Source organism: Rhipicephalus sanguineus, chromosome 3 (assembly GCF_013339695.2).
Source record: "Rhipicephalus sanguineus isolate Rsan-2018 chromosome 3, BIME_Rsan_1.4, whole genome shotgun sequence".
NCBI classification, from domain to species: domain Eukaryota; kingdom Metazoa; phylum Arthropoda; class Arachnida; order Ixodida; family Ixodidae; genus Rhipicephalus; species Rhipicephalus sanguineus.
Window position 1 is genome coordinate 131,768,672 of NC_051178.1, and position 72,089 is coordinate 131,840,760.

The 72,089-nt window shown below is 46.0% G+C and overlaps 2 protein-coding genes across 2 annotated transcripts; both read right to left on the reverse strand.

The window, feature by feature from the left end:
• Nucleotides 1-2,478: 2,478 nt before the first annotated feature.
• LOC119385852 (oxytocin receptor) lies at nt 2,479-3,528 on the reverse strand. The gene has a single exon (XM_037653224.1). It carries the CDS (start codon nt 3,526-3,528, stop codon nt 2,479-2,481), a length of 1,050 nt encoding a protein of 349 aa, XP_037509152.1.
• Nucleotides 3,529-25,550: 22,022 nt separating this feature from the next.
• LOC119385853 (luciferin 4-monooxygenase) lies at nt 25,551-59,289 on the reverse strand. The gene is made up of 5 exons (XM_037653225.1): nt 59,014-59,289; nt 53,542-53,725; nt 26,321-26,472; nt 26,014-26,158; nt 25,551-25,792 (listed from the first exon to the last, which is right to left on the reverse strand). The coding sequence occupies exons 1-5, from the start codon at nt 59,287-59,289 to the stop codon at nt 25,551-25,553; spliced, it is 999 nt and encodes a 332-aa protein (XP_037509153.1).
• Between the last annotated feature and the right edge of the window lie 12,800 nt (nt 59,290-72,089).

Genomic DNA, 72,089 nt, shown 5'->3' on the forward strand with positions numbered 1-72,089 from the left:
GCGTTTAGCTCTTTTTTTTTCTGTCGTGCAGTGCTGATGCATTCAGACATTTCTTCCCTAGAGTGAGTTACCGAATCGTTGCTACAGCTGCGACAATTTGCGGTGCGCGCTTAACAAGACCAACGAACTGACTATGCTATGTATATGTATACACAGACGCGCAAGCACGCGGTCGTTCAATACTTCAACTCTAAAGGGATACGCACGTGCAGATAGATGCACAACCACGCATGACTGCATACAGACGTACTCATGGGCACACACATACACAAACACGCACATCATCACTCCGCTATATACACGTACTCGTATGTCAAAGCTGAAGAGTTTTGTCCACGTTCTTCGGGTCTTGGCAGGAGCAAGGTGGGGCCCGTCAGAGGCAGCTCTCCTATACAGCTGTACCAACCTCTGTTTGTAGGATACTTACGATACAGCATGCCCGTGCTATCAAAGATGGAACCTAGTTGTGTGAGAACGCTAGAAAGCATCCAAGCTCAAGGGTTGCGCACGTGCTTGGGCCTTCCACGCTGCATATCAGCCAATGGAACTATCGCCGAAGCTCGGGCTTGCCCCATGGATGTATATATGCTCCGCGAGCCCCTTCGAGTCCATCTTCGCCTGTTGACCCGACACAGGCAACATCCCCTATCAGCACTCCCTGCTACCCACCCTGCTGTTAATCAAGACCTATGTTGCGGCACGAGAACATTATACCATCAAGATTCTCTCCCACGTGTTCCTGGGACATCTCCGGCGGTCCTGCCTAGACCGCTTGTTAGGCTTCAGATACATGGGCTTACGAAGAAGTCCCTTGTACCATCTGTCGGTCTAAATAAACTTACACTCCTGCACATTTACACAATGTACGGCGGTGTGGCACACGTATTTACACTGATAGATATACCACGTCATGTGCTTCTGCCGCAGCCTTTGTCCACCCACAAATGACCGTCGCTCGACGTTCAAGTTAGATCACAGGACGACATCAACTGCCGTGGAACTTGTTGCTATTCGGGAGGCAATACGATTCATTTCCGCAGAACCCGCTCTTAGATGGACGATATTCTGCGATGCCAAAGCTGCTCTTCAAACCATCGATTGCATCGTGAGACAAAGCTCGTATCATGCTTTATCGATAGAAATTGCAGAGCGTCTTGGCATGGCATGGAGGGGGTGTTTTACCGAAAAAAATAATAAAAACAGGTGTTTTTCAAGGCTTTCAGCAAGTGCCCCCCCCCCTCCTCCGAAAAAAAATTCCTGGCTATGGGTCTGCATGTAGCATTCCAGTGGATATCTGCTCACTGTGGCGTAATGGGGAATGAAGAGGCTGACGCTGAAGCTAAAACAGCTTTAAATAATGCGCCGGAAGTGTGCACTGTGTATTCGCGAACAGACGCTAACGCCTTACTTGGGCGCGTAATGCGCGACTCAACCTTGGAGCATTGGAACAAACCAGAACGCCGGCGCAAGCGGCTTCATAAATGGGACCGAGAAATGAAGTTCCGTATGCCTCACAAGCTAAAGCGAAACATCATATGCATGATTCACCGCATTCGTCTTGGTGTGGCATTCACAAGACGTTATGCCGACTTGATCGGCTGCAGTGACATAGGTCCGGATTGTGGTCACTGTCAGGTACTTGAAACACTTGGACATATATTTTGCGCCTGTCCAGCGTACGCACGAGAATGCCAGAAACTGATCTCCTCGATTGGGCAATATCATAGTAGACCATTAACGATGAGGTTGTGTTAGGCCCTTGGCCTGACATCAGCAGCACTAATGTGGTTATAGAAGCAGTCGTAGCCTTCCTACAAGCCACTGGAGTGGATGCACGTCTTTAGATTTGCCCCAGCGTAGCGGGACTATATTCTCATCTCCCTACTTTACCATCGTCATTCATCACTCTTTCGCTTCCCTGTCCCCCCTCCCCAGTGTAGAGTAGCAGGCCAGAGCCAAATGTAGCTGCAGCCGACCTCTCTGCCTTTCTACAAATAAATTATCTCTCTCTCTCTCTTGATGAATAACACCACTTCCCTGACTGTACTAACTGTCCTTAGTCTTTCCCTTGAAAGTTCAATGATGTCTCGAAAAGGGGTGACCGTTACTTGTTAAGCCTTATGTAATCTTATATTTTGATGGTTTGCTGTTTTATCCTAAATATAATGACACCACCACACATGCTATAACGAAGCTATTCGCTTTCTTTATATCTGCCAGCGCGATATGTGCCAGTGAGTGTACCGTTTGCTCAGAACCAAAAAGATAATAGAGGTGGGACGCAAGTTCAATTTCATTGCTCACCGCGGCACTATGAAGTTAGCCCTTTTTGCGTGTTCCATGCTGCAGTAAATCATCTCTGCATTTGATCTTGTGCGCCTCTAAGGATTTCCTAACAATGAAAAAAAAAAAAAAAGAAAATGCGAAGAAGGCGTTTGAGAGGCCATAAAGAAAGGAAAATAAAAGCACGAAAAGTGCTCACTTACTCGTCCACGGATCGGCGATGTTGGCGTATGGGCTCCAGTACATCCACATTTGTACGCAGATGAAGGGCGATGAGCAGGCAATGTACAGCACGATGACTACGACGGTGATTTTCACTGTCTTTATCTTCGCGCGGGACAGACCGCGCACCGAGTGGCTGCGAGGACCCATGAATGGCGCCACGGCACTGTCTCTGTTTCCCGCCGCGGCAGTACTTTTGAGTCTAAAGGCGCGACGAACCGCTCGCGTGGACCCGTCCACGACCACGGTCGCAGTCGCGGCAGTACCGTCCGCGGCCCTAGAGCTTTCCCTTTTCTGGCGCAGGTTGCGCCAGATGGAGCGGCAGATGCACACGTATGTGAAGCACAGCACCAGCAGGGGTACGAAGAACACCGACACGCTGTACCAGGTGACGTAGGCGCGCAGGCCCCAGGGCTCGACGAAAGTGCCCCAGCAGTCGTACACGCCAGCGGACACCTCCTGGTAGCTGAAGATGAACACCTGCGGCACGCAGCACAGCAGCGACACGGCCCAGGCGAACGACACGAGCATCTTGGACTTGGCCGGAGTCCAGGAGCAGCTGGACAGGGGAAAGCAGATGGCCTGGTACCTGTCCATGGCGGTCACCACTAGCACGTAGGACGAGAGGTAAGGTCCCAGGAGCTGGCCGAACTTGACGGTCTTGCAGGCGAGGTCACCGCCGTGGAAGCGGTAAGTGGCGTCCCAGCCTAGCTGGGGAAGCACCGTGAAGAAGGCGGTGGTCAGGTCCGAGATGCACAGGTGGAGCAGGAAGTAGTACATCCGCGTCAACTTTGAGCGGCGCGCCGCCAGAGCGGCGAGGACGCAGCCGTTGCCTGCGACGGTGAAGGCGAAGATGACGGCCAGGACGGCTATCTCGATGTGCGCGAGGGCTTCGTCCCTCGCACCCGCCCATGTCGCGGTCGAGTTTGCCGAGACATCGTCGAATACGACGGGAGACGTGGAGGTTGAGAAGGCGCTCTCGCTGTAAGCGTCGCTCTCGTCATCTACCACGCGGTGTTCCATGAATTGTAACCGGTTCCTCCTTCTACGGAGCGGCTTCGCCGCAGTTGCCTCGGCTAATTGAGTACTCGCGAGATTTCGACGCTAACGTTACGGTGGTGCTCGTGAACGACGCAGCGTGCATGGTTCTAGTGAAGAAGAACACAGCGCATTTTCGTTTTCGAGAGTCATGTAGTCGTAGAAAAAAAAATCACAGCTAGTTATGGTTCAGTTTCTGTTTCGCAACTATGCAAGGAGAAAACGCAATTGCGGGAGTGCTTCGGTGCATGGGAGAACCACCAGTACAGTTGCGACTATGTTACCAAATATTGAACTTCGAAATATGAAGCCAAAATAATGCCTTTACACAGCATATGAGAAATTATTCTGTACCTCTGGCAGTTTTCCCATGTATACTACTCAAAAATGTCTGGCCCATTTTATGTCCATAATCCAAGAACACGACGTATTATGCTCTGCGATGGGCCGCAAACCTGACTGTCTAACAATCCTATCGAAAAAAAAATTTCTACAATTCGCGTTCCCCAAGGAGACACGTCAAACAAAACTGCTTAAAAACGGAGAGAATAACACAGAAAAACTGAGGAAACTCATGCAACAGAATAAACTAACTTTCTGAGCAACAAAATTGGCGTAACAGGTGGATGCGGACGAACTGCAATTGTACACGTGTATTATCAAAACTCACGACCGGAGGAATTTCCTTTCTTCTCACAGTAAGTTCGAAATACTCGCGCGTAGCCGTGGCTATCAACTACCTCTAACAACAACAACCCACGGATACTCAACACAAACCTCACGCGCGCAACAGGCTATTCCAGATACGTAGTGAAGCTACTTCCTCCCTCAGAAAGTCTCCGCGTCGCCCTTCCTAGTCTTGAAAGTCTTGAAAGAACACATCACCGTGAGTGAAAATTTTCAACTTCACTACCACGTTGAACTGTTCCGTTTAGGTCGCGTGCGGCGGCGGCGTCGGTTGTCACAGTCCGGTCAGTGAGCCGCTCGGTCTGCATAGGACGCCGACTCCAACGTCGACTGTGAAGCGTCTGCTCGTCGCCCGGATCTATTCGCGCTCTGCCGCGAAAGTTCGTCCCGCGGCGCAGCGCGCACGGGACGAGCGCTCGCCGAGAGCGCCGACAGGCAGCGCCATGTCGTGGTCGCGAACGTCACTACGCACTGCTGTAGGAACGGAGCAACTACTCGAAGTGCTGGCCGGCGGCAGCTCTCACGCAGTCTCAATTCCATCGTGATGAGATGGCGAAAAATGAATGAATGAATGAATGAATGAATGAATGAATGAATGAATGAATGAAATTCGGCATATCCCACGCACTGTGGGGATCGATGTAATGCAGTCAGCAAGGAGCTACATACATCGCATTGTTTGTCTTTGAGGCCAACGAAGGCATTCGTATGTCATGACATGTAGTTCACTATCGCGTGCTTCTAATGCATGCGTGCATGTACACTCTGGTATATACCATGCCAAATAAACGCATATTCTGGTATATACAATGCATGACCTGTCACTTATGTTCGTCACAGAATCATGTGACAAAGGTCGGCGAACTCACTCATGAGCCGACGCAGATCGAACCTTGAGTCTGAGTCTTAGTGAGTCCGGTTGAGGAAAATTTTGGCGGGCCTGTGTCCGAGTGAGCCCTAAGGGCAAAATATACTTCATGAGTGAGTCGGATTGAGCTCCGAATTTCTTGCCGATCTGTGCTCATGTCATGCCATACCAAATTTGGTATATATCAACCTAGCGAAACGGCCTCAAGCGCACCATGTGCGTGGCATGTAAGTCATGCCGTACATGAGATGCGTGTAATGATTTCCATGTTACAACCTGTCGTTTTTATGTTAGTCATACAGTCATGTCATGCCATACCAATTTGGTACACAGGGTGCCCCAGCTAACTCTAGCCATAGTGTTTAAAAATATGCTGGTGCACTATATGACGAAGTGACCGAATGTATGTTGCTTACTATTGTATGGAGTAAGTCATAATATTTTTGTGTTTGTCTTAATTGCATAATTAGGCATGTTTAATTAACTAGCCTTTGAAGCAACGAAAATTGCAATGAGAAAGGTCTAGATTGGTTTGCAAAACGGCTGACTAGACAGTTTCAACTTAGTATCTATTGTTATTAGTGTTTTTCTGCTTACTACAGATGCCCGGGAAATGCAGAAAATAAATATATACCACGTGACATGTCCGCTTGCACGCCGTGATTGCAGTGTTCCCTAACGTTCCGCGTGCATACGAGCATATTATTTGGCCGCGTGTGCAGCCGCGACAGGGCACCGACGAAGGTGTTCGCTGTGCGATGATGCATGTTTTGCTAGCGCTAGCACAAACGATAACCGCGGCGTCTGCTTATTGCTGTCATGAGCCGCAGCGAGGGAAACGTATCGTTCGTACCGAAACATTATGGAGCTCTGCAACCACAGCGCGCGTAGGCGCGCAGGCGGACATGTCACGTGGTATTTCTTTAATTTCACGGGCATCTCTAGTAAGAGGAAAACACTGATACTTAATAGATATTAAGTTAGAAACTGTCTAATCAGACATTTTGCAAACCGATCTCGAACTTTCGCACTAGAATTTTTCGTCCAGCTTCGTTGCTTCAAGAGTTATTTAATTAAACATACCTCATTAAGCAGACCACAGAAAATAGTATGCTTACTCTACGCAACAGTAAGGAACATAAATTGGGTCGCGTCGTCATAGAATGCATTGGCATATTTTAAAACTCTGACTAGAGTTAGCGGGGCCACCATGTATATCAAGCTAGTGAAATGGCCTCGAGCGTGTCATGTGAGTCATGCCGTACATGACATGCATGTTATTATTCTTATGTTACAACCTGTCATTTGTGTTCGTCATGCAGTCATGTCACGCCACACCAATTTCGGTATATATCAAGCTAGCGAAACGGCTCCCGCGCACCATGAGCGTGGTATGAAAGTCATGCCGTACATGACATGCATGTCATGATTTTCATTTTATCACCTGTCATTTATGTTCGTCATACATAAATGTCACGCCCTACCGATTTTGGTATATATCCACTCAATGAGACGGCAGCGAGCGCCCCAAGGCCGTGTCATGTAAATCCCGCCGCACATGACATGCATGTCAATGTTCACGCGTTACGACCTGTCATTTGTGTTCGTCATATGCGCTTGTCACGCCATACCAATTTTGGTGTATATCAATTTAACGAAGCGGCCGCGAGAGCAACAAGACCGTGACATGCAAATCATGCCGTACACGACATGCACGTCATGATTTTAATGTTACGACCTGTCGGTTATGTTCGTGATTCACTCGTGTCATGCCATACCAATTTGGTCTACATCTCGTTAACGAAACTGCCACGAGAGCGCAAAGTCGAAGGCGGCTACATAGATACGCTCAAGTGGCGGGAGTTCGCTAAGAAATGCTTGGCATTTAATAAATAAATGAATAGCGGCGGCCGCATTTCAATGGACGCGAAATGCCAGGGTTCCGTGTACTGGGCGATGTCAGTGCACGTTAACGAACACCAGATGGTCGAAATTTCCGCAGCCTTCCACTACGGCATCTCTCATAATCATGTCGTGGTTTTTTTAACGTAAAACCTCAATAAATAAATAAATAAATAAATAAATAAATAAATAAATAAATAAATAAATAAATAAATAAATAAATAAATAAATAAATAAATAAATAAATAAATAAATAAATAAATAAATAAATAAATAAATAAATAAATAAATAAGAATCAGAATCCACTTTATTTCCAACACATTCTTTGAGGGTCCCCCAGGCAAAAAGTTGTGCAAAACAGCTTGACGGGACCTGGGGGCCTACAGAGGGCAGCACATGCAGTGGATTTCACACAGATGTACACTTGTAAGCGAAAACAAACAGCATAATACAAAGAAAATGTAAAAATCAATATATATACAATGGACATCAGAACACTGTTTCTGTATGACGTACAGGACATGAAATATTGTTTAGTTTTGAGCAAAGAAAAATATTTATGGCTTCATAAAAAAATCACGCACATCTGATTTGAACACACGGAATGGGGCACTAAAATTAATATGGGTTTTTAAGGAGTCGTAAAGTGCTGGTATGCAATATTCAAGCCTGGCTTTACCGTAGCCTGTGCGAGTATGTGGTACTGGCATTTGCCTGTTACGTATGCTGTAGTCATGACGGGTGTGTTCTTCGTCTTTTTGAAGCTTGTTTTTATACATATAAAGAGACAGTTTATAGTCATGTAGCTTGGAAGCTCTTAGCAGATTATGTTTAATGAATAGGGGAGCAGTGGGTAGTAGGCTTGGGTGTCCACTGAAATTTTCAAAGATTCGTAACACCTTCGTTTGCAGCTGTTCTAGTTTATTACAGTTAGTAGTAGTTGTTGTATCCCAGACTGACTAAATAAATAAATAAATAAATAAATAAATAAATAAATAAATAAATAAATAAATAAAATCTGTGAAACGAGGGATGCTAAATAAAGGCCCCTGGTAAGCTACCCGATGCTACGGAAGAGAGAAACATGGGAAGAGAAAGCTGTGAGAGAAAGAAGGAAACACGCTTGCAAACGGGCGTGCATGGACGCGCCCTATACGTGATACGCAATCAGTAGAAGCGCAGGTAAATCATTGTCAAAAGGAAAAAAAAAAAAGGTTCTGCCTTTCCCGTCTTTTGCACTGGTGATCAATTGGTTACGCGTTCCTAATTATGCAACGCTGCCACGAAATAACACAAAAACTCACAGCGTCCCTTATGCACTCATCTAAGGCGACTACAAAGCGAAATCCATCTTCTTCTCAATCAATTGCATTGATCCTGCCCCGCCACCTTCTGAAAGCTTTCTGCAGCTAACGTGGTTTTCCACTGCCTCCAGGATCGGAGGCACCTCACCTGGTTTTGCACTGCCTCCGTGATCGGCCCACCTTTGACCAAGCTACGATGTCATGTGATGACGTCATCATGTGATGTTACGTCACGTGACGCCACGAAGGCGTCATATTGACGTCACAAAGTTTGGTTATCTGTGACGTTGTGATGACGTCATATGGTGACGTCATCACGTGATGATGATCTTTTGCGTCACTCACGTCGACGCCACCGACGGGAGACGCCGACGCGGGATTTCGGTCAATTTTCGCGTTTGATGAGGCGTCTGAGGCTTTCGCCTTGAAATCACTGAGGAACACATATTCGGCGTTGGTTCGGTCGTGCTACTCCAGGTGCTGGGTGATGATTATGATATATACACTGATTACCACACACACATACATAGAGTACACTGTTTACAAAGTTTCGGTCAGGCTTGTGGCCCGCAAGGAATTCAGCAACGCTTTCTTGGCGCTTAACGCACATGTGATGCTTTGCCATGGGCCCAGAATGTGACGTAGTTCTAAACACGAGTACCCTCTGAAAGCGGCCTAGTAACGCTGGCACGGACGCTATACGCAATCAGTCATTAGCTTTAATGCGTTGAACAACTCGCGGCGTTTCCTACACAGAAATATAATATCTGGGGTTTAACGTCCCAAAATCATGATAGGATTATGAGAGACGCCGTAATGGAGGGCTCCGGAAATTTCGACCACCTGGGGTTCTTTAACGTGCACCTAAATCTAAGTACACGGGCCTCAAACATTTTCGCCTCCATCGAAAATGCAGCCGCCGCAGCCGGGATTCGATCCCGCGACCTTCGGCTCAGCAGTCGAGCGCCATAACCACTAGACCAACGTGGCGGGGCTCCTACACAGAAATCGCGTTGGAACATCTAAAGGGCGTCGTCAGGTAACATGAGTAATAAACTACAACGGCATTCCTGCGTGTGCATCGAGTCAGTTTTTGATGTTTGCCGAGGTTACCTCATGATGTTTTCTTTTTTAAAATATTTAATGCAAACTGTCACAACAATCGCAATAACGGGATGTGCTGAATCTAGCGCTTGGAAGCCTTGAGTACACACAATTCCTGGCTCCTAGAAGAATGGCCGCATGCGCGTCGGTGGCTATGAACTTAATGAAGTACTTCTAGATGAGAACGAAAGTTCCTCCTCGTGGGAGCTCGTACTGAAGTATCGCTGGAGATAAGCTTTACTGAAGCACCTCAATTCGACGTGTCTCTGCGACTATTTATAGACGTGCCGCGCGGGTACACGTGTGCGCTTAATTAATACTCTCTTTCTCTCCCCTTCTTTCGCCTTCCTATTTTCACGCGTGCCCGTTCCCGGATAGCTAGCAAACTGTACGTGCGTGTGGCTAAGGTCCTTACCTTTTTCTCTCATTGACATCTGCATACCTCCTCTGCTTTCATAACTACTTTTCCACTGTGCCGCCCCGTGTCTGACACTTATTGTCCGACTAAAATAAGAGGAACCTCGAGCACCACCCAGTATGCGAACGTCTCCCACGTGTTTACATAATTAAACAGCTCGAACGGCGGGCTTAATTATTTATGAACAAGCCCAAAAACATTCACACGTGGAACGCTCGCTGCCATTGTCAGAGCGAGGTCGCTGACACGAGATTCGAGGATTCGAGCGACAGGCTTTAATCGCCCGGCAAAGGACCTCCCCCGCAATCCCCCCCCCCCCCCCCCCCCCCCTCCACCCCCGCTTCCTTGGGGTGTGTCGATGTTAAAGGTCTGGTCATAGTGAGCGTGCCTGCGATCGAAACTAACGTAGCTATGGTCTTACGTAGCAGTCCTATGTGAAAGCATTGCGCAAGATCACTTCGTGCAACACGTTCGCTGTCCAGCGTTTTCTCGTGTTCGAGGCAACAGCTGCGCGGTCATATTTGCATAATGCCCAGTGTGCTATGATGAAACATGCTTCGCGCCTCTGCGTCGTGGTCGCTACATTCTGCGGCGTTTGTTCTGTGATTCCTCTTCATTTTTATTCTGTCTTTCTATCCTTTTTTCGAGGGCCCGAAAACGCAATTACGCGACGTGATTGCGTCACATCGTGTCGTTTCTTGCAGATGAAACTCAAGGTACGATTGCTAACGGAGATGCCATGCTTGCTCATTTTGTTGCTGTTAGAATGTTGTATGGCGGAAATGGGGGGGAGGGGGGTCAACCGTATTTTCAGAAATCTAATTGAAGCAACTGGCATTTATAATGCCTAGAAGAAATTATGTCACCCATACTTGAACACCATGAAAACAGTACAGAAAGAGACACGGACAGCAGAAGATTGAAAATGCACCACAGCAACCCATACATAAAGGCTGCAATCTTCGCAGGGCCTAGATTCGTTTGCAGAAGGTATGTGCACACTGAGGTGAAATGAGTGCCGTTTCCACTTTTATCTGTGACGACGACCACCGGAGTGGTTTTCAGGTAGCGCAGTCGGTAGCAGGTGCTCGATGGTAAAGAGAAGGCTAACACTAAAACTCTTTCTCAAGTGCCAGAGAGAAGTAGCCTTGAAGAGCGCAGTTGTTAGAAAAACGAAGTTTTGAAAACGGCACGTGAGAAGAGAGCTGGGTCCATCCGAACGAAGAGTGTGCGAGGTTCTGGGCGACCGCAATTGGCCCAGTCGATTTCACGCCGGTAGAACTCTGCCTGTTGAAATATACCGCAAAGAAAAGACAGAATCGCTAGGCTGAGGGCTGTGCCACTTCGGATACGTATCTGTCTACAGCGACTGCCGCTTCAGAACCGTAGAGCCGCCGCTCTGAGCGACGAATTTCGTAAGGAATAATTTATAACACGGTACTCAAACATTGTGACGAACCGTATCGAATTGCCCTCGAGATACGATGTACTTTGGGTTTCTAACATGCGCATCTCCATCGCGAACGCGGCCACTAAGAAATCATTAGAAAGTAGCGCGGAATCAAGAATGCCCCTTTTCACCGTAACATTCCTCAGGCAGTGTATCTACCAAAGACAACGCTGCGCGCGTGAAAGCCGCGTTTGTGTAAGTTCCATGGCGCCTTAAGTTGGCTTAGCGCAAACTGAACTTGACTACGCTCTAAACGTCTTTCTTTGTTAAGAGCAGGCGGCATGCCGTAAAGCCTTCGGTGTTTGTAGTTCTAATCCTGTGCAAATGATTTGTGCGCAGTGCTATAAATCTTAAGAGGATTCACCGTTGAACACCCTCACGGCAGGCGTGTGGGATATACGACACCGCCTTCAGGCCATGTGAGGCTTAAAGCTGCCTGCTAGATTAAACGATGCTAGGAAAAGTAAATGCAAAGAAAGACAGCTTTTTAAAAGGGCACTTGAGTTCGCACCTTCTACAGCTGCTAGTTCATCTCCTTTGGTATTCTTGCGACAATACTGGATTGAAGCGAAAGACCTTACATTGGATGAAGGCAAGTAGAGAAGCGGAGATAAGCTTAAACTGTTCATTGTGACATCTGGAACACATCAGTTGAGTGGCCCAAAAAGAAACAGAAAGCACTAATACTTTGCCGGCCTCAAAGAAACGCACGAAATTTAGACGGAGTGAACCAATTTGAACCCCGTCAGGTGTAAAATGTAACTGATTCGTCCGCGGACAGTGCGCATAATTCCATATGCGTCATATCGTGCATTTTCGACGTGCTACGCAATCCTTTTATAAAACACGTACTAACCTCTAAGCCTTCTTTCTGTGTTCTCTCTTGTAAAGCGTGCTTTGCCGCATTCATGGTGTTAATGTAACAAAACGAAACCTCAGAGGCCATTAGAAAATTTATTTGCACAGCAATTAATGAAGTTCATAGCGCATTATCGTGCCAAACAATTTACAACATGTAGCAGATAATCAGAATATCATGCGTTTTTAGGTTTCGAAGAAAACGATGTTGTTAATAAAAGTGAAACCTGTAAGCATTTGCCCAAAACTGAAAAGTAAACGATCAAATATGAGGCTATCTCAATTTTTACAAGCCTGATCTTATTCGACAGAACAACGTATTTTTACGGCTTTTTCGCCCTTCACAATCACTGTTTGCCTGTATTCTCGAGACACTTTCAGTTAATGTTGACTCAATACATTGAAGCATTTCCTTTATTCAGCAAACTTGTTCTGCTCTAACATAACTCAGCGTCACAAGAGAGCGGTCGACGCTGAGAAGCTGAAGTCGCGAGCGCGTTGAGGCTGCTCACGCTCCACGGGCTATATTCTATCTCAAAAATAAGCTGCAACATTACCTAAGGTTGGAGTGGTACGCAGGCAATCTTCTTGCACAGAAAGAAAAATAATACTCATCCTCGGCTTCCTGACTAAAATGGCGGGTTTATGGAGTTCTATAGTAAGAGTGCTGACGCTCTTGGAGATCGCCTTGCCGAGACGCGTGCCTTCTACCTCAAGAAGAAAGCCGTACCTCGCAAGGCCCGTCTCGTCCAATCGCGTACTCCGCATTGTGCCCGTCAGCTGCAGTGAGACATCGAGCAGCGTTCCGCTGCGCGTAACAGAAGCGACGAGACTTCTTAACGGTAAACTGAGCGTGTCCTACGTTTCAAGACGTCCAAAGAGACCAGGTGACCTTCGGTGAGGGAAGAAGAGCGACAGCAATGCCGTTCCATAATGACCACAATGACCCATCATCATAATGACCAGACTTCATTAGGGTGGCTTGCTGGGCAAGTTGGTATACAGTTCTTCGTAAGGAAATGCCAGTAGCACCAAAAGAAAACAAGAAACTGAGCCAAGAAAAAACGAAAGGCCTGCGCTGAAACCGCACCACAGTCACAGCGAAAGCTGGAAGAGCGGCGTTTCTAGAGCTCATTGTAAGCTCTCCTTGGGCTACAATACAAGTACACTAGAAAGGTACCCACTACGCCATAAATCACAATTTTTGTGAAGTTTGGAAGCACCTACTAAGCCATTATTCGTCATTCTGCGGAGACGCGAGGCACCAGCTATACGTCTGTAAGGCATTATGGGCACTTTGTTGACGCGACGACTGATGACGATGGATAATTATGGCTCAGCCCTGTGTAATGGGTTGGAATCTTTAAACGGCCCACGAGTTATGTAATTTGCATTGGGTGACACCCGGTCGCTATTTCCCTCTCCCATCATGCTGTATAACATACATTGACGTGGGAGAGAGACGGGGGGGGGGGGCGAATAACTTTACTGAGACCCCGAGGAAATGGATCATGCGCTTATGGGCTTCCTTGGCAACCAATACAAGTGCGCTTGCGAGGAACCCACTACGCTATAAATCATTGTAATTTTACTGAGACCCCGAGGAAGTGGATCATGCGCTTATGGGCTTCCTTGGCAACCAATACAAGTGCACTTGCGAAGAACCCACTACGCTATAAATCATTGTAATTTTTGAGAAGTAGAGCAGCAGGCACTGTGCCATTTTTCGTCATTCTACGGAGAGCGTTGGTACCTGCTAAACGCATGTAAGGCATTATGCGCACTTTGTTGATGTTGTGCCTGATGACGATGAAGAATTATGGCACAGCCCTTTGTAATGGGTTGGAAGCATTCAACAACCTACTCGTTGCGCAATTCGCATTGTGTTACGCCTGGTTACAGAATACGCGTTGTGCGACGCTTGGTGCTTATTTTACTCTTCTACCACGCTATATTGCATATGCTAATGAGGTTCCTTCCCTGACATGAAGCCTGTATAGGACCTTTTTGCAAAGCAGTTTCAAGCAACGGCATGGCTCAGAGGTTGAATACTGGGCTCCCACGCAGAGGGCCGAGGTTTGAACCTCGTTCCATCCTGGAATTTTTTTCTTATTTCGTTTTTTTTTCTTATTTCGAGCGATACTGGTTACGGACACCGGCGGCGGCGGCGGCGGCGGACAACTACGGCGCCAAAAACGGCCGGTGAAATGATCTCATAAGCAGCTTTCGCTGTAAAAAAGGGGACAAGAACAGGAAGGATGCTGGTACCAGACGTGTTGACTGTTATGTTGCCATATATGCGCGGGTTCGATTCAATGATGACAAGAGACATTACCAGAGACATTATTAATTACCTTTCAGACATTTTCCTTTACGTTACGATGGTGTTGATTGATATGTGTGTTTTTATATACGCGTACCCGCGTGTTTATTTTCCATATGCTACTGTTTAATGAAAACCAGCAGATAACGAAGCTAAGGAAGGTACAGGGGACGTTAACTGCACTGTTTTAAGTGCATTGTAGTAATTGGGATGTAGATGTGAAGAAAGTAAAGTGGTCGAAAAGGCAACTTGCCGCCGACAGGGACCCCCCCCCCCCCTTCCACTTATCGGATGGTGCATGCAAACCTGGGAGTGGTAGTCAGCGCCGCTCGCAGCCTTGACGGCGAGTGTGGAACGTTCTTTCTTTTATGCCAGATGGCGTCACGCAGCACGTGAACCTTTTAACGAGCGGACAGCCGATAGCTGACCACTAAGCCCTCGCATACTACCTGAAGGCATCAATCCGCGTAGTCCGAAGGTTGCAGGTTCGGTCCCTGTCGGCGGCAAGGTCTTTTCGATCACCTTACTTTCTTCACATCTATGTCACAATTACTACAATGCGCTAAAAACAGTACAATTAACGTCTCCTATACCTTCCATGGCTCCATTATCTGCTGTTTTTTTTTAAGGTTGTGTCAAACAAAGAAACGAGCCCTCAAAAATTCCTTTCCTTCCTTCATGTACAACTGCTTGTATGTTTATTTCTTCTGTTGTATGCTCGATCCACTCAAGAGCTAAGGAGTAGCCGGTGGTTTATTTGTGCGCCAACATCTCCTTTTACATCATATAAATAAAAAAAAGATAAAGAATAAGAGCGGCAAGTGGCATCGAAGAAAGTTTCAAAGGGGTGGACTTGATACCGTCGGAGGTCGGCGAGGAAACGTCATTTTTGCTCGATTCTGACGGGCCGTTTCTGTCTTTAATGCGTCGGCACTCAGGCTTTCCGCTTCGAGTCCTTTTAGCTATAGTGTAAAAGACCTTTGAATTCTTGTTTGAAATTTTGTACCGGTATTGTACACTCTACCCGTTGTCTTCAAGTGTCTTCTGTTCCGTTTGTCATTCCCTTTAGTATGTTCTATTCTAGTCCCTCCGGTGTGTACCAAATTACCGGCTCACGATATTTCGAAATAAATAAATAAATAAATAAATAAATAAATAAATAAATAAATAAATAAATAAATAAATAAATGATGAGGTAGGGAGTGAGGAAGAGTTGCACGACATGCTGTGCTGAGATGAAAACACGTACAGGACGCCGATGCAGTATACGAGATGAACAAGCACACGCTCTTCACCGGTATTAGGTCCGACGAAAGTAGGCGAAATGGAATCCTGTCGTCGTCCCCTGGGATATGCCCGTCTGCGCAGGATTTTTCGCAACTGATTGAAGAAAGATGAGCAACTTCTTGGCTTCCGGTCCTCGCATCACAAAAGCCCCCAAATCTGTCCGAAGGAACACTGCCAGAAAGTTCTTCGGTAAAGCTGGACGCGTTAAAGGGCCACCGACCTGCGGTAATTTCCCAGCGGACTTGACCTGTATTCGGATGCTCTTGTTGTTCGTTGTTCGCTTTCGCCTCCAAGTAAACACTGTCGTCGTTACTTCCAGGTATAGAGACAGACTAATTTGTGATTTTTTTATGTTTGCATTTTTGGTTACAGGCCCAATAGGTGTATAGAAAACTTTGCCTTTCTGACTAGTGGATGCTTAGGTTGAAGTAAACTACTGTCTTGGTACGTTGACGGCCGAAGATGCTTAGGGTGTTCAAAAGACGAAATATATAACGAGTTGAAGCATTTACGCTACACACGGCAATGAAAAGTCGGACTGAGATTCGGCTGCGTCCCGCCACGGTGGTCTATGGTTATGGCTCTCGACTGCTAGCCCGAAGGTAGTGGGATCAAATCCCGGCCGCGGCGGCTGCATTTTCGATGGAGGCTAAAATGTGTGAGGACCGTGTACTTAGATTTATGTGCACGTTAAAAAACCCCCAGTGGTCGAAATTTCCGAAGCCCTCCGGCGTCCCTCATAATCATATCATGGTTTCGGGACGTTAAACCCCATATACTATTATTATATTAGATTCGGCTGCGTGGCCGTACATGGAAAATTTTTCCACAAGCATCACGGAATTATTTTACAGGACGAATTCGTTTATAATGGAAATAAGCCGAGAGAGCCAAAGAAAAAAATTGGCCGCGTATCTGCGTGCTTCGCTGCAAATGTCGTGTAAAGACGATAGAAGAGGCGCTGTGTGAGATATGGACGCCATCTGGCAATACGTCGGGAAACATGAGTGCTGTGTTGCGTGCTGGTAGTCCCGGCGCAGCAGCAGGCGAAGACCGGCGGTGACCAACGCGACCGGCGGGGACGCCAGCCAGCCCGAAAACGCGGTTTGGCGCGAAGTGCTGAAGCAGAGAAACGTCCGCACTCAACGGGTACTCTCCACACACTCTTTTATTTACACGTCGCCTGGGTAAAACAGAAACGCCAGAGCGGCGCCCACAACGCTGCTTTTTCATTTTTTAAATATTTTTTTTTCATCTTCTTGGCCTTCTCAAAACTAAAGTTTTTCAACACCAACCCATGGCATTCGTACAGTGCAATACAGAACTGAAACCGAAACACAACAATGAGCTCGTGCGAAGGGCACGGAGGAAGGCAAATTTCAGCGCAGTCGCATTTTCAGCTTTGTTGAAACAGCGCTCACTAGACGACGACGAAGTAAAAGAAGGCACAGGACAGGCAGCGCCTGTCCTGTGCCTTCTTTTACTTCGTCGTCGTCTAGTGAGCGCTGTTTCAACAAAGATGAACGCATACCAACTCGCTCAAGCTTCCATTCTTATGCATTTTCAGCGCAGCTTAAGAAACTAGGGTCCTTAAAATTATGTATGTATGCATTTTCTATTAAAGGAACACGCCACCTAATACTTACCTTGTGATGTTGCACCTCAGAAATGCATGATATTTACTTTTTGATCGACAACGTTCACAAGTATGAACAGTCGTACCAGTTCAAGACGGCTGGCCCTTGTGCAAGTGGTTCAACTTTGGCCGAGTGGCTGAATCGAGGGACGTGCCGACAAACAGAAAGACAGACAGACAGAAAGACAGACCAAAATTTCTGCGTTTAAGTTCCCCAAGAAAGACTATCGTCTTTAATAACACAAGGTGAACAGAAAGTTGGGCGGATGGGGACCACCTCTGGTGTTTTCTATTTTTCTGATCCTATAGTTCTTCCTTTCTTCTTTTCTCTTTAATTAGTTGTTTAAATTTGTTCAATATAGCGAACATACGGCATTCTTGATTGAATTGAAGCCCTGCTGAAGCCGTGAGCTCATCGTGCTTTGCTTTATGGGGTTGGAGGTGACCTACTTGGTAGCCTTCGTCTCACAGATGTTCATGGTTTTCAGCGCATCGATCCTGACAAATGCAGATAGGAAACATGACTAAAAGATATAGGCGTGCAAAATCGGACACAAGAGACGAGATCAAGACGACACAAACGCCGACTATAAACTAGCTAAAAAGGCGCACAGCTTCGCAGCGGCATTAGCGTGCTCATTAGCGTTCACATCATGTACGCATATGCGAACACCACTCGTGGACCAATATTGTCTCTTAACGTATTGTCATTTTAATGAGAGATAATTAATTTTATTCGCGCGCTTTGCCATCGGCTATCCGATTTCGCAGGTGATGTGCTCAGCATTGCTAATTCTTTGCTTTGTTTGAACACGACAAGTTGGGTCACTTCGTACTTTGACATATATGCCTGAAAGGTAACATATTTTGAATTTGGTAACATATTTGGTCTCGGGACACACGAGAGACAAATAATTGGGCGGCAATGTCGTCTAATGCTTTGTCCTTCGTCCTTGCCGAACTGCACGTTCAACCAAGTATAATTGCTTTGTTTCTATTCAGACAATTCCAGCATAGTATCATTGTGTGAATGCGGACGCTTATTTACTTTGGAGCTGTCATATTTGCCCTGTGTCGTATTACGCAGTCCTCGAGTACACTATTCCTTCAATTAGCATGCGCGAGAAGCGAAGTTTCATAGGCGATACAGTTTGCATTTTGCGCCGCTAATTGACATCGCCTCAGTTACGAGGGTATAGTGCGACAGATGTTATTGTTTCATCGTGGAGCTAGAGCTCGCCCAAGCGCGGTAACAATATTTCCGAATTATTCGGTGAGACAAAACATTCATCAAATGAAATAAACTCTATAAAAAAAAACTTGCAACGGCGAGTGTCATCCGGTCTACTGTTTGTAAGGCTGACCTCGAGTCGCAAAATATGGCCCATCGATTAGGTGGCTGCTGATGAATGCACTTGACCGCACCTTGAAGCGCTGCGAGTTCTGCTGCTGTCGACGTCGTGATGCGAGAAAACTTTAATAGTAACAATAAGTTACCAGATGGAACTACCACCGCTCCGGTAGAGCTGTTGGAATTAGTGGAGCCATCGGTGTAAACATGCTTGCGGTCAAAGTAGGTTTCGTCCAACAGACGCAAAGGCCACTGCTCCAGGGCTATACTCGCGGACAACTTTTCTTGTCAATGAAGCGAAGGCTGCACAGCCAAAATGCACGTATCCTACCGCTAATGAATATAGTCCCACAATTGTGTCCGTATTTTCTGCGCGAGATATATAACATACTCCTTCATTTTCTACATGTAACTTTTTTAGACGGAACGCAGCGCACACAAGCGAGATATTTGTATTTCTTTTGCTTTATACGTTGTCACTTTGCGTTTTTGCGTGCATGAAAAAGTCGCGCCTTTTACCCGTACCTTAGACGCTAAGCAGCGTTTGCGTCCAAATGCAACGCTAGCCATCGCTTTCCATGGCGTTAAGAGACACGCGCCAAACCGGACTACTTCGCGTAGCAGTATGCATGTGCAGACGCCCCGCCCCCGTAGCTTTCCCTTCATTGCCAAGAAAATTTGTCCGCGAGTATAGCGGTGACATGGGTGCTTAACGATTCCTGGAACCGATACGCACACGTCAGGTTGACGGAGACTCCACAACGCAGATGCCGGGCGCATCGCAGGTTTGAAGCCAGGCGGTACTATGTCGTTGTGTTTCGTCACAATACCGCAGAACGAAGCATGGGGCCTCCGCGCTGGCAAACACGCTAAATGATCTGACGGTAGCCGTGATAAACGCCGAATGTAGGCTCTCAGCGTCTCGACAATGATATGAGTTGTGATCGGCTGTTCTTGTGCGATAGTGATAGTTGCAACTGTCGATGAGCATCTTCGAAGGCCAAGACATTTCCGAAGTGTTTGGGCTTGCACGCTCTGTAGTGCACGGATGTCTGTAGTGCATGTACGTTTCCCTTATGGCGTAGAAAACTTACCATTATGACGAAAAAAACAAACAAAAAAACAAGTTACTCTGAGTGCCTATCCTCAGGCGTGCGAACGTGACAGGCCCAGAGAAAAGCCACGTGGCATTCGAACTCGCAACCTTGTATAACGTTACTGGAAATGCCACGGCCCTCGAAACTCCTGACAAGAAGGGTCGACGAGTATGAACGATGAACTTTTTTCTTCAAAGTAATTCAAAGCCCTCTTTTCTTTTCAAAAGTAACAGCAATGCAATTCAATTACATTTTAGGGGTAATATTGCCATTAGGTTCAGTCGGAGGCAACACTTTGCACTTAGTATATGCGGAACCACGAGAGCAGGAGCTACTAAAACATTATCGAGTCAGACATGCACCACTATAAATGTACAACAAACGAGGCTAGCGAAGAATAAGGAAGCTTTTGTTGCAATAGGAGTTCCTCAGAAGATTCGTCTAAGAGGCGACTCATAGTTCCGAGCACCGCTGTAAATACGAAAAAGCCGAATAAAACCACCATAAACAAGCAAATATGACCACTTAAAGAGTCGACTTTTATGTGGCCTGATTGCGGCAAATCAGCGTTTTACGTAGGACCTCCCTTACCCCCCCCCTCCCCAAACAATCCGAGAGCACTTCTGTCAGCAATAAATAATTTGGATAAAGTACGTAGCCATACACTGAAAAGTTGCAATGTGTTTGTGTGATTCGGTGCACTATATACATAATGTAAGCGAGTAAATGAGAAGCTGTACTTTCCGGTATTCGTGTCCTCCGGTTCAACACGGACGTCTAGAGTAAATATATTTGACGGCAATGGCAAAACAATCCTAGCAGCACGCAATGCTGCCACAACGTTGAATCAACTTCCTCAATGTTTCGGCAACGTTGTATCAAGATTTGGTGCTATTATGTAACTGAGCTCAGTGATGCATTAATGCAACGATGCACTAATGCAACTAAAGTGGGTTGCTTGGGCGAGTTCGTAATGCAGCGGCGCAGATCAGACCTAAACTATAGGCTCCTAAGAGAATTTTTTCTTCATCCAGAAAACCAGAAATCCAGGCAGGCAACGCAGCAGGCTTATTCAGGATGATTTTATATTTAACGTCATTATGTGTTTTTTATTCACTTATCTTAAACGACCAAAGTCTGGCCCCTCCTAGCTAATAATTCATGATGTGTCTGACTCTAGACAGCAACTCAACGTGACTTCATCGACGGGTATACAAACAACGCGACCGAGAATAGCAAGTTTAGAGAGAGCAAGAACATTTATTTAGAAAAAAAATGCGGTTCCTTGCGGGGGGGGGGGGGGGGGCTTCTTCCAAGGCTCCACTGGCTATAGCGGCTCGACGGGCGTGAGTTAGGGTTGCCAGTTGGCTTCCCAGAGTCCGTTCAGCGAGTCGCGCCTCCCACGACCACGTGTATTGGGTGCGTATGTCCTGTGTCGACTGCAGCGGGGAGCTCGGGACAGCGGTAGGTTATGTGTGTGAGTGTTGAAATATCTCCCCGCCACGGGCGTCTGCATAAGCTTCACGTCATGTACCCAGAGAGATATCCCATCGCAATTTTAGTAACCGCACAGTCTGGCCACTGACCTACAGCTATAATTAATTTGCGAAAAACATGTGTCTATCTAAAAAACAGGACATGCGTAAACCCAGTAATCACATGACAAGAAGACGAGCCACGTAAAAAGATGGAAGAAGCTAGGTAATCACAAGCTCCTCCAATGGCCCCAGCCTTGCACAAGTAGTGCAAGCTGGCCAATTTATTTTATATGCAAAGAAGCTGCTGAGTAGCGCCCACCGCATGAAACACTTGACAGGCACACCGGCACTATGACAGTCACGAGCTGAACTGGGGCCTTTTCAGAATCAACGAGTGTGTGCCCGAGTTCGCACATCAATCAGTTTGATTGACAGACACCGGCGGCGAAGATCGGGTCCGCCCACCGCGTTTGCTCTTGCCGAGGAGCAGTGCTCACGCCGCAACGCCAGCGAGCTGCACGATTCGTCTATGAGCTTATCCCCACAGACTATGCATACACGCACGAAGAACTAAAGGTTATATCATCACGTGGCTACGATGTCTCGCATTCAGTTTCACCGCGCTCACGACGTACCACTCACAATCATTAAGCAAGAGCCCCTGGTGGGATTTGCGGCGAGAAATGTAACTATTTACTTGTTTGTGGAGACATTGCTTCTACCGATTCGTTATTACAGAAAAATCTTCAGACGTGTAATGTAAGTATAGTAGTAACCTGTCCATTTATTTATCTGTAACATTCCAGAGAAGCGAAACGAGCTGCACCAGAGTGCTGCGTGTGCGCCCTTGTTGCCTTCGAGAGTGGAAATTTCCATGCTGCAGGTGGAACGAAAGAACTTTCCTGAAGAGGACAAACGCCCACGAACACGCCCGTGGGAGGCGCGAGGATCAGTTGACAAAAAGATGGTGCTACAATCACGCTGACGTCGCTGCACTCAAGCTGAACTGTCAAAATGTTTACTGAGTGGCGGCGCTGGCGCGTTCGCCCGCGGTGTTCATTTGAAAACCGCCGCAAATGCCGCACATGCGTTTGTGACGACATGCTCGTTCTTGTAGCCGTTTTTATCAACGCTGCTATCTGTCATGACCGCCGTATAGTGCGAGCTCGGAGCAAACTCGTGTGCCCGAGAAGCTCGGGCCATCTATCATAACGCCTCAGTACGCTTCGAATGCAACGATTCGAGTTAGTCACAGCTATTACATTTTTTATCTGCACTGAACTGAAAGCCTACATTTTGCAATTACACAGTAGACGTCTAAGGCTTGTCTGTTTGTTCGGCCGTTTCTCCGAATTTTGCCCTTTATTTCGGTGAACACGCTCTAGGACGAATTGCTATTACTATCATGTACAGAGAAAGGCAGCGCAGCCGTCACACTCGGTTTCGTCACCAATCCTCCAGTCTCATTCCCGAAATGTTAATGCACTATCATTTTTCGCAGACAAACTTCGCCTCTGTTGCGTTTTCCTTCTTGTGTTCCACTTCGTACAATAATACCCAGACCGACAGTAATGTGGGGCCCGGGAGTTTCTACTGGGCAGATTTGTTATTGCCGTTGTTCTCTTCAAGAGCGCGCTGATGTGAAAGCGAAAGCCATCCTTTAAATGGAATGTTTCGCCTTTCGAAACGAGCGTTCATTTTCGCGGCCTTCTTTTCAGGGCAAAGACCCTGGTGCGAGTGGGCGTGCCACACGACACGTGTCCTTGCAGCTTATGGTTTGCGGCGGATGTTTCAGCTTTCCTTTCCTAATTGATACGTATAACAAAGCTCTTTCAAAACTCCTTTCAAAATGTCTCACTTCCGTTTAATTCGCTTTGCCAGAATCCACTTTCTTTCACTTCGCACGTGCGAGAGATCGTGGAGCACGAACTCGTCTTTCGAAAACAACTGAATGCCAGACCAGACACGTGTTGGAGAGATTAGAAAGGAAAGGTCAGCGCAGGCAGCCGGCTTAGCTACGTTCTGAGTCTTTCAGTATTTTTCTTATTTCCTTCCTTTTGCTTAAAGCTCGTTCATCAGTTATTAGCCCGTTCATCTGTTCTGCCGTCCAAAAAAAGAAATTATACGGTATTTCTCACGATCGCTATGTACATCTACCGCTGGAAGCGCTGGCGCTGCTGTCGTTTTGACGTGAAAAGTTGGATCACTTGATGCCACTTCGCCTCGGTAGTGCTCGCGCGGCTTGCAGTTCCTTTTAGCGTGGTTTAAGTGGTCTGTCCGTGCGTGTGTGTGTGCGTGTGCATGTGTGTGTCCCCTAATAGAGAACCCTGGTCACGCCTATGGATCCATCCCTATATATTTGCGCCGGATGAATTTTGTGGTAGGTGCAAAACTGAAGTGGACGTCGCTCATTACAAATAACTACACATTTAATTCCCCATGCCAGAGGTGCGATGTTGCGGACACGTAGTCGTGGCTGCATACACATCTTACATAGCAGACCACACGATATTCTATAGAATTTTCATCCTTCCTAAACACAAACTGTACCTTACTCGTTCGGCACAGTGAAATCGCCTGCGTTCAAGCTCATCACCTAGATCTCACGTGAAATGTTGCTGCCTTGAAGAAGACGAGACCACCTGTCGTAACGTTATCTCCAGCAACACTCCCTGTTCGAGGATTTTTCATCTCATGAACTGGGAGTTGTAACATTTATGAATGTATACCGGAAGGCCCAACGTGCAATACTGTAAAGACGAAGACGACGACAATGTCGTGTGCATCGTAACGAGGTTGTTTATTTAGACGACGGAAACGTCCGCTGCAAGAACCTGCTCTGGACTCAGTCAACAGAGACCAGACCCGCAAGTATCCCTGAAGACTGCTGATGTTTTTAAGCGAAACTTTCGAAATGCCTAATGACCGGCTGGCAGTATAAGTACACGTTTCAAACATGGATGGTAAGTGAACTGGAATCGGTAACGGTTCAGATGGGGCAAAAAGCTTGGTAGAAGTGATTGAATGAAGTTTACCAAGATTTAAAACGTAATGCAGATCGCTTACATGCATTATGATGCATTAATATTTTATTTCATGAAAAAACCCCAAGTCACTCATCAACACAATATGCGTGAAGAGGCCAATAATGTCTGGCTATAGGAGCCGGAACCTCCTGTACAGCGTATCTATCCCACGTGGATTTTAGTATGTGCAATCATGCACACATGCTTCGTTGGTGTCCATTCTGTGCAGGGTTTGAAGCAGCTCTCGAAGTGCTGCACTCCGAACTTTCCCCCTGGTATTTCTCGGTAGAGCGTCCGCAAAGTAGATTCCGCCGTGCAGGTGCTTGAAACTGGCCATTCTCTCTGAGTGAGGAAATGAAAAAGTCAAGTTCTGATGACCTTTCGTACGTTTAATTAGGCACCGTGACTCTGAAGTCCGCAAACAAAGTGAATCGAGACATTGAGGAGAAATTGCTTAAGCTAATCGGACAGAGGAAGTGGCTGCTATTCTTTTACATTTTCTGCGAGAGACAGGTTTAGATGATGTGTGGTGAAATATACTGCACGGAAAGAGTCGCTCAGGCGGAGAAATTGCCGGCCAGGTTTGCCAGGCTAACACGGGGAGGGGGGGGGGGGGATGAAGGAGGATAAGCGTTGCGACGAAACGAAGTATCTAGATCAACGGATGATAACGGCGCTCGCTTATCCTCCTTCCCTCTCCCTGTGCGAGGGAAACAGTGTCGTCACGGAGGGCGTTTCCGCAGTGAATGGCAGACGCGCTTTTTGGTGCGTAGGTTTCGGTATCGCCAGAAAATGAGCCAGATTTCATCGCTCCGCGGTGATTACCAGTGGCCGCCTTTCAGAAATTTCAAAGCGACTATGGGCTATTCTCAGGAAGGGCTTCCATTCGCCCATTTGACTTGACCACTTAGTTCCACTGGTTAAAAAGTTATTTTTCTTAATTTCTATAATTGCTGCCGTAATTAATGCTTGTACGCATCTCAAAATGCCATCTCCCACAGTAAAGGTAACGCCGCAGGTAGCACGCAGATACCTCCTTTCTGTGATTTTTAAAAAATACTGGACACATTTCTTGAAACACCCTATATATATATATATATATATATATATATATATATATATATATATATATATATATATATATATATATATATATATATATATGTGGGCAAGTAAGGACAATCATTTCGACTCAGTCGTACCAGCCACGTAACGCTTCAAGTCGCCGGCGAGCTTCCGATCTGAGGTGTAGCCTTTTTTGTGACGACTACAGCAGCCGGAATGTCCTGGAGTTCTGGAGACGGTATTCCAAGTACGGACACTTCTTCCACCGCCTCGTGTTCCATGAGGCAGTGTTCAATCTCGGACGCAGAGAATTTCCTCGCCTCGCACATAAGCAATGTCTTCAGTCGACCGCACAGGAACAGCCTACCATCTTTGTCATAGTAACCGAGATCGCCTGCAACAATTGTTTGTCATTAAAACATACTGCCCTGCGAGGTCCCTAATACTACCCACATGATGAACACTTTATTTTACGGCCTCAATAACGAAGGACACCTGATAGAGTGTGAGGTGATGGAATGTGCAGAGTAAGAGCATACAAGAACGGCTGGAGTATTCATCACTGCATTTGAGTTCTTTCGCGAATCACTTTCATACTTTACCAAAGCTTCTTACCTGTGTGAATCCAGCCGTCTTTGTCGACAATGTTTTCCGAAGTCTCAGCATCTCCGTAGTACTTAGTCGCAGCGTACGGCGTATGGAAGAGAACTTCTCCGTGTCGCATGGGCCCGAGTACTACGCCACTGACTGTGTCGATTACCTGGTATGTCACAAAGCGCAAGATGGTGAAACACAAGTACGGCTCAACGCCTGTGAGCACAGGAAGTGCGAAGCGATAGAGTGAGTTGAAGAAATTTACTCCAGCTCACTCGCATAGAACATGCAATGTGAAAACACTAACGCTGGGCAACGAATACGTTACCTTCATTCTGACTGCCGGAATGGGGAATCCCTGGTTCGTGCACGACGCATCTCGGCTAGGTGGAACTGCCAAAAATCCCCCGGCTTCGGTCATGCCGTAGCAGCTGCGAAATTCGCTCAATCGGAAGGTGTTTGCGAATTCTTCGGCCAGTGCTGGAGGCGTGGAAGCACCAATGACAAACACTTTCTTCAAGCTCTTTTTCAGTATGGTTGCCCAGGCTTCGGTCTCTTTCATGGCATTTAGTAATCTCTTCAGTCTTAATGGAAACCCAAGCATAGCCACTGCCTGGAATAAATGTCGAAATACCTTGACCTTTATAGCGAAACACAGTTTGTCATAAAACAGGCTCATCTGAAATGAATGAATGAATGAATGAATGAATGAATGAATGAATGAATGAATGAATGAATGAATGAATGAATGAATGAATGAATGTGACCTTCATTGAAAGAAAAGGATGACTCTTGGCCGCTGTTGGGGATGAGGTGGGAAAGGGGTAAGGATATTACAAGGTGATGAGCAACTTCACGTCATGCATTCGCACGAGTCAGTCGAGCTCTCCTACACCACAGGCCACTTCGACTACCGTATATTGCGAGAGCTTTCTGTGCTTCATGGTCAGACTGTTAATTTCCGTAGAGCTTTCATGGCGGCATACACACCATCAGGGTTGCCAATGATGGCTACATTGCGCCAAAATGGCTACTTTACGACGCCGCCTAGCGACGAAAATTTCAGGTCGGGGCCATGGTTACTTTGTGGCTACTTTTAACGTCTGTTTTGGCGCATTAAGTAGCCGTTTTTCGTACTATTTGCAGATGACACACACTATTTCCAAGCTCTTCTGTCGTATCAGCCAATGCGCGCACGCGTCCCCCCATCACCAGCAGGCTGATGGGCATCGAGGCACCCCAACGCAACGCACGGCGTTCCTGAAAATATGAAGTGGCGAAGTTACCTACATGCATGTTGGCAAACGTGTAAATAGCATACGGCTCACGCAGCCCGCCATCTATGCTGATGCTACGCGCAAGTTTCTATTATGATGCGCAGTGCGTGTTCTCATGTGAACTTGAGAAAAACAGAGATCCACAAAAAAATGAAGCTGTACTGTTAATCTTAACCAGATTTGACTATCTGAAGCTCGACTGGTATTATCTAAGCTCTTCTAATCAAATTCGATCTGCGGCTTCAAGCAAAATCTGATTCAACGTTTAATGTTCGAGCTGACTTGTTGGCTGGAATGTACCATAATTACTCTTGAGAGAGAGCTAATTTATTGGAAGAAGGCAGAGAGGTCGGCCTGAGCTTGTGCGCTGTGGTCTGCTACTCTGCACAGGGGGAAAAGGAAAGGGCGAAAAAGAGTGATAAAGGGGACAGGAAGAGGTGATGCTTATGTACAATAACTGCGTTACACAGCTAGCGGTATATATCTGGCAAAAACTCTATTTATTTTGGATAACTTATATGCACGGCGCACTGAATTTATTATAATTCAATATTTTATTTGCCACTTCTTTGTGGCTTGAAGACTAATCAAAAGGGAAAAACTGTGCTCTTATTTCTATGGTCTTCCTTATTCAAAATGATATTATTTTTTATTCAATGATAAAAGTGAACTCATAAAACCGCTTCTGTTCAATTTGGCTACAAATATGGCGATAAGCTTAAATGACGTGACTACATTGGCTACCTTTAGCTTGAGTTCTGGCTACTTTTGAAATCGACCCAACGGCAACCCTGCACACCACACATACTTGACAAATGGCAGCAAGCTAACCGACCTTCGAGTGAAAATACTTCTACGCGATGCACGCACTGTCAGACGCTGTGCCGAGCAGATTTAGAACATCTCATTTGGACATGCGAAGCTTTCTCAAAAGGCGGACGGCACATTCAACATTTGCTGCACGCTGACATTACGGCATCTGAAATGTATACTTCAGCGGCGGCACCGGCGCATTTGCACTGGCGAACTTAAGAAATCCCCGATATTTGTTTTAGGGGCGAAGCTCCTTAGGGTGTGGGTCGTTCCCTCCTCTGTAGTAGTAGTAGTAGTATGTATGTAGCCAGCTCTAGTTTAATGAATTGCTCACTAGATGGCGTTTATTGTATTTCTTAGAGTTGCTGTTTAAAGATGACAGATGGCGCTTGTGTAATGCGAACGGCGCATGTCATTGGATGCCTGCGACCGTAAAAGGCGCTCGCTCTTGGCGCGCTTTCTCTTTCGCTCGGAGTCACCGGATGGAGGCAGACAAGGTGCTCGCCCTTGGCGCGCTTTCTCTTTCGCTTGGAGCCGCCGTATGGAGGCAGACAAGGCGCTCGCTCTTGGCGCTCTTTCTCTTTCGCTCGGGAGCGGACACTTTCCCTACATTTTACCGATCACAAAGCGGTGATAATGAAGGGACCACGTAAACCAACAGTACAATAAAAGTTTGATGTTTAATATATACACGGTGTTTCACACTCTTATATGTACCGGGCGAATTTCACGGAAGAGTTTCACGGCTTACCGATGATTCCCTCCGGAGCTTCGCCCCACTCATCATCATTCACCCCGTGGATATGCTGTGATTTTTTTAACGTTTTGCGATGTTTTTCTAGCACATCTTGCGGTGGTGGTAGTTGTCCGCTTAGTCAGCAGTGGCTTGCGCCCACTGTGAGGGATCAGCCAAGAATCGCGTGGTTACAAGAGTGCTATGGAAGTTAAAACTTACGGTGATTTACCCATAAGAAATCGAGAAATAAAGATGAAACTCTAGCGCTTTATCTTCAGCCACCGCGTAGTCATTAGTAAATCACTTGTATTTCACCGGGGGCCTTATTTAGTGTATGTAACTGCGTATTGGTACAGTCGTGGAAATAAACTATATTTGTTTCTGTCTGCCATAACAACTGGTACGCCACTATTTTCTTCCAGTATTGCCCTAAGCACATTGAGGAGCATGGCATAGCCACCATGCTTAAGCGTTCTGGTACTGCAATACCCACTTCATTTTTATTGTGTGGCAAGGATATACGAAACTGATAAGTCTTTGAAACCCATATTAAGAATGGACATTAAAAGGTAATACCCATTGCACAGGTAAGGTAAGTTCAACGCAGAAGCAGAAGCACCGCAGGGTCTCATTTCCGTATTTTAGGGCAGAAACTATAGCGACACACGCTTAGCAGGGGGGCATTGCGCGTTCTTAACAAACCAGACAAAGTACAGTGCATAGCAAGGCCTCATGCCTCAAAAGTTCTACTCGTAACATCTCTGTCAGCTTCTGTTGTTAGCTTTATCGGTTTAGACGTAACGCAGAAGGAGATGAATAATTTTGCTTTGGATTGCAAGTTTAATGTAGCGCATTTAAATTTACGTGGCAGGTTCAAGCGCATATTGCAGGAAACTGTACAAGTTTTGTTAGGCGATTTATTGCCATACCTCACAGTTCTTTATGGCATCGAACACGTCTTCAGGCACGGTCCGGCACGTCTTACTGATTACGATCGTTGATCCCACGTGAAGTGCCACGAACCACACCAGGAACACCACGAAGGAGGAAATGTTGGCGTCGCCGAGAAATACGTCGTCGGGTGCGATTAGTTGGACAGCACTGTGGTAAAAACGCGTTATAAGACCTGACCTTAATCAAGCCAAGAAAAGTATAGGGGATGTTATTTGTATACTCGGGGACAACTTTCTGTGGCAATGAAGGGAAAGCTACGGGGGCGGAGCGTCTGCACATGTACTGCTACGCGAAGTAGTCCGGTTTGGCGCGCGTCTCGTAACGCCGTGGAAAGTGATGGCTAGCGTTCCATTTTGACGCAAACGCTGCTTAGCGTCTAAAGTACGGGAAAAGACGCGACTTTTTCAAGCACGCAAAAACGCAAAGTGACAACGTACGAAGTAAAAGAAATTCAAATATCTCGCTTGTGTGCGCTGCGTTCCGTCTCAAAAAGCTACATGCAGAAAATGAAGGAGTATTTTATATATCTCACGCAGAAAATACGCACGCAATTGTGGGACTACATTCATTAGCGGTAGGATACGTGCATTGTGGCTCTGTAGCTTTCCCTTCATTGCCACAGAAAGTTGTCCCCGAGTATAGTAATTATGATATAAATGTGAAGAAATTAAAGCTGACGAAAAGACAACTTGCAGCCGGCAACGACCGAACCTGCAACCTTCGGATAACACGTCCGATGCTCTGCCAATTGAGTTAGGGCAGCGGTCGCCTCCCGTCCACTTTATGAGGTCTACATGTGCATTTAAACCTGCATGAGCGCCTTAGTAAGCGCCACTCGTAGGCATGAAAGCGAGTGTGGCACACTGTTTTTTTTTTTTTGCCTGCTGGCGTCACGTAGCACATGATCTTTTTACGAGCTGGCAGCTGACCGATAATCCCTCGCATACTATATCTGAAGACTGCAAGTCTTCCAGAACGAGACCCTCGCTATGAATGAACGAAAGAATGGGAATTTAAGGGCTCATTTTTTGTTAGACATAACCTTAATGAGAACCGACAGACAACCAAACCAAGGAAAGTGTAGGGTACATTATTTGTAGTAATTACGATATTCCCCTTCCCTCGTTCTTAAATTCCCCTGAATTTCCCTTCTTTCGGCACAAGCCAGTAATGCTTGTGTCGTGAGCAGGTGATGTGCAAAATATTTAGCAATAGATATAATAGTAGCACGTGCGGACTTATACAAGTTAAACCAGCAGTGTACTTGAATTTGATTATTAAGGCGAAAGCCTTATATGCCTCACTAAACACGAATACACAAGTAGACACAAATACAATCGAACAGCACATGAGTCACAAATAGTCGATCACGATGTCAGGTATGCGTAAAATAAGTCCACATGCGCACGGTCAAACTCAGATATTCTGTATGGCTTGTCATACACAAGAAAACACACCAAGACAAATAATTCGCTACTTGTGACTACAGCGACAGTCATGCAAACTCGGAGAGGAAAAAGAAGGAAGCTGTCGTATGCGCACTTACGCGAGACACTTAATTTGTCCCAAGAAATAACTCTCCGGGTTCTGAACGCACTTAGGTGTGCCTGTTGTACCCGTTGTCCATTCCACGAATTGGCAGCCACCGTCGGCGAAATCCTTGTCTTCGCCACGTATTTCGCTCTTATGATGATGTATAGAAACGCTGGTGAAGCCGGGCGTGTCATGTCCTACCAGAAAGACGTGCTGCCCAAGGATATGTAAAGTCACACACACACACAGACACAAAAAAAAAAAAGAAACGAAAGGGGTCACGTTCGGAATGGAAGAGGCAATCGAAATATACGCCAAAGGAAACTAAGTTGTAGCAAATCATTTTCATGTTGGTTATCCGTATCCATTTACCATGAAAGAATTTGGCTATAGAGGATGGCCGTCTACAGTTCATAGTACGCGCTTATTTTTTTTTGTTTGCGCTGTTACTTTTACCTCAGTCGTAGTACTCGAGTATTTAAATACGACAGCACCTGTCCAATTTTACAGTGGTTGTGTAGATGTTCTTATTTATGAGAACTATGAGCAATACCTTCACTGTCACTGCGAGGAGCAAAATACAGTGAAACCTCGGTGATACGATCACGGCTCTTACGAATTTCGGGGTGATACTAATTTTCTTTGGTCGCGGTCAAGGCCCATTGGCCAGCAATGTAATGGGAGTACGTTTTTTGCGAACCGATTTTCACCCCGCGATGTTCGATACGAACGTGCGCTATCGCGCAGGTACGAAGAGGTGCTCTCCGCGCTGTCACGGAAGACGCGCCAAGCACGTGCGGGCGTGGGAACGCAAGCGAGGCCATGCGCACCGCGCCGCCAATCGGTCAGAATCACGGTGTAAGAAAAATAGTTTTCTTACACAGTGGTCAGAATAAACATTCAGTGACGCGTCGTAGCCTCCGAGATTGTGTGCGCGAATCTTCGAGGGACTAATATGCCTCCGTAGGCTTTCGCATTTAGATTACAGATGCAGTTGGCGTCATGCTTTTTTTAAATGCGAAGCATTTCTTAGCGAACTTCTGCGACTTTGAGCGTATCTATCTATCTATCTATCTATCTAGCCGCCTACGACTTTGTGCTCTCCTGGCCGTTTCGTTAACCGGATGTATACCAAAATTGGTGCGTCATAACATGGCCTTATTACGAACAAAAATGACAGGTCATATCATGAAAATCATGACACGCATGTCATGAACAGCATGATTTACATTCCACGGCATTTGGGCTCCCTGGCCGTTCCGTTAACCGGATGTATACCAAAATTGGTGTGTCATAACATGGCCTTATCACGAACATAAATGACAGGTCATATCATGAAAATCATGACACGCATGTCATGAACAGCATGATTTACATTCCACGGCCTTTGGGCTCTTGCGGCCGTTCCGTTAATTTCATATATACCAAAATTGGTACGGCGTGACAACAGTTCATGACGAACATAATGACAGGTCCTAACATGCAAATCATGAAGCGCATGTCATGTGCAGCATGATTTACATGACATGTTCTCGGGGCGCTCGCGGCCGTTTAAATGAAGGGATACATACGAAAACTGGTATGACGAGATATTTCTGTATGACGAACATAACTGACACGTGGTAACATGAAAATTATGATTTGCATGTCATGTATGACATGATTTACATGCCACGCTCATGGCGCACTCGCGGCCGTTTCGCTAGATTGATATACACCAAAATTGGTATTGTACGATGTGACCTTATGAAGAACATGAATAACAGGTGGTCGCGTGAAAACCATGACATCCATGACATGTATGTCATGATTTACATGCCACGCTCGTGGTGCATTCGCGTCCGTTTCGCTTGCGTGATATACACCAAGATTGGTGTTACGCGACACGACTGTATGACGAACGTAAGTGAGACGTGGTAACATGATAATCATGACATGCAATTCATGTACGACCTGATTTACATGCCACGCTCATGATGCGTTAGCGGCCGTTTCGCTAGATTGATATGCACCAAAATTGGTATTGCGCGATGTGACTGCATGAAGAACATGAATAACAGTTGGTAAGATGAAAACCATGACATGCATGTCATGTATGTCATGATTTAATTGCCACGCTCATGATGCATTCGCGGCCGCTTCTCTAGCTTGATGTAACCAAAATTAGTATTGCGCGAAGCGACTGTATGACGAAGGTAAATGAGACGTGGTAACATGAAAATCATGACATGCATGACATGCACGACATGATTTACATGTCATGCTCATGACGCACTCGTGCCGTTTCGCTTGCTTGACATACACCAAAATTGGTATTGCGCGACGCGACTGCATGACGAGCGTAAATGAGAGGTGGTAACATGGAAATCATGACATGCAGGTTATGTATGTCATGATTTACATGCCGCGCTCATGATGCATTCCTGGCCGTTTCGCTAGATTTATATGCACCAAAATTGCTATTGCGCGATGTGACTGTATGAAGAACATGAATAACAGGTGGTAACATCAAAACTATGACATGCATGCCATGTATGTCATGACTTACATGCCACGCTCATGGTGCACTCGCGGCCATTTCGCTCCTTTGATATACACCAAAATTGGTATTGCGCGATGTGACTGTATGACGAACATAAATGAGAGGTCTTAACATGCGAATCATGTTATGCATGTCATGTACGGTATGATTTACATGCCACTTTCATGGTGCGCTTCCGACCGTTTTCTTAACGTGATATATACCAAAATTGGTATGGCACGCCTCGAATGCGTGATAACATAAGCGACAGGTCATGCATTTATATACCAGAATATGCGTTTCATTGGCATGGTGTACACTAGATTGTGCATGCATGCGTGCATGGCAAACATGCGATATATGGTGGACTAGATGCCATGGCATGAATGATTTCATTTGGCTCAAAGACAAACAAGGCGATGTGTGCAGCTCTTTGCTGGCTGATTCGCATTACATCGATTCCCACAATGCGTGGGATCTGCCGAATTTTTTTTTAACGCGTCGACGTGTGCTGCTGTCGTTGTACTGTGTTTACACGTGCCTACCACGTCGATTCAAGTCATGTCCTCGCGCATCAGACATCCTATGAAAGGTGGACTAGGACTGAAAGAAGTCGAGGACGGTCTTGGCGAAGGAGCTAGGCCTTACAACGTCGACATACACGACTGTTGGGGACGCACTTGTGCGGGCACCGCCGTAAATCTCTCGAAAAGCATCCCCAACACCACCGCGATAAGAAAAAAAAATCACGTCATATCCACGAAGTGAATGATGATTGAGGAGCTGGCTCGGAGATAATCGGGTAAACCGTGCATGCTCCGTACAAATCATCTACTGTCATATAAAGACGTCACACGTTGTTATAGTAGCGATTGTGGTCAGGTTGTTGTCGAACCACAAGCGGTCGCAGTCCTTGCAGCTGTGGCCGAATGTGTGGTCGAGGAAATCGAGGAATTGTGGTTTTGCCTGCGTTAATGTCATCATCAAGGCGCTTCGAAGGACAAGAGGAAGAAGACTTCTCTTTCGCGCGAGCGTGCGCTTGCGATATATGGTGGACTAGATGCCATGGCATGAATGATTTCATTTGGCTCAAAGACAAACAAGGCGATGTGTGCAGCTCTTTGCTGGCTGATTCGCATTACATCGATTCCCACAATGCGTGGGATCTGCCGAATTTTTTTTTAACGCGTCGACGTGTGCTGCTGTCGTTGTACTGTGTTTACACGTGTCTGCCACGTCGATTCAAGTCATGTCCTCGCGCATCAGACATCCTATGAAAGGTGGACGAGGACTGAAAGAAGTCGAGGACGGTCTTGGCGAAGGAGCTAGGCCTTACAACGTCGACATACACGACTGTTGGGGACGCACTTGTGCGGGCACCGCCGTAAATCTCTCGAAAAGCATCCCCAACACCACCGCGATAAGAAAAAAAAATCACGTCATATCCACGAAGTGAATGATGATTGAGGAGCTGGCTCGGAGATAATCGGGTAAACCGTGCATGCTCCGTACAAATCATCTACTGTCATATAAAGACGTCACACGTTGTTATAGTAGCGATTGTGGTCAGGTTGTTGTCGAACCACAAGCGGTCGCAGTCCTTGCAGCTGTGGCCGAATGTGTGGTCGAGGAAATCGAGGAATTGTGGTTTTGCCTGCGTTAATGTCATCATCAAGGCGCTTCGAAGGACAAGAGGAATAAGACTTCTCTTTCGCGCGAGCGTGCGCTTGCTACAGTTGGCTATGCTATATGTGGCTTTGTCTGCGTTTATATCATCGTCGCCTCTGGAACTAACGTTACGCTTACGGCGCGGGACATTGCCCCAGCTTAAGAACCTGGCGAGCCAGCTCCTAATAATAACATAGCACCGCGGTTCTGAATTTTCTGGTATTCAGCTATTGCGTCAAAGCGCTCTTTGAGTCACTTTCGCCGCTGTAGTCCGGCGTCATGCGAAAAAGCATACTGAGATTTGGAAGGGGCTACTAGCTGTCGTGGGTCACAACACACCTGGTTCAATAATTACACACGCGTGCACGGGCCGTATATTTTCGAGTGCAGGTATGATCATTGACATCTGAAAACTTCATTGGCAATCATTCAGAGCTATTCGTGACTTTGCGGCGGCCCTGAAAAAACAATAAATGAAAATGCACGCCAGCTTTTTTTTTTGCATGCTAATTTTCCATACTTCCTGGTGGTACGAATTTCGGATGATACGAATATTTTTGGTGATCCCGCGAGAATCGTATCACCGAGGTTTTACTGTATATTGATTACAGAGGTGCTAACGAACAAGCCGCATTAATGAAATGCTAACTTGAATACTCAGACACCCATGCAATGTGAATAAAGTCAAATGGAATCAGTGGCGCGAGGAACGTCATAAAGTCATATAGTGAGGAATCGGTGCAAAGCTAGTGATTACGTAGGCTAAAAATACCAGCAGTCCAAGAACACGTGCGCGGGCATAATAAAGAAACAGAGAGACAGGCAAAAAACGCATAAAACGCTGCTGCGGCTTTTAATAGCAAAGCCGTTTTAGCCGGTCGTAAAAAACTTTGGGGTGTACAAATGTGTACATAAAGCTATCATCATCATGAAAGGGTATGTGCCACAGCAGTTGGGCTAATCTCACTACTTACCGCTGGTCCACTGAAAATGAAGAAGGCAGCAGACGGGCGGCAAACACCAAGTAATATTTCTAGACAGAGGTAACCAGTAAATGAGAATAGCTTTAATAAACTGTCAGGATTCACCCAATGATAAACACCATTCCCGCACGGTTCAGCTTTGCTGAAGCATGTTTAAACTGGATAAGGCGCGCGCACATACACGAACACAAACACAAAAAACGCAAACAACACAGTTTTTCCTTCTAGTGTCCGTGTCTGTGTGTGCGCCTTATCCAGCTTAACCATGAATCAATACCAACTATAGCCCAATTCATCGTGCTTCGCTGAAGCATCTGTATGGAGTGATTCAGCGGTACCTACAACGAAAGAATACTAGGGAACGGGAAAGAACCCTACGCGAACTAAGACGTGCCCGTAGATCTAAGGGAAATGCGAACGCTCGGTTTCAGCGCGAGTTTCTGTGTCTGGAGTTCGGAAATCCGTGTCGTGTCTGTGACTGTCTGTGGTTAGTAACTTCACTCTCTCTGCGCCGAGAGGCAACCTAGAAACGACCTAGCATCCAGGGGCGTAGCCAGAAATTTTTGTCGGGGTTTTGGGGGGTCAACCATACTTTATGTATGTATATTTGTGCGTGCGTATGTATGTGTGCGGGTATATATACGCAAGCAAAATTGAAAATTTTCGTGGGGGGGGGTTTCACCCCCCCCCTCTTTTTTTTCATTTAGCTTGGTGTCAGTGGTCACTGCAATTAATTCTTAGAGCATTTTGCTTTATGACATTCGAAAATTTGCTTAAAATTCATTAGCCATACTGCACTGTTCTGTCAGCCTTACTAAACGAAAAAGAAATAAATAAAGGAACAAAAAAAAGTGAGGCCTTCCACTCTGTGAAGTGGAGTGACCAGCGAAGCTTTTAGCACATGGCACAGAAGTGACGTGGGAGAGGTCACTTTGGTATCGAAGGCCAGGTTGTGAATGTTCTCACCAATGTTGACAACCATTGTGCAGAGTCTACCACGACCCATCGACAACGACACCGCCGTCGAGGTGGACATTTCGCGACTTTCGCTCGCCAAGCCCACCTACACGGCCGCATTCACCGCTTCGCGGCATGCGCCGTTTCGTCTGGCTGTCTGCACGCTCTTAGCATTTCGCGCGCGACCTTCATTGGCGTTTGCTGCCCATCAGCGACGTTGACACTCCCGTTGCAGTTCCCTTCGTCTCCCCTCGTAGGCGCGTTGCTCTTCGAGAGTCCTAACTCTACGTGGCCGTATCATAACTGCAGGACGCAAATTGAGTGCGCTACTCGGCAGCGGCTGTTTTCATCAACTTCATTGCGCTCAAGCGAGGAGTACTTCCACCTCCCCGGGGCGCCTGAGAAAAGTAGCCACATGTTGACGGACACGAAAAATACACGGAACACTTCATATACAACTTCATCGTAGAGAGAACGGTTGTGCACAACGGCAAATGTAATATTATTAAGCCACGAATAGTAAACTTAGGTTACTTCCCTTCAAACTTGAGTATGAGAGGAAGACGAGACTGTATGCAACAAAGTGACACCATTTAAAATGTATTTTACGCACCTTGATGTTCCAGCTCTTCTCTAGTCGGGCAAACATTTCGGTGTGACTGTCATCCGTGAGCACGTGGGTAATATCGGCCTTCTTTATTTTATTTAGCACTTCGCCTGAAAAAAAAAAAAATAGTGCTGCGCTTCTGGTTTCTTTACCTTTTTTTATGTTAATAGCGACTTGGAAATCGTTTCTCCCCGGATACGTCCGGGGTACACGCAAGCAATCATCGTCAAGGCTAGTAGCATAACCACAACTTATTCGTCTGAGAAATATCACTGATGGTAACGGTGATTGGTCACGAGCTCGGGTTCATTTCACTTTCTGAGCAAGTAACATAAAGCTGGATTTTGTCTTCGTGACGTAAATTTTCTTTCGCTTCTTTTCGTGATATCGCGCGGACATTTGCTTCGCAAGAATACTTCGCTTTATTTATTGTACAGCGATGGCTTTTTTTTTTTACCAAGCCGAAATTCAACCATCATCTTAACAAGAACTTCTCCGAGATGAGCTGTAGTGCTTGTCAAGACTTAAAATGCTGAGATAGCGTCTCGCGGTTACTGCTGAGCTCAACGCCGCTTTCGGAAGTCCGCTAAACTATTGGCGGATAACATTGGAAGTCTGCCGCATTTCCTCCTCAAAGGCGGATGTATACACGAGCCTGCACCGATGGACGTGCACTCCAAACTGACGTCATGAGCCGGACGGCAGGTGCCCCCGCCTTCGGAGAACAGTTCCATGTGCATGAGCGGGAGCATTTCTTTAGTCGCAGAGGCGATCGCACCTACCGCGCTTTGGTCATGTGGGCGGGGCTTCTCCAGACTTCTTAAATTGCATCCTACTATATAAAGGCACTTGCTTTCATGACTATTTGGCGAAGGATCGCGCGCGATGAGGAGTTGCATCATCATGTATTCACTTATATACTGAGTTTGTCTTATTCTCCATTGTTACGATTCACGTCTTATCTAAGCGCATAACCGTATTTGGCGCTTTTTGCTGACGCACCTTCGCTCCACATGCAGTCTGATGAAACGAAAGTAGCTCCGGTCAGCGGGACGCTGCATACAGCGATGAAGCTCTCGATGGAATTGCCGATATGGATGAACACCCTGTCGTCTTTGCGGACGCCTTGACTCCGGTACCAAGCCGCGCAGCGGCGCAGTTTGTCTCGCAGCTCCGAATACGTCACTTGGTCTGGCCCGCATATCTATGGTAATCGTGTATAGGTAACAGTGACAAGATACAAATTCTGCCTCGGTGAAAGTTTGCGCTTCATAATAATTAACAGTGACACAGAACAATAAATTCATATTGGAACTTGGTACACAACACTTGGTACACAACCTCTGCTATACAAATGTCGCTTTATCATTCCTTTCTCGAAAAAAGTATCATGGCTTCTTTTGTGCGGGCGATTACGATGTCCACTACAATGAACACGTTTCCCTGTGACTACTTTTTTAATTTCTTTTCCTTTTCGACAACGGAACTAATTTAGAGGCTCTTTTCTCTCCTTTCAGAACTGTAGATATTTTTTCTCGCCAGTTCCGCCACTCTGCTTAATTTTTTTGTAAGTTTTCTTTCTTACCATTGCCGTCTTGGATCCATGGGCCAAAAGCCTTTCCATGAGAAATTCGTAGATTGATGTGCCATGCACCGGTGCGCAATAAGGATAAGGGGAATGCACAATGCCGGCCTCTATCCGTGCTCGCATCTTCAAGAAAGCGGTTGAACGGAAACCTTCGTCAACCTCTGCGTAATGTCGCTGAAAACAATGCATGACTAAGACGTCTTAGCTGCCAATTGCATCGCACGCGTAGTTCACCGTGAGTCGACTGTCGAGATATGTGGCCTGTTACCGAAAGAAGACCGGCACACATAGTATTTTTATCGTCTATCGGCGTACTCAGGAGAATAACGAAGAAAAAGAAAAGGCTACTTGCTCTGTCATACGGTGAGGTTAAAGACTTCGCATCATTGACAGTTAGAGCACGCCACATATTACGAAAATTTGTTACACAGTGCACTCAGTACCTCTAGAGGGATAGACAAAGAGAGGGAAAAATGTATTTCTGAAGGCAGGGTGTTTAACCAGAAGATAAATGTCGGGTTTGCTACCCTGCACTGGGGAAAGAATAAGGAATGAGAGAAAGGTAAGAAATAGATAACTGAATAAATGATAGAGGGAAGAAGGTAAGTAGAAACACACGCACACACGGGAATGCCATAATCTTTCAACAAGGTGGGTCTCTCGCAGAAACCTCAACAACGCCTTCGTCGCCTTCTGGTGTGAAGCTCGAGCTTTCCGGCATTCTAAGATGGATTGCTCGGAAAGCGACTGGTCGTCGAGGCGCGCAAACACTGCTGAGAGAGAGCGGTGTCTCAAAGCTTCAAGTGTGCCAATGAGCTGGAAAAATCCTAACATTACATCAATGCACAAGAAGAAAGATGTTAAAGATGTTAGGAATTAGAGCCCCATCAGCTTTCAGTGTGATGCAATATATTTACGAAGGTGCTTTCAAACAGGATAAGACAACCAGTGGACTTCAACCAACCTAGGGAGCACACCGGCTTCAGGAAGGGGCTCTCTACAAGGGATCACAACCGCGTGATCGATCAAGTAATGGACAAGTCTGTGGAGTACAACAAACCTCTTTATATAGCTTTCATAGACTACTAAAAGGTATTCGACTCCGTATAGATAACAGCAGTCTTGGAGGCGTTGCGTCCTCCCGGGGTACTTTAAACATGTATATGGTATGCTATAGCTACCAAGACTCCACAGTTACCCTGCTTCTCCACAAGGACAGCAATAAAATCGCGATCTAGAAAGGCATCAGAAAAGGAGATACAATGTTGTTCACTGCATGCCTAAAGTATACAAACAACTGTACTGGGAAAAAAACATGAATAAAGAGTAACGAGAATATCTCAGCAACATAAGATTTGCAGATGGCATAGTGCTCTTCAACAATGGTGACACATTGCAAAATAAATGGTCGGAGACTTATACCGTGAAAATATTAAAGTAGCCTGAAAGATGATTGTGATGAAGAATAATGATCGGCAAAATGAGCTTGGCAGAAGAAAAAAAAAGTCACAGTTTCGCCTCAAAGGCGATGGAATGAATGCGATAACAACAAATTAGAATTTCACATGAAGAACGGCAAGCAGCTCGATACTTGCAGCGCGCCTCTCAAGCGCAAGTGACACACGAAAAGAACGCGAACAGGACGAGCGCGAACTAACAACGGTCACAGCTCAACACTTGCAGCGCGCTGCTCAAAGGCAAGGAAAACTCTCGAAAAGAACGCACAGGTATATACAGGACGAGTGCGAACACACTATTAACACAGTCGTTACTTCGTGTTTGAGCAGCGCTCTACCACCCAACGCTCTTAGATATCTTTTTTTGCCTTGAAAAGTTCGGCGCGTGGAGTGACCCCTCCCCCCCCTCCCCCCGGCGTCTTCTGCCGTGCGATAGCGTTCGACGCATTGTTTACCCGGCGTTCGACATCGCGAGTGGGTACAAAAATGGGCCAGTTTTTAGTGCGCATCTGAAGGGCAGTTTTCAAACTGCAGCAAAATCTAGGAGCGTCGCTTTAAAGGGAGCGACAACTGCCCAGAACATGAAATGAGACGACACCACTGTTGGAAAGATTGTCTGTCGCATTGACTCAAACCAACACACTTTTTTTCTTGAGAGGTGAATTTATATTTATATTTCTTAACTGAAAGTCGCGAAAAATGACCTGTGGCGCCTCTGGCAGCAAAAACATGAACGATCCGATGTACCCGGCCACGTGACCGTTGATCGCTGTACGCGGTCGACGATTTTTTTGTTAGTATTGAAGTATTGCTCGTTTCTTTATATTAAAACGTATCACTCCATAAAAATGTACATATAGGCCTGCATTAGTAGTATGCATTAAGGTGGCGCTGCCTTCACATGACGTAATGATCCCATGCTCATCAGCGCGTCTTGAGCAACTTTTCAGCGAGCTCATGCAACCGTTCACGCAGTTTCCAGGTCGCTAAGATTTTGGAGCTACATAGTTTTGCGACCTACACTTCGTCTCAGAAATGACGCGCGCTGCTACTCGGCGCGGCCGCGCATATGCGTAGTGACGTTTTCGATGACTTGGCTTGACTCGTGCATCGAGAGAGCAACGTCGCCGGGACAAGCCACCCATGACACACGCGCAGGCAACCTTGGAAGCATGCGCACACAACGCGGTACACATACAGGGAAGGTGTATAATGCCACATCGTATCATTGTAACAGCTTGTTATTTTCAAAAATAGTTGAAAAAGCTATAAATAAAGGTGGTTAAACATAGTTACAGGAACTCCTGCGATAGCAGAACAACCATAGCTTTCACAAATCGCGAGAAAGGCTGGCGGCATCGCTATCAATTCTCAGCGTTGCTGGAGGAAATGTACGTCCGTGTTTAGAGCCTTTCAGATCGAAAAATACTGCTTGTAAAAAAGTACATGCTTTTGGGATTCTACAAACACTGCGAAGGTTGAGCTTTCTGTAGCGCCGAAAAAAAATAGGTGCAGAAAAATCAGTTGTCCGTTCCTTTAAATTGCGCCCTTCGGGCAATCTCGCGGCTGATACTGCGCACGTTCGAGCACCTCCGAGGTCTGCGTACAGTCAGTGGTAAGTGGTGCATATAAATAGCCTGCCTTTCATATTCCAACGATCGGACTGGGAGTGGCCGAGTTGTCTAACGCGGTGCACTGCCCAGCGAGGGGTCGCGGGTTCGAATCCCGGTGCGCGCTTTGGAAATTTTAACACGAAAGTGTTTTATGCCGGGGTCCACCAAGTACATCCGTCACGGATATGACGTTGATAAAATGGACGCCAACGGGTGAGAAAGAAAAAAAAAACGAAAAAGATACCCCACTGGGAATCGAACCCACGATGTTGCGGCCGCGACGGCAAGCGCCCGACGACCTTCCGCCCAAGCTAACTCGGGAGATGCTAGACACGGCGCGAACGCGCCTTACATCTTTCACTCATTCTCTTTCGCGGCGGGCGGAGCGGGGCGGTGCCGCCGTCTGTGAGATGTGAAAAGTAACGCTTCACAATCGACACTTACTAGCGCTTACTCCGAGATTGTGCGCGATATCGGAGGTCATGGTTAAAGCGTCTCGATACCAGAGAGGTAGACAGGCTGCGCTGGCGTCGCCGAGGCACCCTTGACGCAGTTAAGTTCTTTGCCTTTGGTTTCGTGTTAGCGCGCGTCGGCTCATCGGAGTATGGCAGCTTCCACGTGCACCAACGGGATTTCTCCGCCACCGACTGCTTCAACTGCGAGAGCACCGACTAACAAAACTGCTGCAATATGCGTTGCAGAAAGGACGCGATTTCGACGGGCGAATGTCGTGCCTTGATGGAGCGAGAGCAGCGCCTGCGAGACAGAGGCCAGCGGGACGCACACGTTTGCGGCTCAGGCTACGAACCTCTACCCTCTACCTCCCGTGTTGCTAAAGCGCAGTGTGTGTTATGTATGCATGAGCACAGGCGTCGGCTACCCATTACTAGAAAGCGCACACCGTGCCGTTTCTCTCCTTAATTGACGACGCTTTGAAGAAGTGCATACCGGGTACCAATGTTGATTATGAGCTTGTTGATATCATCCTTACGCGGGATTCACGATTCGTTGTGTCCAAATATATGTTCATACCGTCAGCTACCACAACGGTTTAATCATGATCATGGGCGTTAGTTGTCGCAGTAGAGACATGCTGCCAACATGGGTGCATCCACGTCAAACGGTGCTACAGCTGCCAAACACGAATAGACATTGTACAAGCTCTCATATATCACTACACAATAAACACTACTTCTGTGAAGACACGTTTCACTTTCGTGTTATACCGATCCCAATGACGGAGGGATCAGCCATTTTTTTTCTTCTTATTTCTTTTTCTTTAGGGATTTTATTTATATGTAGATACATATACATATATGGGACATGACGGCAACGGCAAAAACCCGCCGAGAGTGTCCATATAATTGCTATCGCAATAAAAGAATTCGCGATTTGCAAGAAACCCATGTAGTCTGAACAAGAGTATGTATACCTAGGTCTACCATAACAGGGGGGTTTACTCGTGAGAAGGAAATTTACAGAAGGACAAGGATGCTGGAGCGTATACGGCAGGCTCTGCCAAATAATGAAAAGCATCTTTGAAGCGGACGGCGCAAAAACAAGGACAAAAGAAAGGTACGACACACCACAGAGCGCCTTCTCACAGATGCATAACCAATTCCAACTTGCCTAGACAGCAATTCTTCTGCAGTACATTAATGAAAAGCAAACTGCTGCTCTCCATGAAACTAAAAGTATACAATCATTACATACTTCCTGTTCTAACATATGTTCCTGAAACTTTCAGGGTAACAATGATACTTGAGAAAAAGTTCAGGACCACGCTGTGCGGAATGGAACAGAAAATGACAAGCGTAACGTTAAAAGATCGGAGGAAGGCACTAGAATGGGTGAGACAACAAACAGGTGTAGCTGACATTTTAGTTCATATTAAGCGAGAGAAGTGGACTTGGGCCTGCAACGTAATGTGTAGGACAGGCAACCGGTGGTTAGTTAAAGCAACGGAGTGGCTACCAGGGAGAGGGAAAAGAAGTCGAGGCTGACCGCGAGCTAATGGGGTGATGAAATGAAGTTCGCAGGCATAACATGGAATCGGCTCACGCAAGATAGGATAAATTGGAGATAACAACGAGGGGCCTGCGGCCTCCTGTGGACATAAATATAGGCTGAGAATGGTGGCGATGATGACGGTGTACTACATCCGGAAAACTGCTCACTGCCGCTAATTAACACGGTGACATACATGCCTGATGGGGAGAAACTGGTTTTCATCACTGCACATCTGCCATGAAGATATTAACCAGAATGTTCATACGAGAGAGATATTACGAGGCGTTAACTATGATCACTGAATCGATTTTTGTAGTTCTTGATCCATATACATCGACTTCTTTTTCTAAAAACTCTTCCCGATCCTCTGAACTTCCGAACTAGCAATTAGGCGTTCATATATGCGAGAAAAATTCGCTTTAAGATACTTTAATGAAACATTTTTTAGTGACGTAAACAATTACGTTTCCGAGTATTGAATGCTACTTTACAGGATTTGCAAACAAGACAGACGTTCAAAGGTAGAGAAAAGCTTCAAGCGACGAGAAAAAGTTGAACAGTAGTTAAGGTAGAAGTTCAGGAGCAGACAGAATCTCGACGCGAAAAATCCTTGGAACACGAGGTGTCGCTGGAGCCAACGTTTCGACAAGCGGACTTGTATTCTTCAAGGCAAGCCCGCTTGTAAAAACCTTGGCTCTAGCGACAACCCCGCGTTTCAAGGATTTTTCATCGCTTGAACATGGAACGTCACTGGAGCCAGCGTTCCGAGAAGTGGACCTTGTCTTCGTCAACACAGCAACGACATTCTTTAGCAACATATGTTTGTGTACCCTTTGCTCACTCTCAACAAACCTCAAAAGGGAAGGAGCAGAAGAGAAAGAAAGTGTGCAAAGGAGGGAGGGGGGGGGGCAGGTATTCGCCTGCATTATTGGGGGAGAAGCGAGGAATAATGGAAAAAAAAGGAAGGGGCAGGGGAAGATGTCCCCAAGCTGTATGCGGGTTTTATTCGCGTTGACACGGTAGAAGGACGGAAGCATTGCAATGAGTCATTATTCCGCTGGGATTGAGGAGAATCGCGCCATTGTAATTCTCCAAGAAATGCATCACACGGTAAGCAGCGACTGAACAGGAGAATTTCAGGGTGAGCACGGCTAAAAATTCTTAGAGAAATGGCTTGAGTCTCACTGCTTGTCGTCGTGTACCTACTATATCGCATAGATTCGAGAGCTCACTTTGGAACTTTACACCTCTTGGCTGGAGTGCTTCGAACTTGTGAATCAGAACGACCATACATACTCTGTCACTCGGGGTGACCGAAGAACACGAAATTTGAGCTCATCGAAGTTGTGACCTGTGCGCCACTGCTTTTAGTAATTTCTTCGCCGCTTCCACGCAATGCCCGTTTAATTTAACATTATTTGGTTGTCCTGTTTCGTCAATGTATTTCTTGTGACAAAGCGAACATTCGAGCGTGCAAATAACGTTTGAGTTAGTCCAGGTAAAACTAGATTTTATATGATGAATGCGATCACTTTCAGTGCTTTTAAATACAACGTCATTTTGAAGGCGATTGCAAGTCATGCATCTGGGACTAAAACAAGCTGTTATGTGGATGGTGCGTTGGGGTTCACTTTTGCATGTACTAACATGTCTTTCAAGAATCTACTACGGCGATAGGTGACCACTGGCAGTTCGCCAAACGCTTTTCTGAGGCGCTTGTTGCTTGCTAGTATTTAATAATACTTATGAAGTATATTATTTAAGTTTGGGAACACATTGGAGTATTTTGTTATAAATGCTAGCGGCTGGTTATACTGTGCTTTAGGGTCTGTTCTAGCTAGTGACCTAATTTACATGTTTCGTTGTGGGCCTCATTCAGCGCGTCGTGTCTGTAATTCTTCTTTTCTTTCAACTAAACTTGTTTTTTCAGTGTTAATTTACAGGATATGTTATGCAGTAGAGAAAAAAATGAGATAATAGTGACAGACGCTTCGTAAAGCGATGATAAGTACATGTACTCGTATATTCTGTCCTGTTCACGACAGACCGAAATCTTGGCCTCTGTCTTACCTTGAGAATGAAGGGTTACGCGAGCTGCCTCTACGAAGTGAGTTCCGCTTTTTTCACTCTTGACAAAAACTTGGCTTCCCAAGCCTGTTCAAACTCGTCTGCGAGCTCAGCACCCAAAGAACCACGTCTGAGAAAGACCGCGTTATATTGAGCGTTTCAAACAAGAGGAAATCCTGTAGTTGGAAAGCGGATGCCGTCAGTGCTGACAGCTAATATTGCACAGGCTAGTTGTCTTTTAGCAAACGCCAACGAACTATCACGTCCCTTTGTTTATTGCTTCCGGTATACTAAAAAAAAAAAAAGATTCACACTAGCCGCTTGAATATAGCGCAAAATTACAAATGTGACTCATACCCCTTTTTATGTTGCTTCCTCAACCTTCCGCTGAAATAGTTTCTACATGTTTACTTTTACCTTGAGAACTTCTGTTAATCGTCATTTTCGTATCGGGCCACAATAAATGCAGTCTACCTACATGCTCTCCATACCTTGCAAAACAATCATTATGCGAAGCTCTGCAGTTGATCGTATCAATTCCGAAAATGTCTGAATTTCTTGACTCACAAAAGCTTTATCACAGCACACCAACACAGGAGAAAGCGATGTTTAGCCACGAGCATATAAAGCACTCGTAAGTTCAAGACGGAGAAACAACCTTTATTGCCTTTTTGATGGGGCCAAAGGCGGCCAGAGGAGTGGCAGACGGCCCCTCTGGCCTCCTGCCTTAGACGGCGGCTAGTCCTCACAGTCTAGCCGCATCCGTAGCCATCCAGACGACCTAGAACAGATCCTCTGCGTCGCTCATGAGCAGCATAGACTCTCACTGGTCACCCGCGGTAATTGCGAGTGTAGAATGGGTGCCATGTTTGTGAGTGTGCGTGACCTGTGGGCAGGCCCAGATAATGTGATGAAGATTGGCAGAATGGTTAGAGAGTGAACAGAGTGTGGATTAAGTATCAGGGAAGGTACGATTGTAGAGTTTAGAGTAAGGGAAGCTGTTGCTTTGAAGTAAGCGCCACATGGTATTCTGTCCCTTGATGAGTGAGCGAAAAGGAGGTGTGTACTTCAAGTGCACCTTGCGATAGTATTGTAGGATCTCGCCTTAAGTGACCATGCGGTCCCTCGCCTGCAACTCGTGCAGGTTGTCAGATGCGGCCGCGAGGTCGTCATTCGAAGGCTGATTGCCACAAGCAACGGCTGTATTCTAGCTGTCCTAAGTAAGTTCAGTGTGGCGTCGCGAGTGCTACTCTTTAGTGTCATTGACAATTTCTTTTGTAAATGTTTATCTCTGTATTTCTGGATAGGTGCTACGAGAATTCGCTACGATTAATTTACTTCAAGTTTCTTATTTTAGTTGCTTGATTTGTTCAATCCTTGGTTCACGTACTCTGTTTAACTGAAGTGAAACCGATCCTCTAGTTGCGTGTGAACTGGTTACTTAGGCAGCAACAACGACAACAGCGTATACCGACTGCACATGTGCCTGCAAATACGCATTTTTGATCAGCTCGCTGTGCACTGCGGTACTCTGTTTTATAAGATTTCCCCATTGTGTTAAAAAAAACCGTGCCTCAAGGAAAGGAGCGTCTGTGCACCTGTAAGTCGGGCCTTTCGAACATCCTAGAATGCCTAATGCAAGTAGAGTTGCGAAGTGCCCACTACGAAATAATCCTTCCTTTTGCGAGTTGGCACTACGGGTCCGTATCACAACACGCGCACCTACGCAGCTGCACACGTTTTCGGTGCTGTTGTTAATGATAATTAATTAGGCCTGTGGGCTTTGCAAGTGATGGACCTTTAAGTCAACCGCTCGCCATGCAATTCACGTGTTTCGAAGCCCGGGTGTGATTCTACGCTTCGCCACGCATTACTACATGTATTAATGAAACTCCTCGCACTACATACATAACGTTCATATAGTTTTTTTTTTTTTTAATGCGATTTCGAGCACAGGCGTGGCTCTGTGGTAGAACACCTGCTTGCCACGCGGAAGCCCTGGGTTCGATTTCCACTGCAACCGATCTTTTTTAAGGGCGAACATGTTATAGCCGGTCGTAAAATGTCCATGGTCACCAGAAAACTGTCATCATCAACGGACATCTGCCACAGAAATTGGGCAAGTTCCAGTACTCACCACTGGTCCACTAAAAATGAAGAAGGCAACAGTTAGCCAAAGAAAAGGCTGCGAAACGATGGCGGCGAGCCATGAAAAGATAAAAAGAGAGAAAGACATAGACAGAGAGAAAAGAAAGCGATAGAAAGAAAGAGAAAAATATAGAGAAATAAAGGGAATGAAGGAATAAAAAGATCGAAAGATTATAGACAAAGAGAGAACGAAGGAGAGAGAGAGAAAGCGATAGAAAGAAAGAGAAAAATAGACACCAATAAAGGGAATAAGGACATAAAAAGATAGAAAGACATAGAAAGAAACAGAAAAGAAACACACACGAAAGAGAGATAGAAGAAAGAGAGAGCGAGATCGAAAGAGAAAGAAAGAGAGATTTAAAAAAAAAAACAAAAGAAAGGGTAGGAGAGAAAGAAAGGGAAGAAAGGAAACAAAGATGGGAAGAGTGGGAAAGAAAATTGGATAGAGAGAGAAAGAAAGAAACAGATACAAAAATTGGCCGCGTATCTGCGTGCTTCGCTGCAAATGTCGTCTAAAGACGATAGAAGAGGCGCTGCGTGAGATATGGACGCCATCTGGCAATACGTCGGGAAACACGAGTGCTGTGTTGCGGGCTGGTAGTCCCGGCGCAGCGGCAGGGGAAGACCGGTGGTGACCAACGCGACCGGTGCACGGGACGCCGGCCAGCCCGAACACGCTGTTTGGCGCGATGCGCCGAAGGAGAAGAAACGTCCGCACTCAACGAGTACTCTCCACACGTCGCCTGGGTAAAACAGGAATGCCAGAGCGGCGCCCCCTGTCATTCGTACAATACAATACTGAACCGGAACCGAAACACAACATGAGCTTGTACAGAGGGCACGGAGGAAGACAAGTTTCAGCGCAGTCGCATTTTCAGCGCACCTTAAGAAACTAGGGTTGTAACATTGTAGGGCGAGTAGGGCCAGAAGGACCGTCACGACGAAAACCTGCCTCCTCAGTCGTATTCGCCTGGAACGTTGGTGTAGCTTCGCGTTCCCTCCTCCGCTCCTGGCCTTTCCGCAAAGCTACTGCCTAAGTACGAAGGCCCCTACCGCGTCCTACGTCAAGCATCCCCAGTTAACTATATGATTGAGCCTGCTCAATCATCTACGGACCGCCGTCGTCGCGGCCGCGAGACTGTTCACGTCGATCGATGAAGCCGCATTATGACCCACCAGTTGTACCTGTTCCTTAGGTCGCCAGGATGGCTCCTTTTCCGCGGGGGGAGTGATTTGTAACATGGTAGGGCGCAGACAAGAACGCCTGCGAAAGAAGAAGACGAAGACGGTTGTTGTTGGCGCTCGCGCTTGCTCGGCTTGGACCGCTGATCGCTTCAGCTGTGGCAATCTTTTAATAAACGCGTTACTCTCTCAACGTTAAACACATACCATCAAGGTCTTTAAAATTGCGTATCTATGTATTTTCTGTTAAAGGAACACACCGCCTAATACTTACGTAGTGATGTTGCGCCTCAGATATGCGTAATGTTTGCTTTTTGATCAACAATGTACACAAGTATGAACCTAGTCAGCCGTTCACGATGGCTGGCCCTTGGGCAAGTGGTTCAACTTTGGCCGAGTGGCTGAATCGAGGGACGTGCCGACAAACAGAAAGACAGACAGACAGAAAGACAGACCAAAATTTCTGCGTTTAAGTTCCCCAAGAAAGACTATCGTCTTTAAAAAATAGATAAAAAAAACAGAGAGCAAGAGAAAGAAGAAATAAATAAATAAATAAATAAATAAATAGCCAGGAAAGCCACCCAGCTGCGCTCTTGCTCCAGGCTTGCCACCACTAGTGTGAAGGTGCCACAATTTTTTTATTGTTTCTTTATTTGCATCTATCTCAAATTTTCGCTGACGAACAACGCTCATTTTTCGCGCTCTACCAACGACACCAACGCTGACACCGGAATTTCTGCGAAACAAGCTCTTGAACGCCATCGTGTTAAAGAATAGACGAGTGATCTGCGAAGCCCTCAATCGCAACGTAGAGCGGCGAATGGATGACACATCGCTTAATGCCTTTTTTTTTTTTTTCGTATCCTAGCTCGCTTAAAACTGCGTCAGAGCGAGCAGGGCCAGAAAAAAAATGTAGAGTGCCGTATACGAGGGTTTGGGACGGGAGAGAGGGCTGACTTACCCCGCGACATGCATTACTCCTACGCAAGCTTACGTGGGCGCATAATTGTACTGTGTAAATGAGGCGAAAGAGAAATCAGAAGAGAAAAACTTGTGATGACGCAAAGGGCCGCACTTTGATGTGCTCGGGCAGCGAGATCAGGCCTGACATAAAAATAACGTGCCGTAGAAAATATTCGCCACAGGATGAGGCATGCGTCTAGTACAGCGTAAGTCCGGAAATGATTTATGTTATTATAAAGGAGTGACAATATTCGCCCATTAAGAGCCGTAGAAGGCGTCGACCTCTTCTGCGCTAGGATTCAAACAGGTGGCTGAAACAAACGACATACTGATACTGCCACGCGCTTCTTGTTCTATTTTTAACGGCGGAGTTGTTTAAGCCTCATAGCAGGGAACAGCGCAGAAACACGAGACAAGAGAGGTGACAGGACTTGGCGCTGGCTAACAACATGAGCGTTTATTTTCGTAAGTGCACAAATATATACGCTTTTTGGGAGAAGGAAATAAACAAAAGAGAGAGGGGGGAAGTCAACGCATGCGTCCCAACTAGTCCATGACGGTGCTATGATCACGTGCGGAGATACTTAATTTCCTTGTCGGTTAGTGCGATCGATGGTGTGCTTACACATGATGGTCCAATGGAATGAATTGCGAGTGCTTCATAGATTTCGCGGGCACGGCTTTAAGCCGACCGTTAGTCCGTGCAGAGTGAACAGAAAACTATCATCATCATGAACAGGCAAGCACTCTTTTCGCCCTCCTCTTCACCTCCTGCTGCGCTCCCAGAACACGTGCGCCCATTTGTCCGGCGTGGAATGCCATAACTTTCATGGAGTAGAGAGCGACTAGAGAGAGAGTGAAAGAAAGAGGGAGAGAAAAACAAAGAGATAGAAAGGAAGAGAAGAGAGAAGTTTTTTGCGAAAAAAGATTCCTAGTGTGGCGGCATTCGAAGCCGCGTACCCATGATCGAAAGGCGAGCGTCGTAAGCACTCGGCTATCCAGGCACTCTAGCAGAGCATGCCACAGCCTTGTATAGTATAGTAGAGCAAGGGGGTGCGAAAGTGAAGTGAGGGAGAGGAGGAGGACAAGGAGAAAGGCAGAGAATAAAACGTAGCATAGAAAGAAAGAGAAATAGAGAGAAAGCAACAAAGGAAAGGATATATATATATATTATATATATATATATATATATATATATATATATATATATATATATATATATATAGATATATATATATATATATATATATATATATACACTCGCACAAGATTTCAAATGACGTTGGACGGTAGATGACGTACGTACGCAAGCGTGGACGTGAGCTCGCTCTGTAAGCTGACAAATTTCTCGTGCTGTAAGCTGACGATTCATTTTTCATTTTTGCCGAAAACGTTTAATGACCGTCTGGCAGTGTACACGTTGCAAGTGTAGAAGGTAGGTGAACATGGATCGGTAATGGTTCAGGTAGGGCACAAAGCTTTGCAGTAGTGACGGAGTTAAATAAGTCACGCATTAACGAAGTGTGCGTGAAGAGGCCAATGATGTCTGGCAATCGGAGTCGGAACCTCTTGTACCATGTATCTGCCCCACGTGGCTTTTGGTATATACAATCCTTCACAAATCCTTCGTCGGTGTCTGTTCTGCGCTGGGCTTGAAGAAGCTCTCGAAGTTGTGTACTGGGAACTTTTCCCCTCGTATTTCTCGGTAGAGTGTCCGCAAAGTAGATTCCGCCGTGCAGGTGCTTGAAACTGGTCATTCTCTCTGCGCGAGGGAAATGTCAAGTTGTATTTAATTTCGGTGCATTAAATTAGGCACCGTGACACTACCGTCCGCAAGCAAAGTGAATTGCGACATTCAGTAAATATTATTTAACATAACTGGAGAGATATATGAAAGGAGTTAATACACACGTAAATTGGCCATGCTGGCACTTCGGGTTGCGGGAATAAATTGAAACAGATAAAAATTCGCCAAGTGCCGGCATTCATTGTACCTTAATTCTATTCTTTGCCGCCGTTCACCAGCGGTTTGAGATGAACCCTACCCACGTTGTCAACGAAACCGGACGTGAGTGGTTAATTAGAAGAGTGGAACAGAATAGAGCGAAAAGAATCTTTACACTGGGATTCCTTCCGTATGATTTATAGTTTGTCAATGTCGGAATATGCGGCGTGTAATGCAAGTGTCTTAACCGTTGCAGAAGCATTTGGCGAAGTTTGAGCATTCGGATATTGTTTGCATTGCTCATAATGGAAGCCAACACTAATACGTTTGAATGACATTACAGCCCTGCCATTGTTTCTTTTAACACTCTTTTCAAGTGCCAACATCGTGTGCGCCGTCTAACCGAAGCAGCATGCAGCCATACCATGTAAAGTTGGCAACACTGTGGGCAATCTCTATGTAATCGCCATATATACATGGACAAGTAAAGCAGAGCAATTTAGATCCCCGTTTTGACACAGTCGTACCAGCCACGTGAAGCTTCAAGTCGTCGGCGAGCTTCTGATCCGGGGTGTAGCCGTTTCTCGTGACGACTATAGCAGCCGGAATGTCCTGGAGATCTGGAGCAGGTATTCCCGTTACGGACACGTCTTCCACCGCTTCGTGTTCCATGAGGCAATGTTCGGCCTCCGACGCAGAGAATTTCCTCGTCTGGCAAATCAGCATCGTCTTCAATCGACCGCACAGGAACAGCCTACCATCGTCGTCATAGTAACGGAAGTCACCTGCAAGAATTGTTTGTTATTGAAGCACGTTGCTCTCGAGGTCATTCTGCTTCCCATACGTCATGTCACCATGATAGCTTCGCGAAATGGCGCATATGCTGCAGAAGTTACTGATATACAACCGACGTAGAACATTTTCTGCAAATTAGCTTGTAGTTCACGTCGCATCACCTGCCTAATTCACAGTAGTCCAAATCCTACTCCAACTGTAATGCAGAGAGCATGCCACGTGATATTTTTTTTTATTTCGTGAGCATCTGCAGGAAGCATAAAAACACTATTATACCTAATAGATAGAAAGTTCGAAACTGTGTAATCGGTTGTTTTGCAAACCGACCTACAACTTTCTAACTGGAATTTTTTGCCAAGCTTCGTTGCTCTAAAAGTTAGTTAATTAATCTTGCTTAATTTAGAAGAACAAAAAAAATAGTGCGACTTACTCCATGCTAGAGCCAGAAACATGCATTTGGTCGCGTCTTCATAGAGTGCGTCGGCATATATTAAAGGGGTCATGTACCACTTTTCGAAGTAATGATCTAATGACCTCAGTATCGGAGTTTACTGCCTCCCGGATCGATTGCCGCAAAAATTTCTCGAATCCGTCAAGAATCAGCGGAGTTACGGGGGTTTGGCGCACGCTCTCAGCGCTTTCTCTCTTTTCTCGTGCCGACGAGCCCACTGGAAGCTAGACAGGGAGGGATGGCACGGGGGTAAGAAGTTACGTCAGCGCGCGTCATGAAACGCGATCGCTCTCCCGCTGTGATTCGCTTGCGCGAGTGCGGCTACCGTGTACTGAGGAGTGCGGCGCCGGCAAGTGGCGGCACCCCGCGGCAAGAAGCGCATCTGATCCGAACGCCGCTCTCGATTTACGTCGGCTATCGGCCAATAAGCGCTATGTCTCTTGCGACGTAATCTGGCAGATCCGCGACGTCAACGTGCAGACGCCCCGCCCACCGACGAGAGTGGGAACCGGCTTCTGTTTGAAAAGAGGGCGCCTGAGGAAACGGCAACTTCGCGCTTTGCTTGTGGCCTTTACGCGGCGCGCACGACTGTAATATTTGGCAGAGCAGTTCATAGCCGTGTCAGCTTTCCGCAGGATGTGTTTTTTCAACAAGTCCAAGGGGTGCTTCATGACCCCTTTAACACTCTGGCTTTCTGGCTTTAGTTAGCTGGGGTACCCTGTATAGTCGCTATGAACCATCGCAGCGAGTACGCTACATCATGCTGCGCCGTTATTGGTTTTACAACAGTAGGAAGAAATCAGAGACTTTGCCCAAAGTATCGATGACTATATAATGTTCCTGTATTCTGACACCCTACTCTACGCCAACGAAGGCAGCACGAAATCTTAATCCAACTATCTCCTAACAGCAACGCCACATCATTCAAGCGAGCATGCAATATTCCTGTATACTGGCCTGTCGCTTACTAATCGTATATTGCGGTTACTGCTGCACATATGATAAACGCTTTATTTTACGGCCACAAGAAACGAACAACAGTTCATGAAGCACGAAGCGATGGAATTTACACTGCATGGAGTAAAAACGGCCAGAGTTCATCTTCGCCGGTTCTTTCACTTTCCCACAGCGCTATGGAAACGCCGCATTCCCATGGAGGCAAAATGCTAGAGGCCCCTGTGCTTAGATTTAGGTGGACGTTAAAAAACTCCAGCTGGCCGAAATTTCCTTAGCCCTCCACTAGATCAACTCCGACAATCATGTAGTACTGTAGCTTTGGGACGTAAAACCCAAACAAGCTCTATTAAGTTCCCCGACTCACCAGTGCTTCTTACCAGTGTGCATTCAGCCGTGTTTGTCGACAATACTAGCTGAAGCCGTAGAATCTCCGTAGTAAGCAGTCGTGCCGTACGGTGTGTGGAAAAGAACGTCTCCGCATTGCGTAGGCCCGAGTACTTCGTCGCTGACTGTGTGGATTACCTGGCATTTCATAAAGTGAAAGACCGTAAAACACATGTTTACTGAACAGCACTCATGAGCTCATGGAGTGTGCGGCGATACAGTGGGTTAATTTCGTAACATTTATTGGTACCCTCAAGGCCAATGACATCATAGAAAGGAGCGAGTAAAATAAAAATGGTAGTAAAAGCAAGCAAGAGACGCAGCAGACTAACAAAGATACAAGTTCTTCGGCTGCTAATTATGTAGTACTAGCTAGTGTTGTTTTAAAAGGTTGATGGTCTTCAGTGATGGCGATGCTTCCGGGAAGGCGGTTCTAATCCTGTGATTTGCGCCGAATAAAACTATGGTAAATGTAATCAGTACGACAGGAAATAATTCCAACTTTGTCGGAGTGGTCAATATGAACAGAATGGTAGGACGGGACAGAGACGGGTTTTTCTCGTTTATTACGCAGATGACTGTTACGGAAATAGGGAGGAAAGAAACAGAAAAGGAGAAGGCAGGTAGGTTAACCAGAAACACTTCCGGTTGGCTACTCTACACTGAGGGATCGGGGAAGGGGAATAGAAAGACAAGAAATAGAGAGGAGGGAAGGGGAGGAGAGAAAAAATGAGAAGTAAATTTTGCGAAAAAGGCAGAGCCGAGAAAGATAACGGCGAGAAGCAAGTGATGGTAGACTGAGAGTTTGTTTCATGGAACAGATGCTACAGTTCGGTTGGGGTTGTAAAGAATAAATTGAGTAGAGTGATTTTGAACAAGTTCAAGTCAACTTATTAGCATAGCAGAGTTCGGGTCCCATACAGCGGAGGCGTACCCAGTGTTAGAGCGGATTAATGTTTTTTGGAAAGGAGCAGTTTCAGTGATTCGGGGGCAGAAGAAAAATTACGTCGAACGTATCTGAACATTCGGTTAGCGTCGTTTATTATATGGTTAATATAGTAGGACCAAGTTAAATCTGAAGGTAGTGGTAAGACGTTACTGACTCCAGGATGGTGCTATTAAGTTGGTACGCTGATGGACGAGACGCAGTACGGGATACACATAAGAATATATGCATTTATTACCGTTTACTGTCATTAGCCAGTCGTTACACCAGTCAGAAATGGCATTAAGATCAGTTTGCAATGTGGTAATGTTCTGGTTGTTAGTGATTTCACGGAGCTCAACACAATCGGCATACAATTAAATATGTTAGAAGTAGCGCACTGGGGTAGGTGATTGTTGTAGATTAAGAAAATAAGGGGTCCCAAAACCGAACCTCGAGGCACTCCGTGATCGACTGATCTACATTGCTGAAGAAATTTACCTCAGCAATGTGGACGTTCGCCCTAAAGCTCTTGGGGTGTACCATGTTGTACCTCAACTATACCTTCTTTTTTATCGTGAGGTGAATATACACGCCTCTGTATTCCACTAAGCCTGCACAAGTGCGTTGCACTTCTGAGCCTGATTCGTCCTTTCCCACCATCATTTTGGGAACGATACACAAAACATTCAGAGTTAGTTTTCATGTACTTTCAAGGAGAAAAGAGTTTGCAGGGTTGAGTGAAGTAGGGGGTATGCTGCTATTTTGTATAATACAGTAGCACCTCTATTTTTTTTAATGTTGTATTTGAGCAAAGCCGTTAAACATTAGTGGTACGGCTAATTACGGTTTTATTTTTGCGTTTACTTTCCACATATACGAGGACCAAGAACCGGGGTGGCACGCAATTCTACAACGAAACTGCATGTATGCTCTCTCTCTTTTTAGGGGCGAAGCTCCTTAAGGCGGCACCCGTTCGTCCCTCGTAGTCGTCGTCATCGTAGTAGTGCGTAACAAGTCTTACGCTTTGACCTCCAAGGTGGTGCCGGTGGGAGATTTCTCCTGTGCGTTGTTGAACAATAAAAAATTCGCAGCGTGCGCGTTAACTAAAAGCCGAATTCCTCTGTCTCTCATTCCCCATTAGCAGCCATTGGCATGTTCCAGTAGGAAACGTTAGTAGAAGTAGAAGTGTAAGTGTTAGCTAAAAGCCGACTTCTTCTGTCTCTCATTGCCATTAGCAGCCATTGTTTACCTCCAAGGTAGTGCCTGGTGAGATTTCTCCTGTGCGTGATTAAACAATAAAAATTTTGTTCAAAACGCCGTTGATTGATGAAATAAACCAACGAAAGATGCCAGATGTTTTGTAAAAGCAGAACGAAAGAACGCCAGATGTTTTTCTTAAAGTGTAGTAGTAGTTGTATTTAGCCACCTCGCCCGATCGTCAACGGGCGAGGTGGACCGGCAACGGCGCGAGGACCCTGCCGTACGAGAGTTAAATCACACTAAAAGACATACTTTGCGGGCGATACACTCTAGTGAGCTTTCAACTTTTCGTCTTAATGTACATGATAAAGAAATTATTTCTACGAAAAACGCAAGGCACACCTTGAGCAATATATTTGGTTTTGGGACGCTAAATGGAACCATGAGGCGATGCGAAGCCGGAGCACTTGCACGATCGCGTTCCGTTGGCTTTCGGTGGGCATGCTACCGACTTCGCGTCGTGGAACGCGCGTCCTGTCTTCCCTCTAGCCTTGCCTTTAATTCGCACAGGGCGAGCGGGGAATGCGGTCGCTCTTGGCGCTCTTTCGCTCGGGAGCGGACTTCTTCCTTGCATTTCACCGATCACAAGTGATAATGAAGGGACCACGTAAACCAACAGTAGAATAAAAGTTTGATGTTTAATATATACACGATGTTTCACACTCTTTATATTATGTACTGGGCGCATTTCACGGCAGAGTTTCACGGTTTACAGATGATTCCCTCCGTAGCTTCGCCCCACTCATCATCATTCACCCCGTGGATATGCTGTGATTTTTTTTTTTATTTTGTGGCATTTTGTTTCTTGCAAAATTAACAAGGTCCATGAATTCAGAGCGGAATTCTTTAATGGCTGAGCTAAGCGTGAGAATAGGATTACCTTGACTTTTGAACGACTTCTTGACTTGACAAACGTAATGAAGCAGCACTTGCATTTTTAGGGTCACGTATTTCGGAAAGCAGAGATAAGGCCGTCATTTTTACGCCTCACTTCATTTACCTATATAGCGCCTTTTATTTTTTTCTCTCTTCCGTTCTCAAACCCAGCGTATGTACAAAAGTACGGCGTACGCATACCGCGGCAGCAGCTCCTGAATAAGCGGAATATAGGAATTTTCAGTGTGATTTCCCCTTGATCTCTTTAAGGCAGACGCGTGTGTTCAACGTAACTTCTTAAACGTCTGAGTATAGTGAAGCGGCTAATTTAGGCAAAGGCTACATTACCTTCATCCTGATTGCCGGAATCGGAAATCCCTGGCTCGTGCCGGAAGCCTCTCCGCTAGGTGGAACTGTCAAAAATCCTCCGGCCTCCGTCATGCCGTAGCAGCTGCGAAAGTCGCTCAGTGAAAAGATGTTGGCGAACTCTTTGGCCAAGGCTGGGGGCGTTATAGACCCAATGACGAGCACTTTCCTCAAGCTCTTTTTCAGTACAGTCGTCGTGTCCTCAGATTCTTTCAATGCATTTAGTAATCTCTTCAGTTTTAAAGGAAAGCCGAGCATGGCCACTGCCTGGAATAAATGTTCAAATACGCTAGCTGTTATCGCGAAACGACGTAGTTTTTCAAACAGTTAGTACACTGTAAACCACTTTACACCCGTATGGGTGTAACTTGGTGTCTATAACTCACACCCCTACACCCCAAAAAATAGGTGTACCAAGCAGGATTACACCTATACAATGGGTGTAATTTCAAACTTTCACCCAATGGGTGTGGTTGGGTGTAAAAGCATATTACACCCAAATGAAAAAAAGGGTGTAGGGTGTAAAAGCACATTACACCCAAACGAGAAAAAGGGCGTTAGGGTGTTTATGCACAATTACACCCAAACATCCAGGCAAAAATTTCCATAATTCGAGTGCTTCCCCCCTCCAAGTTGGCTCCCATTGAAACGCTAGAAAGCTTACCCTTTAGCCAGTCCTTTCAAGGGCGCATGACCTATTATAGTGGCTCCTGCCACAGAAGGAAAATGCTGGCAGCAGCACTGATTTTATAGTGCATATGAAGCACGGCATATATGGCCCTTACATATACAGTGCAATCATGACTGAATACAAAGTCATTACCTAAAATGTGTTGACACACATTGCAAGATGATCACACAGTTATCCAATAGTACAAAATAAAGCCAAGCTTTTATAAACACAAAGCTTGTACATCCGAGACAAATTCTACGGTATTCAATGACCTTTCTCGAGTGTGCGGAGCGGCATCGCGTATGCCGCCAAACAAGGAGCACAAATGACATGGAGCACAAAGGACCAAGGCGTTTGTGTCAAAATATGAAGCAAGGGCGTTATTTCCACTTCATAATGAGGAATTCAATTTAACATGCTTCATTGTAACACAGGTGCAGTATGGGTCTTAGAACAAGCTACACCCGTGCGAGTGGGGTGTAATAGATGAAACCGCCCTCGAAAAGGTAGCAGTTACAGGGAGAAGCACAAATGAACCTTCTTCCCTGTCAGCCCCCTTGGAGCACTACAGACACCTGGTCCCTTCGGGCGCACCCCAGCATGAATTTTCCCGCTGTAGTTGCCCTTCCTAAGAAGGGAAATATTGGTGCCACTTCTTATACCTGCACTTATGCAGCTGATAAAATAAGGTGCCATCGTCTTAAATGGGCTGCACAACATCAGTGTATGTGTTTGAAATCAACAGGAACACACAAGGTACGGTCTGGTCGTTCTCCTGTTAAAGAGATAGTTCAGAAATGTGCAATTCCTTGATGAGAAAGTGGATTGATAAAGTTTCAAAATTCCAGCAGTGCCCAGACCATTGTGCCTGTTGTCGACTTTCTTAGTAGGGTAAACACTGTCATCACACAGCTGTAGCTGTACACGAGCAGGGTATCAATGCTCCGTGACAACTCATGCAACATTTTAAGGACTCAGAATGTCGTTTTCCACAGCAGGCCTCCATATTATCTCTTTTCTGGGAAAGTACATGAGTGAAGTAGAAAACTGTGCACATTGCTGGAATTATGAAATCTTTCCCACTTTCTCAAAAGCAATGGATTGTGGCTCCAACACAAAAAAGTGAGCAATCGGGCCATGACGCGCACGTTGCAGCGCATGCTGAATGCGGTAATATGCAGGAAATGCATGGGAATAGAGACGTTATGACCACGACAGCCCTGCAGAAGCATTACCTACATAACAACAGTTCAATCAAATTTTACACGGGCATGTTCAGAGAAATTTAAAGATTATCCCTTTCCAAGCAAAGACAACAGAATCATTGGTAATTGAATAAAACGAGTATTTATTTCCTTTAAAAATATTGACAAAACTTAAAGGTTGTCATATAGCTCAAAAATAAATTTTAAAACAATATTCGATGCAATGATTTCACTGACAAGTACTGGCAGTTTTGTTAAGCAAAAGTTTCAATAGCAAAGATCTCAATTATTAAAACTACTGCAAAAAAGTCACAAACTCCCTTGAATATAAAAACTAAGCCAATAACCCACAAAGTGGAATGACCTGTGAGAACATGTTGAAATCGGCAGAGACAATATGGCTTGTAATAAAATGTCACAAGAAAATGAGCAAGAAATTGAAATGAAATACTAGTACCGCCATAGTATTCGTTTCTGTATAATGTAAAACAAATAACTACTCGTTACCATATGAAAATATAACTTTATGGCTTAAGCTCGAGTTAATCACAGGTGGCGACATACTTTAAGCAGAAGCTAAGGCCTATTTTCTAGGCTTTCTTGAAAATGTTCAGGAGCTTTACTACTTGTGTCCTCGGAGTCATTACCCACTGGCCAAGAAGGAGCCATTCAACAGCGACGAGAACGTTAAACGCCTTGTGATGGCAGTCGATATTTAACAGCCAATGTGATTCTTCGGCATTGGACCCACTGAAGAGCAGTTCTTTGTCCACATGGAGGAAAAGCTTGCTTGCATAGGGAAGATCGGGGCCATCGTACACAATGCAAGGTGTTATTGGAACGCTCGCTCCCTGCATGATAAAAAATAAAAAAATAATTGTCTGGAAAGCGCTACGCAGACTTCAATTATTTGTTTCAGTAAATAACAGTTTGTGTACCGTGTACTATCGTGAGTAATATGAGCTCGAACATGAGAGCACGTGGAAAATAGCCTTAAAACTGAGATAGGATGATACGTGGATGGCGCTGCCGAAACTGGAGGGGAGAGGGGGGGCGCTGTTCCGCTGATTGTTGGTACTCCCGCCTCGCTAGCGTTGCTGCGAGATGTCGGCTGATTGCGTGCCGATGACGGCTAGCAATGATAACAAAATAAACAAATGAGGCGCAGCAAAATCCTCAGCCGACACCACCGAGATACCGATGCGCAAGCATGGCCTGCGCATCGTGGCAGGCTACGTCACAGCAGATATCTCAGCAGCTACCTAGTCTGATGTGGCTGTTCGCGTTGATGGGAATTCATATCACCGCTAGCGGCCACTGACACTCTCTAAGATGCCGTTTCGCATCAACAATATCGAAGCGGGAGGGTCAACAGCTAGTGGAAGCGCGGCGCCCTTTCCGCTTTGTTTCCGACAGCCGCCGCTGCTAGAGTTACTGTATATGCTACCTGTAGGTAGCAGAGTTGCGCATCTGTCTTCCAAACGCCGCTAGCAACCACGCATTGCGGAGAAGCTGGCGCTCGGGCCAATTTTTGTATTTCTCGACGCCGCCGCTGCAGCGAAATGAATTAACACTATTCATCGACAGCCAATGTTTATCGCCGATCTTTGACACGCGAGACATGTTAATCGCCGACACGGTAGGCATGGTCGCCTGCACAAACGGAGTGCGACTTCACCGCATAGCGTTGGTTGCTAGCCGGACCTATGCGCAACTCTGCTACCTAAAGGTAGCATATACAGTGACTCTAGCCGCTGCGAATCAGCCGACGTAAGGTTCAAGGCTGTTCGCCACGCGCTCGCGTGTTCGAGCTCATATTGTTCACGATAGTACCATCCAAAAATGAAGCTCATAACATGGCCCATATGGAACTGGAGAGAATTAACAGCTTTTCTACGTGCAATTAGCTTGTTTGGGAAAGAGAAAGTACTATTTGACAAATATCATCCGCATTTTTAAAGAAAAAGGAGCATTCTTTAGTGGCATGAAGGATTCCTGCACAGCGATAAAAAGCATATAAAACAAAACTCTGCACAAGGACTTCTCTTCAAGGCTGCAAGTTGCAGCCTTGAATGTCTTATAAATCTTATAATCAAATGTCTTATAAATCATTAGGCTTGTCTTTTACCAAATAATATCATTGGAGGTGGTCGTACAAACTGCGTTTTTTAATGTTTGTACATGTAAAAGTATTTAGCGAAGTTACAACGCCAAAGCGAGGCGAGGCGCATATAACTCTTAATAACCACAACAAAATAATGAAAGCTAGACATAATGGAAACAAATAGAATAAAATAAATTGTGCTCGAACGCGGGCACTCAGGCGTACGCACGAAGGGGGGGGGGCGCACCCCCCTAGTCAATTCAGACAGAGGGGGGGGGGGGGGCGCAAAGTCTGCCCCTACTTGACTTTGTAGTAAGGCGGGGGGAGGGGGGCAGCGATTAACCTTCCTACTTCCCTCCCCCTGATGGGGAACCCTGCGCACGTCTAAGTGCACACTGATGCTCGAACTAGCGTTTGCACAGTTCAGGTAGTTAAGGCGATTCGGCCACACACAGACATAAAAAATTCATTCGAACACAAGTCAAGTTTAACGAACGGCTCCCCGTGCACGGGTGCCGGCATTATCAGGAAACCTATGTTACGGATGAATTAAACGTCGGTACGAATTTAACGAAACGGAATGTATTTGCACTTAGGCGAGCTTCGCGCGGCGTACCTAAACGAAGCAACATGCTGCGTTAAAATGACCCACACGCATCAACCCGAGCATCACGGTAGTTTTAGCGCACAAAACGAACACGGACGGAAAAGAACGACGCGGACACCACGTCGTTGTTTTCTGTCCTGTTTTTTTTATTTTTTTGTGCGAAAAAAATGCACTTGAATTACCAACAGGCCGAAGCATACGCGCCTTAGACACGCTTGACGCTTAGAGGTAACAGGCGCCGTCACAACCCAACTATTCTTAAATCAAAATAGTGGTTCATCGAGAGCGGGGCCCCCTTCCAACACCACCGCCGACAGGAGGGCACCGCCACAACTGCGTTCAAATTCCCCTCCGAATCACAGCCGCGCATGCGCACACTGCTTTCAACACCAAACAAAGCAGAGCTTGCCCGCGCCTAATGTCACGCAACTTTGCCTTCATCCCGATGAAACAATACACTCACATATGCTCGCTACGTTAACAAATGCTCACCGATCGTCAACCAGTTAAGAAAAGCTTAGTTAACGGCATTAGATCGCGCTCTCGGAGTTAACAAAGCGCTGGCCGTAGCAACGTGATAGTGGTACATACCGTTTCAGTTCGAGTGCTCCACGATATGAAGCTGCAGGTCTCCCTTCGAGTATAGTGCATCTTCGTAATAAGCAGCACTGGCAGAAGGTAAAGGACGAGCACACAGCGCACGCACACTTCAAACAACCGACACACACCGATTGCAAAACTCGACCGATCGGGAGGCGATGCACTACACACGCGGAAAACGATGGAGTCCGGCGGCGTGTCTGAGCGCGTTGCTTAGGTCACGTGGTGATAGAGCTGTTCCGCGCGCTGCGCACGCGCGGCGGCTGCGCCGGCAGAGGAGGTGGCGCCCCGGCCGTTGTTGGGTCGCGTGTGCGCAGCTTTCTTTCTGCGGCAGTGTTATGTTTTGTTATGCTTTACACAGTGTATTCGAATCGCAGTAAGCATTGCGACGACACAGTAAGGGCTGCTTGACTACAAGCAGGGCTTAAAGTCTCCCTTCACTGGAGGGGAGGCCCTCACAAAGCGGCAATATATATGTAATATATAATCTCAAAGAAAAGATCGCCTAGCAGCGATCTTTTCGCCGCTAAACTGGTGCTGCTGTGGTCTCAGCGGCTCTGCTACGCGCAGATCGTGGCTTGTTGGAACGCGGTGCGAGCTGTCATAGCGAAGAATAAACGCAGGATTTCTCGATATATCGGTCAAGATCCACTTTCGCGGTCGTATTATCCAGTTTTGGCAAACATGTGATGGTATTAAACTCATGAAAATGCACTATTTTCAAGGGATGCTGGCAGGAAATAAAAACGAAAACGTATTAGGCTAAAAAACGTATTATGCAGAATCGTGTCAACGAGATTTCACTGTATATGTATGCTATAGATTAAGCGTTAGGAGAGGTGTTTGCGATGATCACAGAGCAGTGAAGCCAACTGTCTCTAAACTGAACAAATGCTTATGAATGCTAAACAAATACATATATTATTCCGAATGTATTTCGGGCATTCATTCAACGTGTCAATCCAATCAAGCAATAAATGAAATTATTTTGGAAATGATTTCTCAAAAATAAATCTGGATGTAAAGGCTTAAATATATGTGAGCTCAAAATAAGTAACATCAGTTGACTCACTGCATTCAGAACCTCAGGCACGACAATGCTTATTTTATTTTCACTACCACTTGCCTAATAAGTAGGCGAAATACACTGCGTCTTTGCAATTACAGCAGACTTGTGATGCACAACTAAAAGAATGAAAATTGAGTGGCAAGCTTAGCAGACCAAGGTGAACCATTACTGATTCACGAGCAGGTAGCTTCACACTCAAATGCCTCGTGAAACAGTATCTTGTGCCAAGACGCTCTGTCGAACAGGGTGGTGACCCGTGGTTTCAGGAGGCGTTGCCCGTGGTGTTCAATGTCTCAGTTAATTGCATTCAGCAGTACAACGATACCTGTTTACACCTACAGGTCAATTCACTGCGTGAATTGACCCATAGGTGTAAAATCCAAAGAACACCCATGGGTGTTTAACAGAACATACACCCATCGTACACCCAAAAATGAAAAAAGGGTGTGCGAAGGGTGTGCAAAGAAGACATTACACCCTTTCGGATAATATCGACAGAAAAAAAGGGTGTACGATAGGCGTTTTATCGCAAATACACCTATAAGGGTGTGAAACGGTTTGCAGTGTACGACTGTAATGAAGGCGCTATATATACTTCTGCAGCGAACGCTCACGAATTGTGCGGTAATAACCGATAAACTTGTAAATTAAAACCATAGATGAGAACTTAGAATCGAAGTTGAGCGTTTCCTTGCTGAAGGTTTGCGAAATTGCTCTAGCGCGTGTTTCTTGTTGTTGTTGTTGTTGTTGTTGTTGTTGTTGTTGTTAGGGACGTACGCGGGTGGTCATGAATCGAGAGTTTACCTCAAGTTATGCTGTAAGATGCTGTAAAAGTTAAAAATAGGGTAATTTAGCGATCAGAAATTGAGATGTAAATATGAAGCCCATTCTCTTCGTCTTCAGCCACCACTTAGCCTTTAGTACACCACCTCCATTTCTCTAAAAGCCTTAGTTAGTGTAGGAGAAAATATATTGGCGCGAACGTGTTCTGAAAAGTCTTGCTTATTTCTTGCTATCATACAAGTCGGACGCCAAGATTTCATTTCAGTAATCCGCTAAATACATCAAGGAGCAGGGCATACAGCCTCTATGCTAAAGCTTTCTGGTACCGCAAGACTTACTTCGAGGTGATAAGGTGGCAACGCTAGACCAGCCCTGCTAATGTAATGCTAATGTCAAACCCACACCAAAAATTGACATTCAGTGGTACTATGCATAAGACAGCTCAAATACATTCAATACGGAAATGCCTTATAGTCTCATTTTTGTATCATACGGGCAGAAAGCTAATGATGATAATGTCAAACCCACGTCAAACATGAACATTTAGAGGTGCTATGAAAAACACAGCTAAAATACATTTAACGTGGAAATGCCGAATTCTCTCTCATTTTTGCATCATACCGGCAGAAAGCGATAGCGGTAGACTCTAAGAAAGAAAGCATGACATCTTAACAAGCGAGAAGTATTATTCTGCACAGCAGAGACCTCATGCCTCAGAAAGCCTACTCATTACGTGTCTATGAACTTCTGTTGTCAAACACTTTTGTTTGGTTGGTCTTAACGCGATGCAGAAATGGTCTATTTATTTCGCGTTGCATTTCAAGTATAGTGTGGCACAGCCCAAGTGTGTACTGCACGAAACTGCACGAGTTTTGGTAGGTGGTGTAATGACGTACCTCGCAGTTCTTTATAGCATCGAATACGTTTTCGGGCACGGTCCGGCACGTCTTACTGACTGCGATCGTAGATCCTACGTGAAGTGCCACGAACCACATTTGCAACACCACGAGGGTGGAAATGTTGCAGTCTCCGAGAAAGACGTCGTCGGTTGTGACCAGTTGAACAGCGCTGAGGTAAAAACGCGTTGGAATGCGTAATAATTATACCGTGTTAATAAACAAAAACACATTTCGTTTAGCATTTCCTAAGATGCTTAATGTAAAATTTACTGCCCTGTGTCGTGAGCAGAGGATGTTGAAAAAAAAAATTAAGACAGCTTTGCACTATTGGTGCCAAGTCTGAAGGAAGTGCGGAGCTGGGGAGCCTTCGTTGTTTCGCTACGGTTTTATCTTTCATTCCTCCTTTGTTTCTTTCTTTTTCTCTTTTCCAGTTTTTTGTGTCTTCTTTTCTGTCTTTATTTCTATTTGTTTTTATTTATGTCTATTTTTCTTCTTATTTTCCCTTTCTTTCTCTCTTTCTATTTCTCGCTTGCTTCCTCTTTCTTTTCTATTTTTATACCTGGTTTTGCCTGCGTTACGCCAAGCGACGACAACATATGACAGCCCTGGCCCCTTAAGTGCTCCGCACTTGATATCATTATCAAGGCGCTCGAAGAACAAGAGGAAGAATACTTCGCCTTTGCGCGAGCGTGCGCTCAGTATGCTACAGATGACTGTGCTATGCGTGCTTTTGCCAGCGTTGCGTCGAGCTACATGAGACCACGACCGCATATACGACAGCATACCACAGCCCGGGCCCCTAAAGTGCTCCGCACTTAGCGGTAGACAGCTCTATGCATTAGGGACCTTACACAAGTTAAACCAGTGGTGTGCTTGACTTTCAGCATTCGTTTTCAGACTTTATTTTTTGACGTAAACAAATCAAATTGTAAAAAAAAAATCAAATGGCTTCACAGACCTGACGTCGCGAAGACTGGTTAATTGGCGGAGATGATGGCATCGTATTCCTATTTCATTGCTTGATTTTACTCTATAGTAGTTTCGCCATTCTCTTCATACATGAAAGCCAGGTCTTCCTATCCAAAGTCATGGTACAATTCTTGCTATACATATAACGTACAGCTCCTCTATGTTGTGAGTGAGGCGGGCACAATTAACGAAGGGGCCGTTTGCCCATATTGCGCAAGTGGAATCCTGGAAAAGGCTGTGCGTATCCTGAATGGAACACCAGGTGTTTGCACTTCTTCAACCTGCCTGCCAACCTATCTATCTATCTATCTATCTATCTATCTATATCTATCTATCTATCTATCTATCTATCTATCTATCTATCTATCTATCTATATCTATCTATCTATCTATCTATCTATCTATCTATCTATCTATCTTCCGAAGACTGCACGACTTTAGCGGTCGCCGAACATTCCAGTTATGGACAGCTTCTTCATTTTTAATGGACTGGAGTTGGATTGTGGAGCTTGCCCAATTTCTATGACACATAACCATTAGGAGCTGCGGACGCTCTGTAAGGGTCCTCCGCTAACCTCGACCTTAAAGGGGGAGTGACAAGAATTTTAAATATTTTAGGATTATTGCGCTAAATAGAAACAATGATGTCGAGAACCCTCAAAAAAGTATTGCGGTGCCTGATATTGCATCGAATATATTTTTGATACCGCTGCCTTAAAAAAACACTTTCGGATTCTATATCGAGGGACAGCACCCAGTGACGTACGTGTCATCGCAGTGTGACGTCACAGGGAGACAGCAGCTCGCAACGTACGGCAGATCTGTCATCTGCTAGTAGCGCACGTTAACGATTTGTTAATTGTCGTCCAGTGACCCCAACAGTGATTTCTGCTATTTAGGCTGCACACGGTACGCAGAATTCGCAAACTCAGTGGAACTGTGTTGACTCGTCGGAATAATGTCCATTGCGGTGGGGCTGGCTTGCGGATGCTCAGCGACGAAAACTTTAAAATCGAAGTAAAATAGTGTTGTCTGGCTGCAACATGTGGAGAGTGTTAACACTGCATACCTAGCAAACGTAAAATGTCCCTTTTGCGATGTCTCAAATTCGTGCTAGAACTCCTTTAAAGAGCTCCGCTTTTATAGTAAAGAACGCGCAAGCATGGTCGAAGCGGCTACAGTCCGTTTACATCTTGCACAACATTCCCTCGCCAGTGCGTCAAGCGATGCTACATAAGCGAGGATGGCCGAACAAATTTCAAAACTGAGAGGTCAGTAGCTAAGATTAGGCCACTTATCAGTGAATATATAGGTAGTATATCAAGAGCTTAATTAAGAATTCTTTCTGACAACCTGGAATGGCGAAGACGAAGCCATCATGACTCCTTGGGCACAAAGATTAAGGTGTCACGGGTGCCGAAACGCGCACTAATGTTATTTCTTTAGCCGAAAGCCGCATATGCAAACTAAATGTAAGGCCCAGAGCCACTGCAGTGCCCGAAGCATGCGCAGTACGCGCGCATCGCTTCAGTGCGCAATTATGACTCAAATGCTGCGTTGATGACGTTACACATGCATTGTCGCCGCGAGCCCAAATTTAAGCTATACGAATACCTGCATTTCCCAAGCAGTTATAACGTGACGACTGCATGTCCTCACACACATGTGGCAGACTTAAATACTGGATAGCGCAGATTCGACACAGATTATACGTAATCAGTGTTCTTTCTTTTAAGGCGAAAGCCTTATATGCCTCACTAAACACGAAGTTTGACCGTCGGCGTCCCGCGTCGTCGGCGGCGTCTGGCGTCCTGCGGCGTCGGGGACGAAAGGTGCAAAAAATCATCATCGCGTGATGACGCCCCCATATTACCTCATCATGACGTCATAGATCGAAAAAAAGTTGTGGCCTCATCACGACATCACAAATTATGGCGTGACGTCATGTGACGTAACGCCTTGTAGCGCCCTCCTTTAGGCGGCGAACGAAACCGGAGAGCGCGCGACCCCAAGTGAAGAAAATAAAGACGGCACTTCGCAGTGGCACGTGAAGCCGCGGCTAGTGTTCCCTGCTGGCGTCGATTCTGGTTCAGCCGTCGCCTTCCTTCGCTCCTGTGGCATAAGCCTACACCGTCATCACATGACATCGTAGCTTGGTCAAAGGTGGGCTGATCACGGAGGCAGTGCAAAACCAGGCGAGGTGCCTCCGTTCCTGGAGGCAGTGCGAAACTACACTAGGTGCGCAAAGCTTTCGAAGGGTGGCGGGGCAGGATAAATACATCTAGAGAGCCTGCATAACCGGCCGTTCATGTAGGCTCCCTAATACATCGACTGAGAAGAAAATGAGGATGGATTTTGCCTTAAAGTCGTCTTAGGTGAATTCACAAGTGACCCTGTGATTTTCATTTCTGCCCGGAAGAGGTGATTCTTTAGCTAGCGGATTGGGGTCGATTCCTACATGGCTCCTTTCTTTGTACTGTCTCGAATCCTCGCTATCCAGTATCTAAGACTATGAACCAACTAGCCCGGCTACGAATTTTGTTAAGCATTGTGGTAGACTGTTGCCCCACATTGTTTACGGTGATGGCGCGTTTGCTTGCAGGAGCGGTGCGTTTAGCGTAAACACTTCACTCTTTGAGGCGGCAGCGGCGGTCATGCAAAATTAAAGAGAAAAAAAAAAGAAAGAGACTTGCTATCGTGTGCAGACTTACGCGAGACACGTGATTTGTACCAAGAAATTACTCTCCGAGTTCTGAACGCACTTCGGCGTGCCCGTTGTACCCGTCGTCCATTCCACGAAGCGGCAGCCGCCGTCGATGAAATCCTTGTCCTCGCAATGAAGTTCGTTCTTGCCGCGGTGCATACAAACACTGGTAAAGCCAGCTGTTTCCTGTCCTACCAGAAACACATCCTGCCCAGAGATAAACACAATCACAATTAAAAAAAAAAAGCTACGCACTAGTGACGCGAAGACTCGGGAAATAGCGGAGCCGGTGCGTTCGCCTCCTCATTTCCCTCCTCCTCACCTTCACTGCCCTTTCCCAGCCCCTTTCTATACTATGCTACACAAGACTATGCTATGATTTACTCTCTCCCTCCTCCATTCCTTCCTTCTCACCCTCACTTCCTTTTTCCACCACCTTGATATACTATACTATACGTGGATATGCAATGCTTTACCCTCTCCCTTCCTTCTTTCCCTTCTCCACTCTCTCACATTATTCCTCCTCACTTTCCTTTCCCATCACCTTGCTATACTAGAGCATAAAAAGGCTATGCAATACCTTGCCCTCTCCCCCTCCTTTCCTTACTCCTCACCCTCACATCATTCCTCCTCGCCATCGTTTTACTTTCCTACACTTTCGAGCGGCTCGAAGTAACACCTTCTAGACTCTAAGGACCGGAGGACTCTCCACTTTCGGAGTGCTTATGTGACTAACCGGCAGGAATCCACTTTCCCCCGTTCCAGGCGGCGCGCTTGAGTGGGTCGCGTAGGGGAACAACTCAAGAAGGATACAACTTGACACGTGACAGCGTCAAGTTGTATCCTGAGTTGTAGATATTCAGAGAAATTCGCAGTATTTTTCTGAATAAAAACACAAATGGTGTAACAGACCTGCAATAGTCATATGACAGTTATCCTTGCATGAAATATCAGCATCTAGCTAGAAAGCGTTGTACTTGAGAGCGCACTTTATTTAATGATGGAGGACAAGTAGTGCGGCAGCACACCGGCCCATCAGTTTGTTTCTCGCTGCCACACGTGGCACGTCGGTGCCCTCAGCGCAGTGGGCATTGTGCCGTGTTTTCGAAATTGTGGGAACGTCTTTCGTGCTGCAGCGTGTGTGGGGAATCGATTTCGTCATACCGAACAAGTGCTGTGTCCCTCAGTGCCGTGGCAATTACGACACGAAGTGCAAGGTGCGCGTTCTCCAATTTTCATCTGTTTTACTTATTACTTGCCCATAAGTTTCCCAACCACTGGCAGCGCCACTCGAGAACTGAGATGTACGGATAATACGCATCATCGCACCAACAGTTAACCTTGTAGTTTTACTAAACGTCCAACATTAGCTTGTTCCTATGAATCGTTTTTTTTTTTCATTCGAACTTCCCTGAATGTTTTAAGCAAAGAGGATTCTCTTCGAG

Coding starts and splice junctions, on each gene's coding strand:
- LOC119385852 (XM_037653224.1), bottom strand. CDS start 3,528: ATGGAACACCGCGTGGTAGATGACGAGAGCGACGCTTACAGCGAGAGC.
- LOC119385853 (XM_037653225.1), bottom strand. CDS start 59,289: ATGCTCGGCTTTCCTTTAAAACTGAAGAGATTACTAAATGCATTGAAA. Junction 53,726..59,013: donor TTCCGGCAATCAGGATGAAG/GTAATGTAGCCT, acceptor CTGATTTGCCAG/ACGAGGAAATTCTCTGCGTC. Junction 26,473..53,541: donor CTTGAAGCTTCACGTGGCTG/GTACGACTGTGT, acceptor CCACGCCTCCAG/CACTGGCCGAAGAATTCGCA.